We start from the raw sequence: 72,089 nt of genomic DNA on the forward strand, positions 1-72,089 counted from the left end.
TACACGACACTGTATTCAAGAATATTTTAACATTTAAGAAAATATTTTTGAAGTTTTAATAACTTTACCCACTCTTAATTTATAAACTTTTCCCAATCTCTGATGTTGTAAACTGCTGACAGTATCACCATTTGATGATTGCTTATCCAATCGCCATTCGCCCGAAATCAAAAGATCATAAACTTGTCGTATACAATCCAGGCCCAGCTGATTGTATTCATCTTTGTCGTGATGTAAAATTTTAGTTCCAGCAATTAATGCCATGCCACGAATACACGCTTTTGTAAACATTCCCAATTATTTATTTATTTGTAATTATCCGCCCGCTTTGATCGATGTTATAAAATGCGAGTTATTACCCAAACTGAAATGATCTTTAAATATTACAAAAGTCATAAAGAAGCGGCCAAACATAAAACTTGATTCTGTTTTACAAACAAATGATTTATGATATTTATATGTACATTGCAGTGCAAATTGTTATTCATAAAATTAAAGTAATTAATATTTATTACTTGTTTTAATTCTCAGTATTAACCATTTACCACATGGAAGTAAGGGGTAATTAGATTCATTGACCTAAATGTTGTAATATCTCCAAATATTGTATTCGATATACACAATAAGAAATGTATCCAATAAGGCTTGACAAGATCAATGCGATTCAAATCTGAGTGAGAACATGGTATTAACTTTTTTTCCCTTTAAATAGGTGATTACCGTAGTAGAAGAATGCAGGTAGTCGCATCATCACAGCTGCTGGGACAATGAATCGAAATTTAGAAATGAAAATTTTTATTGAAAAACTATTGAAATTTGTAAAAAGTAACTTATATTGATATGCATTATTATAACAACCACCGATTTGTGTCGTATAAGAAAACATATAAAAATCTACATATTTTCGTCAAAACATTTTAAAATTTTTGACATATCAATGTTCCCAAGCGTTGATGCATCCACCTTTATTCTTCTACCGTGGTGAGTACGATAGATAAAGATATTTAGCTACAAAATTTTTTACGGATTAACCCACATGATCAGGATTTATCGCTAAATCCGAATTTATTTAACCATGCATTGTACAATGAAATTAAGGTAACCTCATTTCAAATAAGCATTCCCATCTCTGCATTTTTTTTAATTTACCTTGTCAAATTTCACTGCATAGAAAACAGTTCCCATCTCCGATTTTGTGTATATACTATGGATTTATGCATGGTAGAAATACCAGGTAGCAACATAGGCGAAAATTACAACAAAGCAACTTTTTTTGGAAACTTGATATGTCAAAGTTGTAGTCAGGGCGAATTGATTTGAAGTACAAAATTTGGGGCAAATTATTTTTCCAATCAAAATATTGAATTAAATACTTTCAAAATTGTTGTTTTTTCTATTACAAAAGCAAATATTCAAAACTTCCAACATCGATTGAAAGTAATGCTGAAGCCGCTGCATCTTGGTTTGATTATAGCACGTTCAATACAACATTTTTGAAAATCACAGAGACTGGAAATGGAGTGATTGTAGTCTCCAGCGCGCCAACGAAGGACATTTGCGATAATAGATGTCAATCGTTGTTATCTCTTCATCATCCTTACACAGCATGCAGTCTTGGTAACGTTGGCAACGTTGATTTCATATTAAACAGCGATAATGTTCTTTACAAGAAAATATCCGGAAAATTATTTTTGATGCTTTAAAATTAGGTTTTGTGGTGGTTCTGGGGTGTACCCTTTTTTCTTTTGCTACATCGTCAGCTTTCTCGCTGTAGTGACATGCTACCTAAAAGGTACTTTAGGGTATATTTACTCCTCAGGCTTACTTAAGATTTGGATCAAAGATTGCAGAAGATACAGGGGGCTGAGTCTACTGTTAGTCCAGGCATATTATTTGCTCAGCTATGAAATGTATAGCAGACAGGAAGTCTTTTAAGCATAGATAACATTAATACATTCGAACAATTTGAAATAAAAAAATTATCTCAATATTTAATCACACCCCAAAAATTGCCAATATTTTGTTACCCAAACCAATCCAATATGCTTTGGAATCATTCACCTTTCACTGTTGAACCCCTATAGTGTATAACATAGTTGAAAATCCGTACAAATAAGATGATGAAATTCCATGTATCGGTTTATTTCCTATGTGAAATTGATTCCCTGTTTCACTTATTTCAAATATCCACGAATTTTAGATCTCCATATTACCTATGCCTACCATATGTTGAATATACACTTTTTCCCTCATATTCTATAAAAACGTAAAATCTCGATTTTCTATCAATAGCATTGTTAAAGTTTGAAATCATGCAACAATTTTCTTATGTGTACATGAAGGCGAATTCATATTACAACAATTTTTTGACGTATCAAATTGATACCAGCTGGCCTGAAAGGGTTACCTTGTAATTCTACCATGGATATATGAATATGGATTCTGATAATAAGATGTTGTCAAAGGAAAAAAATTGAAAAAATTGTAAACATTTTATTGCATGACTTTACCTTCTTAGTTCTGCCATGCAACCATATTTACCATACAAAAATAGATCCTCTCACGGACGGATTTATTTTAAATCCGGTGAGGAATCTACATACTAATGGAGAGCATCACTGAGTACTAAATAAGTACAGCTGTACACTCCAAAGTCACAATTGTTTCTCCAAAGGCGTTCATTACATTTTGCATTGGAACTAAAGGACTGCAAATGTGACAATTTTCTCTCTTTATGCCATGGAGAAAAAACGCTCGTCGTGTTGTGCCCTGTTTGATCAAACACATAACAGTACGTGACATCCAACTAAATGCTCGATGTCTCGTCATGTCGGTCACACTCAAACCCATCGTCATAACATGTAATGACCAATAAAAGAGAATGTTGAATAGTGTGTCAGGCAAAAATGTTCTATCAAAAAAACAACAACAATTATGAAACAATTGCCAACGAAAAAGACACACACGTGATGAATGCAAAGCGCAGTCGCTACCTGTTTTTCCGATATGTGAAAAAATATTTTTTTTGCAATAAAGAATTTCTTGGCGAATAATTGGTCTACACAAAATTTTCATTTCGTGGTTATTGTTAATCCTTATTAGAAAAAAAAAAAAAACAATAATCCCCTGAAAAATGTTCTTATTTTGATTATAATTTCATAAATGTTTGCCTCCGGTATTGAGGTGTAAATGAGAGTGAGTGCTACTGTAATTCACGTAACAACACTATATACTTCCATTGTTCAATTCTGTTCATATTCTGTTATTGAATGAGAGTCAAATCTCCGCCTACAAACTTTAATTTTAAAATAACACTATATGTAGATAGAAAATAGGCAAACAATATTTACCTCTTTTTTATGACCAACATTTTATGATAATCACCAATAAATTGGAATTGTTCATAATATATATAATTTTTCTATTCATTTGTTGATGTCTATGCACATTTTGTTATTGAACTCTATTTTATATTTACGCCGTGTTTGTTACTTCAAAATTACAGCACACACAAAAACACATCCTCACCGTCGAAAGTAACACACACACACTCTCTCAATTTAAGCACACGTACACAAATGACACACAATTTGACGATGACACGGTTCGATGTCATCGTTGACACCCTGCATTTTTCGAGAACACCATCACTGTCTTTACACGGTGACATTTTTTAACCATGCCATTTTTTTTTGTTGGTAAAATGTGTAGAGAGACAAGGATGGAAGAAAAAATGGCACGATAAGCCACCGCACAGGGTTACATGCCATTTTCTTTGCATTTCTCTTTTTGCTTCTTCCGAATTTTTTATGATTTTTACATTTCATATCGTTTCTTTATTGTAACACCGCCTTTACACGGTGCAATTTTTAGCTGGCATTTTTATCAATTCTCTTTTAAAATTTCTGCGTAAATCTTCGCGCCTTTACACGGTGGCATTTTACGATAATAGTGCTTGGCATTTTTTCTGACATTTTATTTTATTCAGTATTTCGTATAGAGCTAATTGTTTGTAACAGATATTTATAAAGAAGTGATTTAAAATTAAGTGTGTGAATCTAAAGAAGAAATGATGGAAAAAGTTATTGAGGTGTTAAATATTGCATTATTAACTTTTATTTTAACTTTCTTTTTTTACTTTTTAATACTTCCAATTAATTTTCATATAATTCAATCACTAAAAACATCACAATAAAAGAAACGCATTAAAAATAACAATAAAGAAGCGATATGAAATGTCAAAATTATAAAAAATTCGGAAGAAGCAAAAAGAGAAATGCAAAGAAAATGGCATGTAACCCTGTGCGGTGGCTCATCGTGCCATTTTTTCTTCTATCCTTGTCTCTCTACACCTTTTACCAACAAACAAAAATGGCATGGTTAAAAAATGTCACCGTGTAAAGGCAGTGTAATTTTTGATGCGTTTCTTTTATTGTGATGTGTTTAGTGATTGAATTGTATAGTGAATTATATGAAAATTAATTGGAAGTTTTAAAAAGTAAAAAAAAGAAAGTTAAAATAGTCAATAAGTCAATAATTTTAATAAATATGTGGACCAGATCGACAATAACTTTTTCCATCATTTCTTATTTAGATTAATTAATTAATTTAAAATTAATTAATTAATTTTAAATCACTTTATAAATATCTGTTACAAACATTTAGCACAAAAATACAGCTCTATACAAAATACTGAATAAAATAAAATGTCAGAAAAAATGCCAAGCACTAATGTCATAAAATGCCACCGTGTAAAGGCGCGAAGATTTACGCAGAAATTTTAAAAGAGAATTGATAAAAAATGCCAGCTAAAAATTGCACCGTGTAAAGGCAGTGCATGCAAATATTCGAGTCAGCCATGCCACGATCGAACCTTAGACAATGGCACACATGAATCAAAATGGGGGATGTTGTTGGTTGTCATTGCTTTTCAAATACATAGCGCATGATTGAGTAGACAAAGTCAGTGCGTCGAAAAAAGCATAATTCATATAATTCGTCTTGTGCAGGCCTTTAATTGGAACAATAATAAAAAAAAACTTAAAATTATATTTGCCAATTTCATTTTTGAAAAATAATACATAAGAAGATGCATTATTATACTCTCAGGCATATGGTTAGAGAGGGTATATATCATTTGATAGGCCAAAACGTGCCTTATCGAAATAACGGTTTTAGAACCCAGTAGTGGAATTCTCTAACTCATTTTTAGAGCTCATGCTAATAATTTCGGTAATTACCAAAATTTGTCGGTAAGTTAGCGACGAAATCAAAGTAGTCGCTAAGACCTACCGATAGATACTAATGTTATCAACGTTAACTTCTTTTTATACCCTCCACCTTAAAAAGGAGGGTATATTAACATTGTCATTCTGTTTGTAACATCCATAAATATTCGTCGTAGACCCCATAAAGTATATATATTCATTATCAGCATAAAATTCTAAGTCGATTTTACGATGTCCGTCTGTCTGTTGAAATCACGAAACAGCCCATATTATTTGACGTATAGCTTTAAAATTTTGGCAAATTGTTCTGTCAAACTTTTATATCTAGATACCTCACGATATTCGGTATTTTGATGATTTTAGCGACATTACTCACCGAAATTGTTTCAAATTTGGTATTTGAAGTTCGTAATGGATACCACAGCCTTAGACAGAAAATTGTCTGTGCAGGTCCTCCCGTCCTCCTCCCGATATTCGGTTTTTGACGATTTTAGCGACATAAGATGCCGGAATTGTTTCAAATTTGGTATTTGAAGTTTGTAATGTATACTACAGCCTAAGATAGAAAATTGTCTGTGCAGGTCCATGTTTTCTTATAGCCCCATATAACGGTACCTCCCGATATTCGGTATTTTGATGGTTTTAGCTTCATTATTCACCGATTTTTTTGTTGCATTTGAATATTGAAATGGTTTATGACAAAATTTACCTATGCAGTACCTTGTCGTCGTATAGACACTAATATAACAGCTACATTCGGTATTTTTAAGATTTTAACAGAATTTTTAACGGATTTTATTGTTGAGAATTGCCAAATTCGATCTAACCGAACTTACAGCTTTTTTATTTGTTTATATTAAAAAATTTGTGGTTCAAAGTTACCGACTTTTGCCGGTAACTCAAAAATGAGTTAGATAATCGCACTACAGGTCTCTTTGGACATTTGGAGTCGATCTAGCGATGTCCGTCCGTCCGTCTGCCTGGCTGGCTCTCAAGGGAGTATCCGATTTGGACCAAACTTGGTACCTCGTAATATTATCATCAAACTTAGATCGAGTTCGGAGATGGACAATATCGGTCTACTCCTTCTGGTATCTTCCAAAAAAATATTTTACTGCACAGAAAGGCAAAAGATGCTCCAATTTCGCTCCAACTTTGCAAATCCTAATATTTACATCAGTGCTAGGTCAGATGCGCAAATGGACAGTATCGGTCCACTCCATCAAGTACCTCCCAGACAAAGTGTCAACATTTTTAATAATTTTAACTCTTATTGTACAAAATACTTTGTACATACTTTTGAGTGAGATTGAAGCGCTGGGAAAATCCAACAATTAAAAATAAATATTTCCAAATTATCAGTTTCCCAGCGGTCATAAAATATCACATGTGTAGAATTAAGTGATCTTGTGCGCTGTCGCATACGATAATGTGTAAGATAATAAAGGTCATGACCCACACACACAGTATCGATGCGTACAGTGGATAGCCAAGACCACTTGAATGAAGGGACAAGCACCCATGCAATGTTTCTTTTAAATCTAATAATAGATAAGAACAATTGTGTGGCTGCGACTAGGTTAAGTTAGATTAGTTTCAGTAGTACGTAAGGAACATATTTTAAAAATAAAATTAGAATTGAAACAACAGCCAGACGATACGGTCGTGTTTTCTCTTCTCCCGCTAACATATGGTCAATCGAGCCTTCACTTTTTTATAAAGTGGAAATAACTAGCGGCCGTAAAAAAATTGTAGGAGTTTTCCCCCACCAGTGGTAAGAGACTCACTACAAGCAGAAATAGATATTCTCCAGAAATAGAGGAGAATTTCTACACAAAACAAAGTCCGTTAAGGCATTTTAAATATAAGACCATAGGGGCATTTTGAAATAGCCGAAGGGACTAATTTGAATAAAAAAGCCATAGGGGCAAAATAAAAAAAAAAAAAGCCATAGGGGCAAAATAAAAAAAAAAAAAAAAGCCATAGGGCAAAAACAAAAAAAAAAAAGCCATAGGGGCAAAAATAAAAATAAAACGAAAAGAGGACAACAGAAGTCCCAAATAAATAAAAAAAAAAAAAAATATATATACATAGTTTTGAAAAGAGGACAAAGAGTCCCATCTAAAAAATTTTAAATTCATTCAAAAATGTTCAAAGACATAGAAGAAGCTGTCACCACTTTGGCAGACTATTTCGAGGTGTTAACGTCGACGTCAACCTTTGAAAAAGTGAAACACGTCGAGGCATGGAAAGTACTGGTAGAAAATACATATTACCAGTTACGACGGTACTTGAGGATATACCAAAAATATCTTCCAAGCCATATGAATGCATTACCATGTGAGGTGGATATGTGTTTACTGTCGGCAATGAAACTTCTAACAACTCGGAGTCGGAAATCCACAGATATGTACATCGATGATGAAATCGAAGAGTCGATGAAACCTCCATTAGGATGGATGCTCTCCGTAAAATGTGACTATTCAACTTGGGAAGAACAATTGGAAGAAAGCAGACAATTAAACTACGTAGAAAAAAAGGAAGATTACGACAGAGAATTGGAAGATGGTTTGCACGGACAAATGCGAGCCTATGAACACAATTTACAATCTCTGCAGGGGCAAGTAATCAAACTGCGTTCTCAAATAAAAATCGAAGTTGAAAAAAGTGAACGGATATTGAGAAATGCGAAGGCCCACGAAAAATATCTGCTCGCCCAACATGAAGAAAACATGCGGGCCAAGGATGAAGAATTGGAAGAGAAATATCGTGTTCATAAAGGTCAAGTGCGACATCTGGAAACCAAGTTAGAAAATATGAATGAAAAATTAGCTAGTTTGGAAGGAGCGCGGCAAGTCGTCGAAGCTGAGAGAGATGACCTGCCCAAACAACTGACAAATTTAAGAGAGGGACTTAATGCTGATAATCTAAAACAGATTCGCTGCTTAGAAGGTAATATTGTGAAGTTTTTCCCGCCGGCAAGTCCTCAATTTGAGGAACAAGATGATGGAGGAAATTCAGAGGTCGAATCCGCCCCCACCAATGAAGCACTCGGTGAAGAACGAATGGATTTTTACGATGACAACGAAAAGATTGATAATGGGGACTACCTAAATATACATTTGGTAAGAGAAGAAATAAATAATCTTGTTGCAGAAGAGACAAAAGAAGGAAAGCCGTTATGCACAAAAGGCCCCAACATTTACGGCGAATATAATTATTACGACAACGATTCTAACGGAAAAGAACGCATCGAAGAAGTGGGAAAAGCCGAACAAATTTCTCTGGCTCCGGTTCCGAAAGAAATCAATAGCAAACCGTCAATGGCCATTAAAACAGAAGACGACAAACCGAAACTTACCATAAAACCATTGCCAATACTTTTCTACAGTGATGATGACAGTCTGCAACGATGGACTATCAAATCGGCAGCATGGACAATGAAGCCGGCAGATAAAGGTGGCGGTATCGACAAGAGAGACTGGGCAAAGAAATGGAGTCGTTTCCTGAAAGCGGTTACTTAACGAGACATTCATATTATTTTACATAGTATATACATGTTTATATATAGATTATATTTCATATTGTTATATTTGAATATTTCGTGCCAATCATTTTATAAAAAAAAAAAATACAGTCCACTATAAAAATATACACATTTAAGCCGCCCGGGAGAATGTACAAAATACTTTGTACATACTTTTGAGTGAGATTGAAGCGCTGGGAAAATCCAACAATTAAAAATAAATATTTCCAAATTATCAGTTTCCCAGCGGTCATAAAATATCACATGTGTAGAATTAAGTGATCTTGTGCGCTGTCGCATACGATAATGTGTAAGATAATAAAGGTCATGACCCACACACACAGTATCGATGCGTACAGTGGATAGCCAAGACCACTTGAATGAAGGGACAAGCACCCATGCAATGTTTCTTTTAAATCTAATAATAGATAAGAACAATTGTGTGGCTGCGACTAGGTTAAGTTAGATTAGTTTCAGTAGTACGTAAGGAACATATTTTAAAAATAAAATTAGAATTGAATCAACAGCCACACGATACGGTCGTGTCTTCTCTTCTCCCGCTTACACTTATGAAATGTGATGTAAGAGTCCGATTGTCTTCAAATTACACACATCACAATATTTTTACTAACCCATTTTCTGGTGAGAAAATGGAATATATCGGTGCACTCCTACTGGTACCACCCCCACAAAGGGTCAACATTTTGAATATCCATGAAGCTCATAAAATGCGTAATTAACATTAAAATTCATTCAGATTTGGTACACTTACATATTTATATCAAAACAAGATCTGTTATAAAGATCGTAGAGATCGAAACATTCCTTCTCGTACTTCCCCCACAAAGGTTCAATGTTTTGAATAACCAAAACGATTATAAAATAAACATCCGTTTCTCTTTATATTTCACACATACCATTATTTCTACTAACACAAGATCTGCTCTGAATATGGGATATATCGGTCCATTCCTTCTTGTACCACCACCACAAAGGGTGGTTAAATATCATAAAACGCAAAATTAACATCTAATTCCATTCCTCTGATGCCTCCACCACATTGGGTTCAAAATTTTGAAAAACAAAACGCTTAAAATTTCACACATACAAACATTTTTGCAAACACAAAATATGTTATGAAGATGATATATTTCTGCGAATCCCTTCTGGTACCTCATCCACAAAGGGTCACAATGTTCAATACTTTTATCTGTCATAACTAGCGAAAAAAGTCAGAGATTCTTTGCGACTTGTTATATCTAAATATTTTTCTCAACCAGAAACCTGAGATGAATATGGAATTTATGTAAAATTGGATATAAATGTTCGCTGAGCGGCATTTATATCCTCCTATGGGTGTATCTAAACACAGAGTTAGGTATAGTTCCAATAAATATCCTTATTATTTAAGATGAAGTTTAGATCATGCTATCAAATTCGACTAGAATTAAATCTGCCAAATTTGGAACAAATCGATAGAAATATTTATGGATTCCATATATATGCTTCTTCCCATATATATGCTTCTTGATTTCAAAGACAACCTCACTCAAGATATAACACGCATTAAATAACGATTACAGTTGCGATGATTTACTTTACGCAAATTTCCAATATACAGACATGTCACGGATTCCGATTGGAATGGTTTCCATTCCGTAATTTAATATCGATCATTTTTTGTTTGCCTTCCCCAGATTCCGATAGATTTGGTGAATTACGAATATCTGATTATTTAGTGTAAATATTGCAACATTTTAAACCGAAAAACTCCGTTTCCTGAAGAAGCTAAATACGGAATTTGTACCACTTTATGATAATCATGGGAATCCTTTAAACAACTCACGCATTTTCGACCACCATCAAAAATGATATTTAGATTAAAAATTATTTCTGTTTTTACAGAATATTCACTTTTACATTACCTCAATGTGTTAAGAGAAAATAACTATTCTCAACAATAAATTGTAATAAAAATATTTTTATTGTGTTTAGAGCTTATCAAAATTATAATTTACAAACTTTGGATTAAATTACTAATAAAAGAAAACAATTAAAATGAAAAGAAAAACAATATAAAATAATGAAATTTACACATGAAATACAAACAATAAATCTCTTTAAAAAAATATGAGATACTTTGAAATCCGAAGAAGAGAAGAAAAAGTGAGAGATACTTAGAGAAATACAAGCGAATCAGTTCTTTGTTTTTTCAAAAAATTTTAATTGTCTTTTACAACAAGTAGGCCTTTGATTGATCTTTTTTGTTTTTATTCCGTTGTTTTTTTGTTTTGCTTAATGTAGAGCTTAAACCAGCAGCGGGGTTGTGAGTAAAAAATATGTTTGCTTAATTTCTGGGCAATGTGCGGCGTCGACGTCTTTCGCGTAATTCTTTGATATATTTACGTAAATATGTTATATAATCAGTCATGAATGTTGTGTAAGCCTAAAAGGAAGAAAAATTAATTAATACAAAATTGATGCAATTTACTTTATAATCTTAACATACCGAATCCAATACATAACGTGGTATATAGCCTTTCAAATCGATACACAAAATCCATTCGAATATGCATACATCAGGATTTCCCTCAACCTCATGCATGGCAAAGCCCGACACGAGATTTTCTCCTCTCGTATATTTGGGATATACTGGAATCTTGTCATATACCACACTAATGGCAGCATTTACCCATACACGACCCCGCTGAGGCGCTTTTACGGGTTCCTTGCTCTTCGGTGATGCCACGACTGCCGCCTTTTCATCCTCCTCAATGTGATCTTTAGCATCTTCAAATTCTTCATCCAAAGGCGGAGGTTCTGTGTTCAATGTCAATTGAAGTACATCGGAAAAATCTTTGGCTCCCAAACTTTTGCTCAACGTATTAAATGCTGCGTTATTACTGGGCATATTTGTTGCACTATTTGTACGGCAGCTACCAACACTGCTCGGTTGCGGTGTTATGGTACCCTCACCATCGGATATTGTGGAGACACTACCTTCACATGAATTATTGAGCATTTCTTCATCTGATGATCCAGGATCTAAATTGCTTTCGTCGCATATCCTGCCATCGACCATTAAACGCCAGCAACGTAAATTAACGAAATCACGAGATTTGATCATACCACCGCCACTGCCGGCAGAAACATTGTACGTTATGTCGGTATAGGAATTTATTTTCTGTAAGGAAATAAAAAAATAATATTTAATAATTGTTTTAAAAATTTGAACTATTGCTGGATGATTTTCCACATTTCCAATGAGAAAATCCCCTGAATTTAGAATACATCCTTCAAAATTGATTTAATCGTCCTCCTTATCATTTTAACGTTTTATGAACATATTACTTACCCTAACCATTTTGGCTTCCAATGTTGTGGGATTCCACAGTGGCATATCTTCAATTTTATAAAACAATTCGTGGCACAAAGCCTTGGCAGGATATTTTAAACGACCCTGTAATTCAAAATTATCAAATTTATATTTAGTCTCAAATTATTGAATATTCTTACCGTCAATTTATAGATTTTTCCCATTTTCTCACGATGTATACTGCTGATGGTATCGCCTTTCTTGGTAACCTTTTCAATTTTCCAATCGGAAACATGCAAAAGATCATATGTTCGTCGCACACAATCTAAACCCATTTGATGGTAGTCTTCGTCCTAGAATAACATTAATGAAACGAATATGACAGTTAGTACAAAATATATAAACTTTGAAATAGCATAACAGGACCAGAGACTATACAGGGTGAGATGAAAAAACTGCAACCAACATCAGACCGCTGTCATTTCTAAACCACTCGTCCGACAGCTGGTAAAATTATTTCAGTGACAGTTCATTATATTGCTTACAAGCGCACAAAAGCATTTTGGTGAGATTTTTCCAGAAAAAAGTTATTCGTGATGGAGTTTAAGCGTGATAGTGCGATTTCTTTATATTTGGCTGGAAAACCACAAGTGGCTGTCGGTAGAGCACTCCAGAATTTTTTCTCGTACCATCGCACGTTACCGTGATACTGGTAGAGTACCCCGACGTCAAGGAAATGAAAGGAAGAAAACAGCAACATCAGCAGAAATGGTTCGAAAAGTAAATAAGCGACATGATTGAAACCCGCGTCGCAGTGGCCGTAAAATGGCTCGTAAGCTGAACATATCGCAATATTTCATTCAGGAAATATTCAAAAATGAACTCGAGGTAAAGCCATTGAAATTCCAATAAGTGCAAGAACTTACACCGAAACAGAAAGAAAATAGGCTCAAAATAGCTAAAGAGTTGCTTCGCTTGGCCGAAAGTGGTCAACTGCCAAATTTGGTTTTCTCCGATGAGAAAACATTGGTTGTCCAGCAGTTTCTAAACAAACAAAATGATCGTGTTTACTTGCCAAAGAGGTCAGCTGAAAATGTGTACCTTAGGTTGGCCACCAGAACTCAAGCGCTTGTGTGGGACGCCATAACAGCCGATGGTCGCTCTCCGCTCGTATGGATCGATCGTGGCATAAGAATAAATGCCGAATATTATCGCAAAAATATTCTGGAGGGTGTATTAAAGTCTTAGTCACGCAAACATTTTGGCCCCAGACCTTAGACATTCCAACAGGACTCAGCACCATCGCACTCAATACGCGCCAACCAAAATTTTTTTTACAAAATGAGGTTTCTCGCTTCATTTCCAGCTCACACTGGCCACCAAAATCTCCGGATACCAATCCGTTGGACTATTGTGTCTTGAGTAGTTTGGAAAGCAAGGTTGGCACTAAAAAATACCAAAGTGTCGATCACCTCAAGCAAGCGCTTCACCGGGAATGGGTCAAAATACCGCAGAGCAACATTCGGCCAGCGTGTGACAGTTTCATTGGCCGTTTAAAAGTCATAATTCGTGCCAAAGGTGGCCAATTCGAACAAATCTAAACTTATTCTAAAATTTGATGCTATTTCCGATATTTTTTGCTTTCATTCAATAAAATTTTAAAAAATCAAAAAATTATGGCGTTTGGTTTTTTTTTTTTTTTTGTAAAGTTTGGAAATTGTGACTGTACTACGATGTATGTATTCCCCAAATTTGAAATTTCCTGATCAGTTTAAGGGTCTCTCTACGAAGTTTATTCCCTGTATAGGGAACGTTTATTCTATATGTCGTTATGGTGACTGTCATCGATGTAAGGAAGTCCCGATCTGACCTACCAACCGTAAAACGATCAATATGTTTGGTCAGAAATATAGCTATTACCTAGGAAGAAAAGTCAAAGACATTGCATTTTAATTAGGCATTTGACTCCAGGCTCATTCGTTCTTTGAAAGTCTGATTCCTTTTATAAGTTATTTTATTGTTCTTCATGTCCACATTCGATGGATCCTTTGTCCACTTCTTGCCTTGCAACTTTCCCTGTTAACATAAATTAAAGAACTTTTCTATTCCAACAGAAATATAATATCCTCGATAATGTTAGATTATGTCGTCCCCTCGCGGCTATACCCTTCTGCCATTGTTATGGCATCCATCGGCTTAAAACCCAGCCCTTAATCTTTAAACTGCAGTTGCTTCAGTGCTGCAGTGACTTCAATTTTTACAATTCGTGGCGTTCCATATTCTGCTGTCGATTATTCACGTTATTCCATTTAACCTTACCTTCTCCTCTTCCTCATCACTGTTGTGTGCCGAATCCAGGGGAGAATAAAAGTCTACTACACTATCAGCTGGACGACGTTCATTTTGAGTAGATAATAATGGGGCCATTAAAGGTGAACGATCAGTAGATGATGTCATTGCTGAAATCAATTTAAAAAGGAAATTAAATTTATTTCGCATTATCATATAAAACAAATTGCTATACCAACCCGCAAAGTAACGGCGGGCATGTCGTTCTTGTGGTATAACACGACAATCCAAAAACCATGCTTCACCCCAGGCCAAAACAAAAGAGGTTATTATGAGTATCACTTCAAATACTTGCGGTGTGGCTTTGACCCACTGCAAAGAAATTAAATGAAGCATTAAAAAATTATGAAATAGAAATATGTTTAATATATTCTACTTACATCAAAAACAAATACTTTTGAGATTAAAAATAAACAAGAACCACTTGTGGATAGCTGAAATCCAAAGACAAATGTTAATAAATTATTTTATTACTTTGTCACGTGAAGTTTAAAATTATACTCACAGCTATAATAAACCAATTATTTACATATAATAGAGCATAGAAAAATATCAAAACTACAAAACGGCAAATGGCTGCTGCCACAACATCGAACAGCGAGGCTTCTATGGTATAATGGACGATTTGTTTTTGCAGGGCCACAAAGATATTGTCGCCATTTAGCTAATGGAAAATGGAACAAAACATTAGCTTCAATAGAGTATTAAGAACGATTTGAATTTAACATCTACTCACCATAATACAAATCAGCCATAGCAGTGAGACAAAAAATAAATCAAATGTTACAAATAGGCAGAAAAATCTACGCACCACTGACATGCGACCATCTTGCATATAACCACCAAGGAATTCTTCGGTTATTAAATTAATGGAATGAGTACGGGCTGAAAGGAAGTAATTGGAATATGAAAATAAGAAATCTTAAGGAAAGAAGTAATAAAAAGTTAATACTTACAAATATCATACGGCACATTGCCGCCACCTCTGGACTGCATTGCACGGGCTTGGGTAACTATTAATTCGGCAGCACTGCGTAGATCATCGGAACTATTTTGTGACATTGTAATGTAACTGAGAAATTCGCTTTCAGCACATTATGACTTACTTTTATATGTGTCTTTTACTCAATTATGCTTTCAAATACTGGGCTGTAAGATAAAGGAAAGAGAGTTAGATAAGTCATCTTCTATTGTTCTGGAAATATTCCGCACTCATAAAGTAAAACCTAGTGATTTTCTAATTATTATAAACTCTTTAATCCTGCTCTTCTTAATGACAGTTCCTAGTACGTTTGGGAAATACAGATCGCTAGTCTGATACCAAGGAGGAATTGTCTCCTAGCAGATGGCAAGGAGTTTTTCTGTTTATATATATCAGGTATCTAGGAAAAAATACGTTGTCGGATTATAACTGAACCACATAACCAGTAACAATCATCATTATTTATTATTATTGAGTGAACACAATAAGCCAAAGTGAAGCAGCCATCGCCCCCTTTGTAAACCAGACCCAAACCTTGTAGCATTGGTCGAAGCTTAAGATTTTCTCCTCTGGCCTATGTTAAAAATCGATTGTTTATATAAATTTTATTATCTTTTTAACGTAGACGGTCTTTGGCTGGGACCGCCTACGCCTAGTAAAAAAGCAGTAAGTTCGGCCGCTCCACCACTTGGAATGAATCAGGAAATTTTCAAAAAAAAAAAAAAAAAAAAACTAGTAAGCAAATGCTACAGTCGAGCGGGGCCGACCGTTGAATACCCTACAACACTATAATAAACGATACAGTTGATATAGGCGAGATACTCGAACGAATTCCACAAGATATTGTGACAAATAATAAAAGAAAGCCATCAGGTTTCGTTTTCTAATTTTCGAATAATAGCAACTTTAACTAATTTGCTCATTTCCAACTTATTGGTAGATGTTGCACGTAAATGGTCTTCCTAGATCTGGAACCATTATTTCCCAAAGACCTATATTCTCTCAGAAGTGGCAAAAGATTAACATTTATTATTGGTTTTTGACTGAAACGCATATATATGAGATACAGACATTTGACTATATTCTTCATCGAAATCAGCGTTAACGAAATAGTCAGAAGTGCGTCTTTCCTGTATTTGTGAATTCTCCAAAAAGTCACTGGAATGGACATTTTCGTATTTTGTCTACAAAAGTTGACAAACTATTCACACATTAAATATTTTTGGATGGCCATCCAAAACTGCTTGGCTTTTGGAATGTCCGGTAACCCCCATTCAAATGTGCGTGAGGATCGGGCGATAATTACGACCTGCAGACAATTTTGCACTTTTTGGTCCATTTCAACCCCTAAATATATGGCAATCATGAAAAAATATGAGAAAATGTTAGAAAATCAATATTTTCATCTTTAGAGAGATATTTTTATGCGATTTTTTTAGACGTTTTTTCTTTCCTGCCGAGAGGCCATTCTGAATTAATGAGAACTGTCGAAATCAGTTCAGCCGTTCTAGACATATAAGAGATTTTTCAATCATATCTTCTTTGATAAATTTATATATCGCACATATTTTGCTATATATCCGTTTTGTTGGATGTTAACATCAATGTAAAGATCAGAAGTAACCTTGTCATGGCTTTGTGATTTCGCCGTGATTTAAAATATTCGCGGTTTAATGAAAATTTTTGAATTTCTTCAACACAAAAAATATGGTCTATTTTACCCGCTAAATATTATCCGATGAGCACCCAAATTGGTAGGCTTCTTCCCCGCCCTAAACTCTAGCTACATGCAAAAATCCACGTCGATTGGTCTATAATTGCGACCTGTATAGCTACTGCAAAATCCGACATTTTTTCAGTATTTGGTCCATTTCAACCCCTAAACATTTGGCGATCATCTCCAAAAGAAATAGGCTTCTATTCTGACCCTAACCCCACCTTCGTGCAAAATTTCGTAAGGATCGGGCCATAATTGCGACCTGTAGCGTGATTACAAATTAACATGGACAGACGGACAGACGGACGGACGGACATACATAGCTAGATCAACTCAGCTCGGCGAGCTAGGAAGATCCATATATACTTTCCTATAAGGGAAACCAATATTTCGAGGTGTTACATAAATTCTGGCCCAATCAAACTTATAATACCCCCAACACATAGTGTTGTAGGGTATAAAAAATAGGATATTGTGTACCTATAAAGACAATTTTCTTTCAGAGGGTAAAGTACTTACAAGGAACTCCTTATATTGAATTTCAGACAATTCCATCGAAAAGTGTGGCTGTAATCATCAAAATACCGAATATCAGCGGGTCCCCATATAGACTAAACCAAAACGTGGACGGATATATATTATTTTCAATACCAACCATCCTAGATACAAAACAAATTGTTCTGCTAAATTTTGACGCTCTACGTCAAATAATGAGGCTGTATCTTGGTTTCAACTGACAGATGGACAGACGGACGGACGTCGTTAAATCAACTTAGAATTTTCTGCTGATTATGAATATATATATATACTTTATGGGTATGATAACGTGCAACCTTTGGAACTTCACTATTTTTTAATATTATCGTCTAATTTTTGAGTAATTTTATTAAAATTTCAACTTAATTCATGTATTTTCCTTTACAATGCTATCAATTTATTAAAACATTTCTAGTACTAAAATTATACTCAGTAACGCCGACGGGTGCGAAAACGCACCAAGCCCTGCACGAGCAAGGGGGGCTGCATTTTTGTGCGCGGAATATGAGTGACATTATGGCATCCTCTACTAAGTTTCAACAATTTTCTCCCGGCGTAAATGGGTTAATATTTTCTCCTCTGGCCTAAGTCCAAAATCGATTGTTTATTATATTTTTAACGTAGACTGTCTTTGGTCGGTATTTGAGAGTATCTCATTTGGGGCATGTCAGATACTGCCTACGCCAACTATAATTTTTAAATTCAAAACATCGTTCAAATGAATGAATGAGCAGAATCAGTTTGAGCAGGTTCAAACCCAATAACTTTGAATCCCAGAAAGATGATAACACATATTGTATCATTTTTGAAAGTTTATTGTGTCAAATATTAGTTACACCTTTTACATCTTTTCGACTTTTGTGGAGTTTTATGAAAAAGGCGGGCCAAAAAATAGCTTATTTTGCTATACCTCTCATTCCGTTTGCTATACTTGTTTATAAGCTTTCAAATGATACCTATATTGCATATTTCGGTTAAGTAGACCCGAGTCAACTGTGAATTTCGGTTCAAATATCCGAGTCCGCCCCGGCTTAACTCTAGTTTAGTAAAAACTCTTCAATTTTTTCGAAAATTTTTTCAGTGGTAGGTATTTTAACCATGATCCCGGGAAACTATTTTTTTCTTGGGGGACGGACCTGGGACCCCAGATTTTTGACCCGGAAGTCCGGGTTCGAGACCCCGACTAGACCCGGATCCACTTACATTATAGACAATATGGGTATCGTTGGAAAGCTTATGAAAATACCTATCCAACAAGTGGTCACATGATGGGGTAAGATATTACGGTTCGGAAGTTATAGTCAAATTATTTTTTTTGGACCCGGATTTTTTATAAAACCCCCAAAAAGTCAAAAAAGGGTCCATTATGGGGGACAACAAAATTGATGCCAAATTATAGCTGACACTTCTACCTTTCCAAAAAGGTTCAATTTGTGCTAATACCTTTACTGAGTCCAGAGATATGGGTCTTTCCATCCGCATAACCCGATTCTAACCAGTTCATTAAAACTATGTTTTCAATAAAAAAAAGGTATATTTTGCGTAAGAATGAAATTCAGAAATCTTTGGTTCGCGTTAGCCGGTGTAGGACATAGCCAGAGGAGAAAATCTCAAGCCCCGGCCGAAGGCCGGCTACTTACAAAAGGTATCCAATTTAGAAAACTTTGGTTCGTGTTAGCCGGTGTGGGACATACCCAGAGGAGAAAATCTCAAGCCCCGGCCGAAGGCCGGCTATTTACAAAAAGTGTCAAATTTAGAAAACTTTGGTTCGCGTTAGCCGGTGTGGGACATACCCAGAGGAGAAAATCTCAAGCTCCGGCCGAAGGCCGGCTATATACAAAAAGTGTCAAATTTAGAAAACTTTGGTTCGCGTTAGCCGGTTTAGGACATACCCAGAGGAGAAAATCTCAAGCCCCGGCCGAAGGCCGGCTACTTACAAAAGGTATCCAATTTAGAAAACTTTGGTTCGCGTTAGCCGGTGTAGGACATACCCAGAGGAGAAAATCTCAAGCCCCGGCCGAAGGCCGGCTATTTACAAAAAGTGCCGAAATTATGAACCTTTTGTTCGCGTTAGCCGGGGTCGGACATACCCATAGGTGAAAATCTCAAGCCCCGGCCGAAGGCCGGCCATTTACAAAAAGTGCCAAATTTAGAAAACTTTTGTTATTCCGACGACTGCTACGCGAAATAAACACTTTTTTTTATTAAAAACATAATTTTAATGAACTGGTTAGAATCGGGTTACGCGGATGGAAAGACCCATATCTCTGGAACCGAAAAAGGTATTAGCACAAATTGTAGCATTTTGGAAAGGTAAGAGTGTCAGCTATAAAACAATTTTGTTGACCCCCATAATGGGCCCTTTTTTGACTTTTTGGGGGTTTCATAAAAAATCCGGGTCCAAAAAATCGATAATTTGACTATAACTTCCGAACCATGGCAACTTACTTATATCGGGTAAGTGGATCCGGGTCCAGGCGGGGTCTTGATCCCGGACTTTTGGGTCAAAAATCTAGGGTCCCGGGTCCGTCCCCAAAGAAAAAAATAGTTTCCCGGGATCAGGGTAAAAATACCTACCTCTGGAAAAAATTTCGAAAAAATCTAAGAGTTTTTACTAAACTAGAGTTGTTCCTCCGCCCCAACCAGAAGTTAAAAATAACTAAATCTGAAAGAAATTTTAAAAAATTATGCCAAATATGTTTCAAAAACTTCAACAACTAACCTCGTACATGCGAAAGAAATAATATGTTACTGGCACCCACATCGTCATTGATAAACAAATTTTGGGAGTCAGATTACATTTTTATTCGTATGTAAACAGTGGTATTTTTGCTTAGCTTGCAAGATTTCTTCCCGTAATTAAACAGCGACAGGGGTGCGTGTGTGTGGGTTAAACCCGTATGTTTCGATTGCATTCCAAATAAATTTTGCAATACACAGTCTTATTACACCCAGCCAGCTGATAATGAAAAGCCTCAAATCACTTAAACAAATCGAATGTGTGTCATTGTTATGGGAAGGTTGGCATTTAGAAGTTTCTTTGTCACGATTTTATTTGATTATTATTATAAAAGAGCTGCACCGAACATATCAACAAACTTCCGTATTAACTAATAAAGGGAACACATTCTAACAATCACTTCTTTCCTACCTTCTTTGGTTTTGCTTTCTATTATGCTTTTATTGTTGTTATTAGAGGAAAAACTTCATTTACCGCACAGCGATTTGATATTTTTTGCATTTATTGTAAAAAAATTTGAGCGTATTGTTTGCTTAATTTGGCTTAAAACTTTAAAAATATTTTTTCCGTAGTAATTTTTCAGGAAAAACTGCTAACAACGAAGAAAAAACAAAAGTATTTCCAATTAGAAGAAACTGGGAGTAAAATAATTACTTCAAGTGGAGAGAGTGAGAAATTCTTAACTAATTCTTCTTCTTATTTGTTTGCAGTACGCACAGGGGATTGATAACACATCCAACGTAAATTGAATAATGCCAACTCTGAATGATAAAAAGAACGATTTGTTAATATTGCAATTTGTAATCAGAAAATCGCCATAAAAGATCTTAAATTTGATTTTCAGCAAAATTAAAAAATATTCTGTAAGAAATGCCTTATGAACAAAGCAGACTGAAGAAAAAAACATGAGCTATCCATGCTATCTATAGCATTGTTGACAAGCACAACGTACAAAATTTCAAGAAAACCAAAATTTTGGGTCCAACTTTTAGTTAAAAAGATTTTTTTTTGCTAGAACTATTCTTCTGCATATTAAATTTAATCATCCAAATTCAAAAAAATTTACATTTTTGAAATTAAAATAATTTATTGAAAATTATTTGTTTTGTTTAAATTTTTCGACATATAACTCTGATACTTGTATTACGTAAAAACAAATTTGTATGTGGTTGTTCTTACGTTTGTTGTACCTATGATACTTTTGTTTATATGATACTTTTCTCACAATATTTTAATTTAAGAAGCAATCGCGAAATATCAATGGAACTTCACGGATTTTTCACGATATCGAGTTCCTAATATATGTTTTGTTCCAGAACTACATGAATATAAAAGTTTTTGCTACGATAACCGATTTTTAATCCCCCTTCACCATTCTATGGAGGGTATACTAACTTTGTCATTCCGTTTGTAAATCCTCGAAATATTCATAATATAATAGACCCTACAAAGTATATATACTCTGGATTAGCGTAAAATTCTAAGACGATTTAGCGATGTCCGTCTGTCTGTTGTAATCATGCTATCTTTCGAACGAATTGAATAGGCAGGTTAAGTTCGTAAATGGGCCACGTCGGTCCACGTTTTCGTATAGCCCCCATATAACGGAACCTCGCTATTTTCGGTATTTTGATGATTTTAGGGACATTATTCACCGGAATTGTTTCAATTTTGGTATTTAATGTTCTTAATGGGTCTTTCAGCCTATGACAGAAAATTGTCTGTGCAGGTCCACGACTTCGTATAGCCCCCACATAACGGAACCTCACGATATTTGGTATTTTGATGATTTAGGGACATTGTTCACCGAAATTGTTTCAAATTTGGGTTTTTAAGTTCGTAATGGATGCTACAGCCTATGATAGAAAAAGATCGACCTTACCTTTTTATTGTACCATGGTGGAAGAATACAGGTAGATACATCGACACAGCTATTTGGACAATGGACTGTCAAACCAATTTTGGAATTAAAAATGTTGAATGAAAAATTATTGAAATCTGTAAAAGTTGTTCATGGTAAAATTAAGAAGGTAAAGTCATTTCAAATAAGCATATTCATCTCTGCATTCGTGGATACGAACCATGACACAATGAATTTAAGGTAGGGCAGAACTACCATATGATTTAATTTTTTTATTTTTCTGGTTTAATATGTCAACTTCATTTGCTTATGTGTGTGTCTCATGGTACAAGAATGTAGGTATTGTAATTCGTATATTAAAAGTATATAAAAATCTACTTATATTTGAAAAACCCACTTACATTTTTTGACATATCAATGCTCCCAAGCGTTGATGCATTTACCTGTATTATTTTGCCACGGTGTGTCTTCTTTTCAATAATAAAAAAAAAAATTCAGAAAATATTCAAATTCGGGTGTTTTCAAAATGCTTATTGCAATGAATGCATCGACAAAATCTACAGTTTTTGTCGCGAAATAAACCATAAGAGATATATAGAACATGATATTGAAAAGAAATTTTGACCATTCATTTAGTTTTCGCGGTTTTAAATTATTTATTCAAAATCAATGCAACAAGTTGTTTGCTTTTTTATTGTTTTGATAGTAATTCTGACATTACAAGCCAAACAGGAAGACCTCTATACTTGCAATTTTTTCAAAGTTGACCTACCTTCTCTTCATTGTACCATGCATCTACCTATATTCTTCTACCATGGAAGCAGAGCAAAATTGGAAAAAGTATTTGTCTAGTGTAAACACTAGCTTGCGCTAGCGGTTAGAGATAGTTAGATCGACTCCTAACTATCAATAAGTGGCATCATCATTTATTGTTGATGGTATGGCATCCCCTGGCCGAAAGAATGCCATATGTTGTTTGTTTTCATTTAATTTCAACGTGTGGGTAACTCCTTTCTTTTTGGGTTTTGCGTGCCTCGTGGTTGTTGTGCGCATCAATACCCGTCTAATATTTTTTAATTTTCCTTTCAATTTACACGTGTAACCGAAGGAAAATTGCAGCAAAATGAGTTTGTATAATTTTAAGAAAATTATGGTGGTTCCGCCAGCAAAGGTAAGTGAATTAAATAGCTCAAAAACTAAACTACGTTTTGGACCCCGAGAAAGAGAAGTTGCGATATCCATAACCTATTTCTGGGGGATATAGTAACAACTTTTGGGGCATCACTTTAATGTTTACAAAAAATGATGAAATTCTATGTTTGTTGTTTCTTTCCAGGACTTCATCGACATTATGTTGTCGAAGACACAACGTAAGACCCCCACCGTTGTGCACAAAGGCTACAAGATATCCCGTATTCGTGCCTTCTACACACGCAAAGTGAAATTCACCCAACAGAATTTCCACGATCGTCTGTCACAGATTATCCAAGATTTCCCCAAGTTAGATGATGTACATCCCTTCTATGCTGATTTAATGAATGTCCTGTACGACAAGGACCATTACAAATTGGCTTTGGGTCAATTGAATACAGCTCGCCATTTAATCGACAAGTAGGTGACATGAAGTTTAGATTCTAATGTAATGTTTATGTTAACCTTGTGTTTGTCTCTTTCAGTGTTGGCAAGGATTATGTACGTCTATTGAAATATGGTGATTCTTTGTATCGCTGTAAACAACTAAAGAAAGCTGCCTTGGGTCGTATGGCCACCATTATGAAGCGTCAAGCATCGAATTTAACATATTTGGAACAAGTACGCCAGCATTTGTCACGTTTGCCCACCATTGATCCCTATTCGCGTACCATAATTATTTGCGGTTTCCCCAATGTTGGTAAATCATCGTTCATCAATAAGATCACTCGTGCCGATGTTGAAGTGCAGCCCTATGCTTTCACAACGAAGTCCCTATATGTTGGTCACACCGATTACAAATACTTGAGATGGCAGGTAAGTGTTACCAGAGACTACATAAATGTGCTAGAGGATTCTATGATTTTAAAACTCAAATTCAAGCGAATTAGAAGTTACTATTAGAAAAGAGATTATTTAAGACAATGGGGAGAATTGTAGAACCATATTTGCTACTTTTATCCTGCTACCTATCAATCGGAATATTCTTCCTTCTTTGCAAGTCAAAAACAAACTATCTTTAGATGAACTTAAGACTTTAGGAATATTTAAAGAATTGTCCAACCTATGAACGATGTTTGCAACGTTTTATATTCACACTTGGTCTTCTATCCATAAAACGATGTGTCTTCTGTTGAAGCCCTTCTAATTAAAATGATTTATGATTTTTATGGTTATGCTTGAATAATACTCACAATTTTATGAAGAACAGTCTGGGGATTGCATTGTTCACCTAAAGGTTTTTAAGACCTGGGAACATTTTCACTGGTGACCGGACATAATCGCCACGGACAAGGGAGAAAGTATCACGTTAGCCAGTGCTGGGCATATCCAGAGAAGAAAGTCGCAAGGCCCGGCCGAAGGCAGGTTACTTACATAAAGTTTTAAATCTAGAAAATGTTAGTTTGCGTTAGTCGGTGCCGGACATATGCAGAGGAGAAGTCTCAAGCCCCGCCGAAGGCCGGCTTCTTATAAAGAGTTTAAAATTTAGAAATCTTTGGTTGGCCATAACGGTGCCAAACATACCCAGAGGAGAAAATCTCAATTTTTTCGCACACCCGTTCATATCCGCATTTGTTTTGGACATACCCATTATTAAGGGGACTATGTCTACTACTTCCTGGGGATTATGATCGATTTTTTCTTGGACATAATCCCTATTCTATTATGGGGGCAATGACCGAAAACAGGTCTTCCCCATAATTGTAATGGGGATTAAGTCTGTCACCTTGGAAGCCATCATATCTTAGCGCCGTTTTTGAACATTGTTCCTATTGGAAATTGTTTTATTTGAATTTTTCAAACTGAACTCTCTTGGAAAGAGTCCTATCGAAATACTTAAATTTGTATCTCTTTATATCAACTGATGTTTTTTGAAATTGTCTTTTGTTGAGGTCATATAGTTTTGCGATTATTTTGGTAGCGATTTCTAAGCCTTAAAAACTTTCAGCAAAAGAACGTCGCCTTTTTGTAAAACCATTGGATATTTCTAAATCCAGATCTCTTCTGTACTGAAAAAAAGGACATACCTCTTCAACTTTAAAGATAATTATACTATTGGAAGTAGAATAACATATTCTTCATTTTCTCTCTTTTCCAGGTAATTGACACCCCTGGTATCTTGGATCATCCACTGGAAGAACGTAATGTCATTGAAATGCAAGCCATTACCGCATTGGCTCATTTGCGTTCATGTGTTCTATACTTTATGGATATTTCTGAACAGTGCGGTCATTCACTGGAAGAACAAATCAAACTGTTCGAGAGCATCAAACCTTTGTTCACCAATAAGCCATTGATTTTGGCCATTAATAAAATCGATATTCTTGGCCTTGAAGATTTGCCGGCAGAGAAGCGTCAAGTTATTGAAAAGCTACAAGAAGATAAAAATGTTCCTGTCCTCTTTCTATCCACGGTCAGTGAAGCTGGTGTTATGGAGCTAAAAATGGAAGCTTGTGAACGCCTACTGTCGTATCGTGTTGATCAGAAAATGCGTACCAAGAAAGTCGATAACATTCTCAACCGTTTGCATGTGGCAATGCCTGCTCCACGTGACGATAAGGTACGTGCTCCCTGCATACCCGAACAGGCTTTGGCCCGTTTGGAGAAGAATGCCGCCAAGGCTGAACGTAAGCGCAAACTGGAGAAGGAAATCGAAGAAGAAATGGGTGATGATTATACATTGGATTTGCAAAAGAATTACACCGAAATTGCCGAGGAAGAACGTTACGATGTTATACCCGAATTCTGGGAAGGACACAACATTGCCGATTATATCGATCCAGATATTTTCGAAAAATTGGAAGAACTGGAACGTGCCGAGGGTATTCGCGAAGAGGGTGGTGTTTACGATATACCAGACATGACAATGGACGAAACGCTAAAAGAAATTCGCGAAATGGCCAAAAAGATCCGGCTCAAGCGTTTCATGTTGCGCGACGAAAAGCGTCTGCAACCACGCAAAAACAAACCCATTATTCCACGACACAAACAGCCCAAGGTGCGTGATCGTTCCGTTGGCAAATTGGTGGAAACCATGGAAAATTTGGGTGTCGATATGTCTGGTTCAGAAAATGCCAACTTCACAAAATCTGTTGTGGATTTGAGACGTGGTCAAATTGCCGTTGGCACCAAGAAGGAATTGAAAAAGCCCTTGCTGGATAAAGAGTCCTCGGCCATTGTTAAGAAGACCGGCCAGCCATTGAAACGTAAGCCAGCACGTGATACCATGGGCATTAAGAATGTGGCCATGAAGAAGAAAGCACAAATTATGGCCAAGAAAGATATTGCCAAGAAGGTTACACGTCTGGGTCTTAAGGGTGAAGCTGATCGTTTCATTGGTACCAAAATGCCCAAACATTTGTATGCCGGAAAACGGGGTAGTGGTACAGCGGATAGACGTTAAGTTTTTTATTTCACTTTTAGTTAAACTAATTTTTACGAGCTTACGTTGGGCGGGTAAAACAATTACACAAATCATTTAACATGGGGTCCCTTTGTTTCCTTGCGTGTGGACAAAAGGAACAGCTTTATTTTTTAGAATTTTACAAACTCTAATCATAATAATACTATGATGTACATTATGGCGTATTTAATTATGATGAAAATGATATAAATATGTAATTTAAAAGAAAATTGAAAAAAAAAAAACGTTTTTTGCTACTTTGAAAGAAAGTAATTATTTTTTAGTTGAAAGATTACAGCGAAGATGGCGAGAGTTGATGTGATGCTCTGAACTAAGAAGTAGATAGGTGGACATAAAATAGAACTGAGGAATTGAATTTGGATATTAGAATGGTAGAAATCAAATGTCTTATATATCAAACATACCACGTTAGTTCAAACATCGTTGTGAGTAAATTTAAAGTAATATTGTAATGTGAAATTAAGATTTTTATAATTAATTATAGAAACGAATTTTCGGCTTTCCGTTAGTCCATTCTGAGTTGCATCTTAGCGGTAACCGTCTGATTCACACCAAAGCCATCTCCAAACTTTCCTTAACATCGATAGGTATGATTGACTCACAAAACTCGCAAACTAAGTATCGTTTTCCAGAATGGCAATCAATTCTGAAGTGCTTCCATTTGATATACAAGCGAATAAACATCAGTTATTAGTTAGTCTAAGTCCTTTCCATCATGTGTGGGAGAAGATGAAACTATAAATAGGATGTCCACACCATACGCAATTAAAAGTTGTTTATGAGGACAATTTCACAATGATTAGGCACTCTTGAATACTGTGAAGAGTCTATAAGCATTTCCATAAACCTGTGGAAGGAAAATAACACAATTAACACCTATTTCTAAAAAATTTCTTGCCCACCTCTTTCAGTGTTATCACTGTTATATCAGCAATCCCCATGAAATTCAAAACAAACGGTTGCATGGTACACAGCAGCATATAAAGTACACGACGTCTGTATCGTGTGGAGCCATCATACCAACTGTGGGCATACAAGGATGCATTGACTAACGAACTCTGTAAATTGCGCATTTAATTGACATGTTAGATAGATATCACTTGAAACATACTTACACATTCCTTTAGCTTTTGTCCAATATAGCAAGTGATAATCACTTGTTTGCTTTCGTATAAGAGTAGTATGAAGGCCTTAACAATGGTGAAAATTGAGACATCATCCAACATTTGGTAGGCCACCAAACAAAGGGTGAACGATGAAGACATTACAGAGAATATGTTGATTTCATTGGCTACACTGAAAGAGACAAAAAATGGAATGAGTCAAAAGAAAGGATGGAGGTTGGCATTTTGTTTGCCAACCGATTGCAGGGAGACTTTAATTAAATTTTATAGAGCTGGCATTTTTAGGCACTTGAGAATAAACTTTTACCCAATTCATTATGGGATAAAAAAATACAACAAAGTCAAACGCCATAATAATTAATTTTTTTTTAATTTATTGAATGCAAACAAAATAAGTCGGAGAAAGCATCAAGTTCTAGAATAACTTTAGATTTGTTTGAATTGATCACCTTTGGCACGAATTATGGCCTTCAAACGGCCAATGAAACCATCGCGGTATTTTGGCCCATTCCCGACGAAGCACTTGCTTGAGGTGATCGACACTTTGGTATTTTTTAGTGCCAACCTTGCTTTCCAAAATACTCCAGACACAATAGTCCAACGGATTGGTATCTGGAGATTTTTGGAACCTCATTTTGTAACCATTATTGGGTGGCGCGTACTGAGTGCGATGGTGCTGAGTCCTGTTGGAATGTCCAAGGTCTGCGGTCAAATATTTTAGAATATTTTCGCGATAGTATTCGGCATTTATTCTGATGCCACAGTCGATTAATACGAGCGGAGAGCTACAATCGGTGGTTATGGCGGCCCACACCATCACCAAGGCCGGCGCTTGAGTTCTGGTGGCCAACCGAAGGTGCACATTTTCAACTGACCTCTTTGGCAAGTAGACCCGATAATCTCGTTTGTTTACAAACTGCTGGACAACGAATGTTTTCTCATCGGAGAAAACCAAATTCGGCAGTTCACCACTTTCGGCCAAGCGAAGGAACTCTTTAGCTCTCTTGAGTCTATTTTCTTTAAGTTGCGGTGTAAGTTCTTGCTCTTTTTGGAATTTCAATGGCTATACCCCAAGCTCATTTTTTCAATATTTGCCGATTTGAATATTGCGATATGTTCAGCTCACGAGCCATTTTTCGGCCACTGTTTCACGGGTTTCATTTCTGCTGATGTTATTGTTTTCTTCCATCCACTTCCTTTACTCTCTATATCAAATACAGCTAAAAATACCTTTGCCAAATTTCGAGATCGGTTCGATTCAGATTTGGATATAGCTCCCATATATATCTTCGTCCGATTTCAAGTTAATTGTACACTAAATGGGTGATATAAGCCCGAAGTTAAAAGGCACAAATGCCTCAACCAATTTAGTAGAAATCGATTCAGAGAAGGATATTCCTCACGCATACATATTTATATGCAAAGGGGTGTAGGGTATCATAAAGTCGGACCGCCCGACTTTAAGTCTTTCTTTACTAATTATACCCTACACCACAAGGTGGTCAGGGTATTATGTCTTTGTGCATTTGTTTGTAACAGGCAAAAGGAAACGAGATAGACCCATAGTTCCTTTTGATGATCTGCATAGAATCACATTCTGAGTCGATTTATGCATGTCCGTCCGTCCGTCTGTCCGTCTGTCCATGTATTTTTGTAAACAAAGTACAGGTCGCATTTATTGCCCGATCCAGATGAAATTTTGCACAGATCATTTGTTTGGCCCAAGGACGAACCCTATTGAAATTAGAAATAATCGGTCAAAATTTAGATATAGCTCCCATATATATCTTCGTCCGATTTGCCTTTTATTGTGCACCAAACGTGTAATATCAGTCCGAATAGTATGGAATTTTGCACATACAACCAAATTAGGCCTGAAAATAAGTATGCCAAATTTGATCGAAATCGGTTCAGATATAGCTATAGCTCCCATATATATTGTTCATCGGATTTGTTTTTTTTGCCCTCTGCAGCCGTAGTATGAACTCTGCAACAACAATATTTAGGGAAATGTATCAAATACAGCTCAGAAATACCTTTGCTAAATTTTATCGAGATCGGTTCAGATTTGGATATAGCACCCATATATAACTTCGTCCGATTTACGTTTTATTGTGCACCAAACGTCTAATACTTGTCTAAATGAGACAGAATTTGGCACTTACGACCGAATTGAGTCTAGAAGCTAGTTTGTTAAATTTGGTGAAGATCGGTTCAGATATAGCTATAGCTTCCATATATATTATTCATCCGATTTGTTATATTTGTTACCCACAGCCGTAATATGCACTCCAACGAGTGCATACCCACAATATTCAGAGAAATATATCAAATACAGCTCAGAAATATCTTTGTTAAATTTTATCGAGATCGGTTAAGATTTGGATATAGCTCCCATATATATTTTTATCCGATTTCATATTAATTGTGCACCAAATGGGCAATACAATTCCGAATTTAAAAGATACAAATGCTTCGACATATTTAGTCCTTTTACCTTTAAATTATAATTATAATCATAGCGTGTACGATTGAATTCTCCCATAAAAACTTTTAATTGTTATGTGGAGCTCTACTAAATTAACAACGTGGTGTAGGGTATCATAAAGTCGGCCCCGCCCGACTTTAAGACTTTTTTTTCTCTTTTTTTTTTGAATATTTCATAATTCATTCCAAATGGTTGAGAGTTCGGCCGGGCCGAGCTTACTGCTTCTTTACTTGTTTTAATTTGAATTAGATGTCTGAAGCCAACAAAATTTACAAATTTGAAAAAATTTCGTACACATATTAATCTGGTAGATAAATGATGCTTACTTTGTTATCATCCAATGTTGTTGTGTTAAACCCCGCAACTTTTTCGAGGCTATTTCCTCTCCGCTAGCTGGTTGCAATTCCAAAATTCGCTGAGATAATAGATCATAATGCATACACATCTGAGTTATTAAGCTATACAAGCAGAGGTCACAACCAGTGATGGTTAGCCCCGAAAAAATCGATGAAGATCCACCAATCAGATAGTAGAACAGATATGTTAACCACCAGTTACTATCCATGGGATCACCCATTTTCCAAAGGCATAGAGGTAGTAACAAAGTGAATTTTCCCAAAGTCCAAATATTCTTTAAAGACTGCAGCAATGGCAGGGCTACATAGACTGGACCCACCAAACGATAAAATGACCAAATGAATTTTTCAATTCGAGAATAATAACGAAAATGTTTGTTTAAATTGTATTTTTCTTCGATGTGTTGTGTGGGATATATTTCTTGCAGGGTTTCCAGAACTTTAGCCAATGTCTGACGGCGATAATACATGCAGAGAAGTTTTCCCAATCCCACAAAAATATAATTAAAGTAAATCATGTTGGTCAATACATCGACATCCTCATCCTGGGTTGTGAAATTATACATAAGCTGCAGAACGATGCTAATGGATTGATTTAAGGTGATTGTGATTTGTAGATATTTTGAAAAGTTTCTCGGTTCCATTGTCATATCGACACCAAGGAATTTTAAAATAAATCGCGATACTTTAAGGTATTGTGAAAATTGCTTTAAAGCGTCCGCGGTGGCCATAATGTTGTTACCGATTGTGTTTTATTGACTGAATAAATGCCTGGAATGTTTTTCAGAAAATTATTGTTTACATTTGCTGGGAAATTTATGTGGTTTGCAAATTCCTTTTGTGTTAAAATATTTAACATCAAACTCACCGCTAATTTAGGCATGTTGCGGACGGTATGAAATCTGTCTAAATGTCGTAAGTCCAAGTTATCACTGTAATGTCTGGTGATAGTGAAAAAGACTTTTCCTAGAAAGAAGAAAGAATCCTCAACATCATAAATTAGTATATATCCACACACTCTGATGTCTAATATCATCTAGTCCAGATGGATCAAGATGCAGCCAATTATTACGAATTCTATGCTCATGAGAACGAGTTCAACGCCATGGGTATTGGTGGAAGTTTTCCCGCCTCACCGATTTAGCTTAAAGGTGGGAATACATAAATCGCATATCTGACTGGCTTCTTCGGAAATGAACAAAGGAGCCTATGACCAAAATCGAACTGAGTCAACCAAAAAGTCTTTTGTTCATCTACGAGGGATCCAGTCAAATATGCGCTTTATGTATTTCCACCCTAAGTTTGGCAAATGAAAATTGTTGTTGCTCATATAACAATACTGTTGCTCATAAAACAATAGGTCTGTCTGATTACCCCAACATTTGTAACAATTGTTGCAAATCGTTACTAGAAGTCGTTTGTTATTACAATCAATTTTTTATAAGAGAGAGAGAGAGAGAGAGAATAAAAATGCTTCTTTTCTAATCACCTAATCACATTCTGCAACGGAGAACCGAGCTTCGGCACCAACAGGAATCTTCATCTCAGAAGAAAAATATGATAAAGTTTACATAAGGAAATGACTACTATAGGGCAGGGAAGTTCCGCCAATTTGCGCATTTTTGAAAATATTTGAGTCAAACCTGCATTTTAGGTATATGGTGTACAGGGTGAAATGAAAAAACTGCAACTGCTGTCATTTCTAAGCCACTCGTCCGACAGCTGTTAAAATTATTCCAGTGACAGCTCATTATCTTATTTACAAGCGTACAAAAGCATTTTGTGAGAATTTTTCAGAAAAAAGTTATTCGTGATGGCATTTAAGCGTGATAGTGTGATTTCTTTATATTTGGCTGGAAAACCACAAGTGGCTATGGTTAGAGCACTCCAGCATTTGAATGTGAATAAATGTTTTGTGTCTCGTACCCTCGCTCGTTACCGTGATCTTGGTAGCATAGCCCGACGTCAAGGAAGAAAACAGCAACATCAGCAGAAATGGTTCGAAAAGTAAAGAAGCGACTTGATCGAAACCCGCGTCGCAGTGGCCGAAAAATGGCTCGTGAGGTGAACATATCGCAATATTCCATTCGGCAAATATTGAAAATTGAGCTCGGCATAAAGTCATTGAAATTCCAAAAAGTGCAAGAACTTACACCGCATCAGAAAGAAAATAGACTCAAAAAAGCTAAAGAGTTGCTTCGCTTGACCGAAATGGTGAACTGCCGAATTTGGTTTTCTCCGATGAGAAAACATTCGTTGTCCAGCAGTTTGTAAACAAATAAAATGATCGTGTTTATTTGTCAAAGAGGTCAGTCGAAAATATGCACCCTCGGTTGGCCACCAGAACTCAAGCGCCGGCCATGGTGATAGTGTGGGCCGCCATAACAGCCGGTGGTCACTCTCCGCTCATATTAACCGAAATTGGCATCAGAATAAAAGCCGAATGTATTAAAGCCTTTGGCATGCAAACATTTTGGCCGCAGACCTTGGATGTGGTGTCCGTTGGATTTGCAATTTTCGAATTTCGAAAAAAGGAAAGTTGTGCTGAATTGTGCTAGGTTTGTGCTCAATTGTGCCGAAATTTTTTTTCGAAATTCGAAAAAATTTCTGAGATATTCGAAAAAAGATTTTTTTTCGAAAAAATCTGAGAGAATTGCAATTTTCGAATTTCGAAAAAATTTAAGTTGTGCTGAGTCGTACTCGGTTTGTGCCCATTTGTGCCGTTAAAATTTTTTCGATATCTCTTACCAATTTCGAAAAAAACGATAATTTCGAAAGTATGTCAGAATTGCAATTTTCGAATTTCGAAAAAATTAAAGTTGTGCTGGGTCGCGCTTGATTTGTGCTAACTTGTGCCGTTTATTTTTTTTTCTCAATATTTTCAACCGTTTTCAAGATATGGCAATTTCGAAAAAACCAGTATTTTTCAGAAAAATTGCTGTAATTTTTGTAAAATTTCAAATATCGAGATGGGGTAAATTGTGCTGAGTTGTACTCACTTAGCACAATTTTTCGTGCATACATAACGAATTTCCACCTTTACTCGTTACTCGCTAAAAATTAAAAAAATGAATAACTTTTGTAATATGTGGAATTTTTGAAATCTGCAAGTTGTGCTGAATTGTGCTCACCTAGCACAATTTTTCGTCCATACATTGGAAATTTGTATCTCTACTCGTTACTCGTTAAAATCGTAAAAATCAAAATCGCATAATTAGAAACAAGATATCGAAAAACTAAAAGTTGTGCTGATTTGTGCTAACCTAGCACAATTTTTCGTCCATACATTGAAAATTTGTATTTCCACTCGTTACTAGTTAAAATTGGAAAAAATACATATATAACGAAAAATTGCTGTAATTTTTGTAAAAATTCAAATATCGAGATGCGGTAAATTGTGCTGAGTTGTGCTCACTTAGCACAATTTTTCGTCCATACATTGGAAATTTGTATCTCTACTCGTTACTCGTTAAAATCGTAAAAATCAAAATCACATATTTAGAAACAAGATATCGAAAAATTACTGCAATTTTTCGTTATATATGTATTTTTTCCAATTTTAACTAGTAACGAGTGGAAATACAAATTTTCAATATATGGACGAAAAATTGTGCTAGGTTAGCACAAATCAGCACAACTTTTAGTTTTTCGATATCTTATTTCTAAATATGCGATTTTGATTTTTACGATTTTAACGAGTAACGAGTAGAGATACAAATTTCCAATGTATGGACGAAAAATTGTGCTAGGTAAGCACAATTCAGCACAACTTGCAGATTTCGAAAATTCCACATATTACAAAAGTTATTCATTTTTTTAATTTTTAGCGAGTAACGAGTAAAGGTGGGAATTCGTTATGTATGGACGAAAAATTGTGCTAAGTGAGCACAACTCAGCACAATTTACCGCATCTCGATATTTGAAATTTTACAAAAATTACAGCAATTTTTCTGAAAAATACTGGTTTTTTCGAAATTGCCATATCTTGAAAACGGTTGAAAATATTGAGAAAAAATAAACGGCACAAGTTAGCACAAATCAAGCGCGACCCAGCACAACTTTAATTTTTTCGAAATTCGAAAATTGCAATTCTGACATACTTTCGAAATTATCGTTTTTTTCGAAATTGGTAAGAGATATCGAAAAAATTTTAACGGCACAAATGGGCACAAACCGAGTACGACTCAGCACAACTTTAATTTTTTCGAAATTCGAAAATTGCAATTCTCTCAGATTTTTTCGAAAAAAATCTTTTTTCGAATATTTTCGAATTTCGAAAAAAAATTTCGGCACAATTGAGCACAAACCTAGCACAATTTAGCACAACTTTCCTTTTTTCGAAATTCGAAAATTGCAATTCCAACGGACACCACATAGACCTTGGAGACTCTAACAGGAATGTGCACCATCGCACTCAGCACTCGCCACCTAAGAATAGTTACAAAATGAGGTTCCTTGCTTCATTTCCAGCGCACAATGGCCACCAAAATCTCCGCATACCAATCCGTTGGACTATTGTGTCTTGAGAATTTTGGAAAGCAAGGTTGGCACTAAAAATATTAAAGTGTCGATCACCTTAAGCAAGCTCTTGCCCGGGAATGGGCCAAAATATCGCAGATCAACATTGGGGCAGCGTGTGACGGTTTCATTGGCCATTTGAAGACCATAATTCGTGCCAAAGTTGATTTATTCGAACAAATCTAAACTTAATCTAAAATTTGATGCTATTTCCGACATTTTTTGCTTTCATTCAAATAAAATTAAAAAAAAAATGTAAAAATTATGGTGTTCGACTTTGTTGCAGTTTTTTTATCTCACCCTGTATATGCAAGCGCCAGCTACGTCGTCAGGGAAAAGTCCATCTAAAAATTTTAGATTAGTTCCAAAAGTTCGTGTTAGGGCTTTTTATACCCTCCACCATTTTATGGAGGGTATATTAGCTTTTTCATTCCGTTTGTAAGTCCTCGAAATATTCATAATAGACCCTACAAAGTATATAAATTTTGCATACATGCATAGTTTACCAGTAGGCAGGTTAAGTTCGTAAATGGGCCATATCGGTCCACGTTTTCGTATATAACGATACCACCCGATATTCGGCATTTTAATGATTTTAACGACATTATTCACCGGAATTATTTCAAATTTAGTATTTAAAGTTCGCATGACAGAAAATTGTCCATGCAGGTCCACGTTTTTGTATAGCCCCCATATATTCGGATACCTTCCGATATACGGTATTTTGATGATTTCAGCAACATTATTCACCGGAATCGTTTCAAATTTCATTTTGGAAAATCTTAATGGATACTACAGCCTAAGACAGAAAATTGTCTGTGCAGGTCCACGTCTTCGTATAGCCTCAATATAATGGTATTGCCCTATATTCGGTATTTTAATGATTTTAGCTACATTATTCACCGAATTTTTTTCAAGTTTCGCAGTTGAATATTGTAATGGCTTGTGACAAAAGTTGCATATGCAGATCCACATCGTCGTATAGACTCTAATACACATTCGGTATTTTTAAGATTTTAACAGAATTTTTAACGGATTTTATTTTTTTGAAAATTGCCAAATTCGTTCCAAATTGTGGAGGGTATTCAAAGTTCGGCCCGGCCGAACTTACAGCTTTTTTACTTGTGTTTTTTTTTTTTGAAAAATTTCAAGTTTCTTCCAAATGGAGGAGAGTATTAAAAGTTCGTCCCGGCCGATCTTACCTACTTTTTTTACTAAAAAATTGGTCATTTGGTTCTTAAAAATATTTCTGAGCAGTTGAAAAATAATACTTACTTTGTTACAATCAAATGCTGACGTGTTAAAATACCCAGCCGTTTCGTAGCATTCTCTTCTCCCGCGGCCGGTTGCAGTTCCATAATTCGCTGAGATAATAGATCATAATGCATACACAGTTGAGTTATTAAGCTATACAAACAGAGATCACAGCCAGTGATGGTCATTCCCGAAGAAATCGAAGAAAATGCACCAATCAGATAGTAGAACAGATATGTTAACCACCAATCGTTATCCAATGGATCGCCCATTTTCCACAAAGACAGAGGTAATATTAAAGTAAATTTTCCCAAAGTCCATATACTCTTCAAAGACTGCACCAATGGTAGGGTTACATAGACTGGACCAACCAAACGATAAAATGACCAAATGAAAGTTTCAATTCGTGAATAATAACGAAAATAGCTGTTCAAATTATATTTCTCTTCGATCCGCTGTGTGGGATATATTCCATCTAGGATTTCCAGAACTTTGGCCAATGTCTGACGCCGATAATACATGGAGAGGAGTTTTCCCAATGCCACAACATTGTAATTGATGTAAATAATGTTGGTCAAAACATCAACACCCTCATCCTGGGTGGTGAGATTATAAATGATTTGCAGAACAATGATCAGAATTTGATTTAAGGTGATTGTGATTTTTAAATATTTTGAAAATTTTCTTGGCTCAATTGTCATGTCAACACCGAGAAATTTCAAAATAAATCGGGGGACTTGGAGGTAATTTTCAAATTTTTTGTTATCCTTCGATGCGTTAACCTTGGCCGTGATGTTAAGCGATTGTGTGTTGTTGGATGAATGATTGAAATGCTTATGGGAAAATCATTGCCAGCCATCAATATTTTCGTGGAAAAGTACTGAGCAGGAAGGAGTGCGAATTTTATGCGGTTTGGAAATTCTAAGGTGTTAAAATATGAAACACCCATGTGACACGTGCAACGTAGAGTCTACAGGAATTAACCCACTATTATACACTATGAAGGATGAAGGATTTTTATTTAAAACTAATGTGGAAATTTGGAAGAGGTTAAGACAATAACTTGTTCCAGGTTAATGTACGTGGATGGCACACTTTCAGTTTTGTGGTTAACGACCGCAAACGTTGTAAATATTTACATTTTTCAACGCAACAATGTTTGCTAATTGACATAACCAGGCACTGAGGACATTGAAATAAAATTGTGGCAAAATTATAAAGACACCTGTTTGATTTGTTGCAGATTAAAAAAAAATCGTTCAACAAAACAAACACGGTAGGGAGCTTTTAGTTTTCAATAATAATAAAAGTTATAAACGAACAAATAATTAAATTTTATTACCAAAATGCGTGCTTTGTTAAGAAAGTTCATGGATCACTTTTTATACCCTCCACCATGAAAAGGAGGGTATATTAACTTCCGTTTGTAATAATAAATATTCCACATTTTACTTATTTGGTTAATTGCTTGGCTTAAGGTCATTAAAAAACTACGTTTTTATTTTTGAATTTTTCCTTTTTTATTCATCCAATATTTCGATTTCCTCCGGAAATCATCTTCAGGGATATTTTTAAAGTAAAAAGCTCGTCTATTGAGTTTAAATGTCAGTTTGATAAAAAAGGAAAAATTCAAAAATAAAAACATAGTTTTTTAATGACCTTAAGCCAAGCAATTAACCAAATAAGTAAAATAAATATAACAGGTCAACAATATACAACAACAATATTCCACATTATTTGGCGTAGGGCTTCAATTTGGCAGAACAATTTGTATTGTGTCTAGGATGGTTGGTATTGAAAATGAGATATATCTGTCTACGTTTTGGAACTATTTTACGGCCTAATAAAGGTATCTCCCGATATTCGGTATTTTAATCGTTTTAGATACATTTTTTACGGATTTGTCCAAAAATTGTCATTTATTGTTCCTAATGGATTCTAGCTCCAGTGGCGGAGCTATATACAGGGTGAGATAAAAAAAACCACAACAAAGTCAAATGCTATAATTTTCACTTTTTTATACCCTACACCACAAGGTGGTCAGGATATTATGTCTTTGTGCATTTGTTTGTAACAGGCAAAAGGAAACGAGATAGACCCATAGTTCCTTTTGATGATCTGCATAGAATCACATTCTGAGTTGATTTATGCATGTCCGTCCGTCTGTCCATGTATTTTTGTAAACAAAGTAAAGCTCGCATTTATTGCCCTATCCAGATGAAATTTTGCACAAATCATTTGTTTAGGACGAACCCAATTGAAATTGGAGATAATCGGTCAAAATTTAGATATAGCTCCCATATATCTTCGTCCGATTTGCCTTTTATTGTGCACCAAACGTGTAATATCAGCCCGAATAGTATGGAATTTTGCACATACAACCAAATTAGGCCCTTAGTATGCCAAATTTGATCAAAATCGGTTCAGATATAGCTATAGCTCCCATATACACTGGTGGCCAAAACTAAAGCAACTGCAATTAAAAGGAGAATGAATGCCCTGTAACTTTTTCAAATATTAAGAAAATGAGAATGAGTTTTTCTTGTTTTAAATTAGGTACTTTATTCACTTTTTAAAAACTTAAAACATAAAACCAAAATTCATTTTTATATAAAAAATAATGTTTGGTTAATTGACTTAACCCGATTTTGGCTTGGACAAAACAAAAGCAACTCTGTTGTACATTCATATAACCGCTGCAATTTCAGTTGTTTTTACTGTGATATTTATCGCTTTTTGCTTCCTTCGGCAATTTCGCTTGTCATAAATCCTTTTTGAGAAGTTTTTTACAACAGTATGTGTTTTTCTTTTCGTTTTTTAAGTACTGCCCAAAAAAATTTTAAAAATGGCTAAAAGCAAATACAATACCTGAATAAAACAGCAAATTATCAGTGACTATCAAAACAACATATCACAGAAAATGATTTCCGAGAAATATTTCATAAATATTTATGTGATTTCATAATTATTTCTGTATACTAATTCGGTTTTTTGAAACTGGATCAGTAGTAAAAGTCTATAACGGAAGAAGGCCGTGAAAAACTTCAGCCCGTACTGATCCACAAATTGTGAGAGAAATTAAAAACAACTATTTAAGAGTTCAACTGGATTGGTGAGAGAGCAATCATTGGATATAAGCTCGAGATCAGTGCGTAGACGAGTAGTGGCAGCTGGTCTGGATGCCCGTAAGACATCAAAAAACCATTCATATCTGAAAAAATCAAAAAGGCTTTCGAAAACGATAATATTAAGTGGAATCAAGCTCAATGGAAAAAAACATTATTTCTGGGATGAGTCTACGTTTAATATTAAAGGCTCAGACGTGAAAAATTTTACGGTGAGAACCAAAAAATGAAGGAATGCAAAGGTACAGTGAAGCATGAGGGAGGGTCAAAAATGGCGTGGCGCTGTTTTTCATTCTATGGACTTGGGCCTATCCATAAAATAAAGGAAGTTATGGATCGGTTTGTTTACAAAGATGTGTTAGACATCGCATTGTTCCCTTACGCTGAGTAAAATATTCGGCTGATTTGGGTGTTTCAGCATGACAATGATCCCAAACTTGTATCAAAACTTGTCAAATATTGGTTGCGGGAGTCAAAAATTCATGTTTTGTTATGGCCGGCACAATCACCTGACCTAAACTCCTTAGAAAACCTTTGGAGTATCGTAGATAGGAAGATCAAGAGAGATTCGGAAATAAAAAAGCACAACATTTTCTAAAGAATTCGGGGTGCCTGGGAAAGCACACCCAAGGATCAAATTGAGCGTGTTATAGATTCAATGCCTCGTAGGTGTGCAGCTGCTATCAAAAATAATGGTTATGCTATCGACTACTAGCCAAAATTTAATTATTTTAAAATAAAAACAAAAGTTGCTTTAGTTTTGACCAAGCAAAAATTGGGTCATTTTAGTTTTCCACATATTATTTTTCTTTCAAAATTATTTTTGTATTTTTTTTAGTTTCTTAAAAGTGAATTAAACCCCTCATTTAAAACTGGAACAAGTAAAAAAACATTAAGTTCGGCCGGGCCAAACTTTTAATACCCTCCACCTTAGGGTAAAAGAAACATTAGAAGAAATGTGGCAAAAACCATTAAAATGCCGATTATGGGGAGGTACCGTTATATGGGGGCTATACCAAAACGTGGACCTATAATTACAATGTTTCGCCACCGGAGCTGGAACCCATTATGACCCACAAATACCAATTTTTAGACAAATCAGTGAAAAAATGTGGCAAAAACCATCAAAATACCGAATATCGGGAGGTACCGTTATATGGGGGCTATATCAAATCATGGACCCATGCATGCAATGTTTCGCCACCGAAGCTGGAACCAATTATGACCAACAAATACCAATTTTCGAACAAATCCCTGAAAAAATGTGGCAAAAATCATCAAATTACCGAATATCGGGAGGTACCGTTATATGGGGGCTATACCAAAACGTGGACCTATAATTACAATGTTTCGCCACCGGAGCTGGAACCCATTATGACCAACAAATACCGATTTTCAGACAAATCCGTGAAAAAATGTGGTAAAAAAAATTAAAATACTAAATATCGGGAGGTACCTTTATATGGGGGCTATACCACAACGTGGACCTATACATGCAATGTTTTGCCACACGCTCAGAGACCCGCTATGACCTACAAATACCAATTTTAAGACAAATCCGTGAAAAAATGTGGCATAAATCATCAAAATACCGAATATCGGGATGTACCGTTATATGGGGACTATACCAAATTATGGACCCATACATTCAATGTTCCGCCACCGGAGCTGGAAACCATTATGACCCACAAATACCAATTTTTAGACAAATCGTTGAAAAAATGTGGTAAAAAAAACTAAAATACTAAATATCGGGAGGTACCTTTATATGGGGGCTATACCACAACGTGGACCTATACATTCAATGTTTTGCCACACGCTCAGGGACCCGCTATGACCTACAAATACCAATTTTAAGACAAATCCGTGAAAAAATGTGGCATAAATCATCAAAATACCGAATATCGGGAGGTACCGTTATATGGGGACTATACCAGAACGTGGACCGATATATCTCATTTTCAATACCAACCATCGTAGACACAATGCAAATAGCTCTGCTAAATTTTGGAACTCTACGTCAAATAATGTGGGCTGTATCGTGATTTCAACAGACAGACAGACAGACGGACAGACAGACAGACAGACAGACAGACGGACAGACAGACAGACGGACATCGTTAAATCGACTTAGAATTTTATGCTGATTATGAATATATATACTTTATGGGGTCTAAAACGAATATTTAGGGATGTTACAAACGGAATGACAAAGTTAATATACCCTCCTTTCCAAGGTGGAGGGTATAAAAATAATTACGATCTGTTTATTTTTGTAAAAGTTACAGGACATTTATTGTCTTTGCGATTTAAGTTGCTTTAGTTTTGGCCACCAGTGTATATTGTTCATCCGATTTGTTATTTTTGTCCTCCCCAGCCGTAATATGCACTCTGTAACAACAATATTTTGAGTAATATATCAAAAACAGCTCAGAAATACATTTGCGGTTCAGATTTGGATATAGCTCCCATATATAAGTTCGTCCGATTTACCTTTGATTGTACACCAAACGTCTAATCGCAAATAGAATGAAATTTGGCACATACGACCGAATTGAGTCTAGAAGCTAGTATGTCAAATTTGGTGAAGATCGGTTCAGATATAGCTATAGCTCCCATATATACTGTTCATCCGATTTGTTATATTTGTTACCCACAGGCGTAATATGGACTCCGTAACAACGATATTCAGGGAAATATGTCAAATACAGCTCAGAAATATATTTGCCAAATTATATCGAGATTGGTTTTGATTTGGATATAGCTACCAGATATATTTTTATCTAAGTCCGAATTTAAAAGATACAAATGATTCGGCATATTTAGTCCTTTGAACTTTAAATTATAATTATAATCATAGCGTGTATGATTGAGTTCTCCCATAAAAACTTTAAATTGTTATGTTGAGCTCTACTAAATTAGCAAAGTGGTGTAGGGTATCATAAAGTCGGACCCGCCCGACTTTAAGACTTTCTTTACTGTTTTTTTTTTTAAATTTTATGGAATGAAAGCAAAAAATGTCGGAAAAAGCATAGAATTTTAGAATAAGTTTGGATTTTTCGAATTGGTAACCTTTGGCACAAATTATGGCCTTCAAACGGCCAATGAAACCATTACACGCTGCCCGAATGTTGCTCTTCCTTGCTTTCCAAAATACTCCAGACACAATAGTCCAACGGATTGGTATCCGGAGATTTTGGTGGCCATTGTGCGCTGCAAATGAAGCGAGGAACCTCATTTTGTAACCATCCTTGGGTGGCGCGTGCTGAGTCCTTTTGGAATGTCCAAGGTCAGCGGCCAAAATGTTTGCGGCTTTAATACACCCTCCAGAATATTTTCGCGATAATATTCGGCATTTATTCTGATGCCACGGTCGATTAATACGGGCGGAGAGCGACCATCGGCTGTTATGGCGGCCCACACCATCACAATGACCGACGCTTTAGTTCTGGTGGCCAACCGAAGGTGTACATTTTCAGCTGACCTCTTTGGCAAGTAAACACAATCATTTTGTTTGTTTACAAACTGCTGGGCAACGAATGTTTTCTCATCGGAGAAACCCAAATTCGGCAGCTCACCACTTTCGGCCAAGCGAAGCAACTCTTTAACTCTTTTTTTTCTGGAAAATTCTCACCAAAATGCTTTTGAACGCTGGTAAACAATATAATGAGCTGTCACTAGAATCTTTTTAACAGCTGTCGGACGAGTGGCCTAGAAATGACAGCAGTCTGTATATTCATAATCAGCATAAAATTCGAAGTCGATTTAACAACGTCCGTCTCTCCGTCTACTTGTCTTTCTGTTGTAATCACGCTTCAGTCAAAACGAATAAAGATAGGAATCTAAAATTTTGCACCGATCTGCAATCAAGTCAAGTTCGAAGATGGGTACCCCCGATATTCGGTGTTTTGTTCATTTTAACCACATTTTTCAATGGAATTGTCGGAAAATCTACACAAGAAGATCTTCGTGACTACTTTACCCCCTGAAAGAGAATTTTCAAAATAGGTCAACGATATCGTATAGCCCCTATACAACCTTTATTCGGTGTTTCGATTATTTTAGCCATATTTGCAATGGAATAGTCTGAAAATCCACAAGGAGAGGAACTCTGAGTACTTTACCCCCTGGTAGAGAATTATCTATATAGGTCTACGCTTAAGTATAGCACCTATATAACGCTACCCCGAGATATTCGGTATTTCCAGGATTTTCGCTACATAATTCACAGGAATTGCGTCAAATTTCGTATTTGAAGTTCGTTATGGGTATTACAACTTATGGCGGATATTGTCTATGCAGGTTCACGTCTTAGAATAGCCCCCATACTCTCACAACGGTATCTCACTTTATTCGGTATTTTTATGATATTAGTGACATTATTCAGCGGAATTGTTTTGAATTTTGTTTTTGAAGTTCGAAATCCTTACAACAGCCTATGACAAAAATTTACTTATCTAGCACCACGTCTCCCGATATAATTTTAGCGATATAATTTTAGCGACATTATTCACCGGAATTGTTTCAAATTTGACATTTGAAGTTCGTAAAGGATCCTGTAAAATTGTTTTTGCAGATTCACGTCTTTGTATAGCCCCCATATGACGGTACCTTCCGAAATTCGGTACTTTGATGATTTTAGCGACATTATTCATCGGAATTGTTTCAAATTTGGTATTTGCATTTCGTAATGTATTCTACAGCATAGGACAGAAAATTGTCTGTGCAGGACCACGTCTTCGTATAGCTCGCATATAACGGTACCTTCCGATATTCGGTATTTGAAGTTCGTAATGGGTACTACAACCTGTGACGAAAATTGTCTATGCAGGTCCACGTTTTTTGATGATATTAGCGATATTATTCACCGGAATTGTTTTGAATTTTGTATTTGAAGTCTTATGCAGCACCACGTCTTCGTATAGCCCTCATATAAAGGTTTTCATTTGAGCGGAATTTTTCGAAGTAGTTTTTGTTTGAAATTTTTCAATTTACTTTCGAATGGTGGAGGGTATAAAAATTTCGGCCCGGCTGAACTTAGCTGCTTTTTTTATTTGTTTTTGATTCACTTTATCACATAAATATTTTGAGATCATAAAACTAAAGGCTTCTATTTAAACTCAAACTCCTTCCAAAATTTCGAATGAGTAGGCACATAATTGATCGGGGCACATTTAAGAAATTTTGGTCGCTTGGATATTCGTATCTGAAGTTTCAGAGACGCATTTTAACAATGTTATGTTTTCAACATTAACACACAGATTAAACTTAAGAATTCTACCATAAATGCACTACTTGTTCGTTATTATCTAAAAATTTGGTACCCATTTTGGTACTCTAAACAAATTCGTAGAACATTGCAATACAAAATTATTTATTATCAGTCTAAACAGTGTTGCCATAGTCAAAAAGAAGTTTTGCCATAATTCCATAACATATCTAGGCAACCAAATGATAAACATTGCTTATTTATTACCGTCAAAAGAAACGAACTCGTAACATAGTTCCAATTAGTCTTTCCAACCTGATAACATGTCCAAAGCAACGACAATAAAAGAGGCCCTCAAACGATGGGAAGAACGTGAGCAGCAAAACGCCACACAGGCCACGGCCATTGAGTTGCAATTTCAGTGGCCACCCATTGAGAAAATGGACAATACATTGGGAACACTGGTCAATTGTGAGTGAGTATCGAATTCTTTTTCCACCTCGCATTGTAAAGTTTTTTTTTCAACAAAGTGAAGTGTGTTTTTATGAGAAGGGCCGAAAAAAGTGAAATTTAACTCTTTCAACTCCCTTCTTTCCCATAAAATTCACGTTCCTTTCCGTAAACATTTCCTGATTACTGTCTTTTTAAAAAAAACCAATAAAATGTTTTTTCTCCCCTTCCAGACGTCTCAGCCTTTCGACCAATATGATTGAGAAAATTTTCGGCTTGAATGGCATGAAAAATCTTCGGGTCTTATCTTTATCTCGCAACTACATTAAACAGATATCGGGTTTGGTATGTTAAAATAATGAATATGTTTAATAATTGCTACTACAAAAATATTTTCCTAGGAAGCCGTTGCTGAAACCCTTGAAGAGCTATGGTTGAGTTACAATTTAATCGAAAAACTCAAAGGCCTATCCGCTCTCAAGAAATTGAAAGTTTTATACATAAGCAACAATCTCATTAAGGATTGGGCCGAATTTAATCGTCTACAAGAATTGGAAACTTTAGAGGACTTGGTTGTGGTTGGTAATCCCATATCTGAGGGTATGGATGAGGCCACCTGGCGGGCAGAGTGCATAAAACGTTTGCCAACAATCAAGAAATTAGATGGTGAACCGGTGGTAATGAATGAAGAGCCGACTTTATAAAAAATTATGTAGTTTATGAATAATGCGTTTTTTTGGTTGCGCTTTTGTCAATAAATTGTGTGTAATGGAATGTTAACAATTGCTTATGAATTATTAATAGTTATTTTGTTAGGTTAACAAATGAAATGTAAGTTTATGAATATTTTAATATGTAAATGCGTAGGTGTGATTATTTTTTTGTTTAGTGCAAAAAATATGTTAATATGTGAATTGTTATTAATTTTCACAAATACAAATAATTTACATTTTGCTTTAAAGTTTAAACTCTAGTGCTGAATATAATTACAGAATTTTATATTCTCAGAAGAAATTTGATTGAAAAGTTGAAAAAATGTCACATTTTGCTAACATCGGTTTGAAAATGCGGACAGCTGAATATCGGAAGGTACAGTTATATGGGAGCTATACCAAAACGGGGACCTTTATATCTCGTTTTCAAATCCTAGACACTATAAACGCTATTGAGTTAAAGCTATATTCAAATCTGAACCGATATCGAATAAATATGACAGAGGTTTTTCTGACCTATATCTGCTGTCTGATACCAAATAACATTGTTGTGAAGCGTATATTAAAATAGTGAGGGGCTTAAACACCATATCAGATGAAATATATATAGAGGAGCTATTGCTATACCAATTTTCCAGGCTGAATTCGGTCGTATTTGTCAAAATCCACTCCATTGGGCTGATATTAACCATTTTAAACGTGAAATTGTATAAATATGAATATGCGTGTTATATTCAAATCTGAACCGATCTCGATAAAATTTGGCAGATGCATTTTTGAGCTGTGTCTGATATCAGGTACCAAATATTATTGTTATGGAGTGCATATTACGAATATGAGGAAATTAAATCCTAAATTAGATAAAACATATATATGGGAGCTATAACTTTATCTGAACTGATTTTCAATAAATTTGACACACTCCTGCTCCTAGGCTGAATTTGGTCGGATGTGAATTCATTTGGACGAATATTATACATGTGGCGCATAATAAAATTTTAAATCGGTCAAAAATGTATATTGGAGCCAATATTGACCAAAATTATCGGCCATACTTCTGGACTGAACTTGGCCATGTGTGCTAAAATGCATTTGATTCAAACTGAACTTTTGAAGCCGGACGATACTTAATATGGGAGCTACATCCAAATCTGACCCGATTATCAGCAATTTCAATGGGACCAAACAAATTCCTCGAAATACTCATGTCAGACACAACAAAGTATATATATTATTGATCAGCGTAAAATTCTAAGTCGATTTAGCCATGTCTGTCTGTCCGTCTGTTGCAATCACGCTATCTTTCAAACGAATCAAGATAGAAGGCTAAAATATTGCCCGCGTGTTTATTTATCCAGTAGGCAGGTTAAGTTCGTAAATGGGCCATGTAGGTCCACGTTTTCATATAGCCCCCATATAACGGTACCTCCCGATATTCGGTATTTTGATGATTTTAGCGACATTATTCACCGGAATTGTTTCAACTTTGGTATTTGAAGTTCGAAATGGATATTACAGCCTATGACAGAAAATTATCTGGGCAGGTCCACGTCTTCGTATGGCCCCCATATAATGGTACCTCCCTATATTCGGTATTTTGATGATATTAGCGACATTATTCACCGGAATTGTTTCAAATTTGGTATTTAAGATTCTTAATGGATGCTTCAGCCTATGACAGAAAATTGTCTATGCAGGTTCACGTCTTCGTATAACCCCCATATAACGGTACCTCCCAAAATTCGGTATTTTGATGATTTTAGTGCCATTATTCCCCGGAATAGTTTCAAATTACGTATTTTGAGTTCGTAATTGAACCTACAGTCTGTGACAGAAAAATGTCTATGCAGGTCCACGTCTTCGTATAGGCCCCATATATCAGTACCTCCCTATATTCGGTATTTTGACGAGTTTAGGTACAATACGAAATTGTTTGAGATGTCGTATTTGACGTTAGTAATGGATGCTATAGCCTGTGACAGAAAATTGTCTATGCTGGTCCAGGTCTTTGCACAGCTCCGATGTAATGGTACCTCCCTATATACGATATTTTGATGATTTTAGCTACATTATTCACCGTTTATTTCAAGTTTCGAATTTGAATATGGTAATGGCTAATGGCAAACAATGCCTATGTAGGTCCACGTCGTATAGACCCCAAAATAACGGCAATATTCGGTATTTTTAAAATTTAACAGAATTTTTCACGAATTTATTTTTTTTAAATTTCCAAATTCGTTCCAAATGGTGGAGGGTATTCAAAGTTTGGCCCGGCCGAACTTACTGCTTCTTAATTTGTTTTTCATATAATCCTTCTAGAAGTGATATCATTCACTCTATAGCAATGTTATCGATATTAATAAACGAGTAAAGTAGTTGACTGACTGACTAACTTAATGATTCATCAACTCCCAGACGAAACGGCTGAAGCTAGAATCTTGAAGTTTTGTGTAATTGTACGAAAGGTACTAAAATGTACTACATTTGGTGCGATTTCGTGTTATGTGAACGGTTAGAGCTAGAAACTTGAAATTTGAAGGTTGAGGAGTACGGTCGATGTAAGAGGTAGTAAGGTAAGTACTTATTAATACGAAAAGTACTAAACGGTACTTAATTTGGTACAATTTGAATTTGGAGGAACGGATGGAGCTGGAGGCCTTACGTTTGAAATTAACATTACTGGCAGAGTGTAGAATTGGGGTATGGACAAAATTTCAAATTTTGTACTTATGTATAGGAACGGTACTAAATGGTACTAAATTTGGTACTATTTGAATTTGGAGGAACGGATGGAGCTGGAGTTCTTAAATTTGAAATAAACATTACTGGCAGAGTGTAGGATTGGGGTATGGACGTAATTTTCAAAATTTGTACTTATGTACAGGAACGGTACTAAATTTGGTACAATTTGGATTTGGGTGAACCAAAAGAGTTGGAATCCTGAAATTTGGAACTAAGATTACATTGTAGGGCTGAGGTATGTAGGTGGTTTTGGGAATTCGTATTTATGTATACTAAATGCTACTAAATTTGGCCTAAAATTTGAAAATAAGTACCACAAGAGTACAAAAGGTAAGAAGAGTACAAAATTTAGTATGGATCGTGGGGATAGTTAGATTTCTGAGTTGTGGTGTTTGGGAATTGGTGTGTAGTATTGAGATATGTAGGTGGTATTGGAAATATGAACCGTAGATGTATAAAAGTTATTAAATGACACTAAAATTGTAATTGTGGTCGTTGTTCGTGTGTAGATTTGAGATGTGAAGTGGTTGTGGAATTACGTACTAAAAAGTACTAAATTCGGTATTTGGGTAATTTATTGAGTTGGAAATTTAAAATATGGAATTAGTATCACCTTTTGTGTGAATTGGTTGATATAGGGTTGGGAATTTGGAAATACCTACTAAAAAGTACGGAAATTACTAAATAGTATTCACTTTGGTACTTGGGGAAGAAATAGAGCAAAAACTCTGAATTTTGAAGTGAGAGTCCTTGATGTTGCGTAGGAAAAACAAACTAAAGTGTTTTTCGAAATTTTAAGAATTTGTGTACCAGAAGTACTAAAGTGCACAAAATTTAGTACAACTTGGAATTATATAAACGGGTAGAGATAGAACCTTAAAATTGGATATAGGAATCAAGTCGGGAAAATAGTGTTTATATAAGGAGTTGATTTAGGGTTGGGAAGTGGAAATTATTCGTCCAATTTATAACTTAATATTAATAAATTGTGGTCATTTATTTAATAAATTATATTTGGGGTAAAAAATTCTCTTAACATAAATTCAGTTAATATAAATACCTTATTCCGCATACGAAGTAGCGGGTACTTGGTAGTTTGGTATAAACGATAAAAATGTCTCCGTCAAATTTGGTAAATTTGGTTCAGAATTATACATATATGTCTCCCATATATTAGCTCTCTCTGAAACCAAAGCCAAAGGTTTATAGATGGTATGACCTACCTCAAATAAATTCCCAATATAAATTCTTTTGTAATGGGATAATGTAGGGTATCATATAGTCGGCCCCAACCGACTTTTGACTTTTCCTTACTGGTTTACATTTTACTCAAATTTTCCATTTAATCTGGCAAATTTTTGGTTTTTAAGTTCTAATTTTGTAGAATCGCTAATGGTCAAAAATGGTCCACTCTTTAGTACAGCCTTAACATGAAGATACTACTTTTTCTTAGTTATTGCTGGGGTCTTGGCCATATTTTGTTACGATTTCATTAAAGGAATTTTTAAACCATATTTTAAGGAAAGGACCAAAAAGACCCATTTGGTGACCCGTTTGACCATATTCCGTTGAGTTTTTGCTGTAAATATTTTTTGTGAGACACTGTGGAATTAAATCCTATTTGAAAATATTATATATTTTGTTAAACTATTATTGACTTGAAAGGAATGAATTCAATAAAATAAGTAAATAATATCGGTCCCCGTGGAGTTCCTCCCGATCAACTGTAACCCTAGTGGTTTCGTCATGCCATCTCAAGCGATTGAAACTCTTTGCTAAAATAGAAAAATCTCCCAATATTTACCGAATACCTTCGATTACGTTTAATCTTGAAGACCTGGATTTTTGGTCCTTCAGTAGACTGGTATTTTAGAAGACACTTATAATCAATTAACTCACCTTCGATGGTTGTAGATATGTCTCTCTGACCTATTCCACCCTCCAACATTGAGCCCCTTTTTTTTGCAGAGTCAAATTGATACTTAAAAGAATCTATCTATAAAGCAATCATTGTTTAAAATGACTAATACGTTTTTTTAATCATTTCAAAAAAGGTTTCATTTATACGTCTACTTAAAATGTGCATCAACAGGCCAACGAGCACATCTCATATCATTGTATCATTTAAAACTACACTTCAAAATGTCCTTAAATGATGTCTTTATTTGTGCAGGGAGAGAAGGACAAATATGTGTCCCTGTGTGTTGGGTGTGCGTGTGTCTTGTTTCACATAACAAATATGAGTAGTTTAACAACCATTGAAGATGATTTAACGACATCCAAACATATGTAGCTGTGTGTGTACGAATAGTTTATTATTTATATACACAGTGATATACATATGTTTGAATAAATGTAAGAACATGTCCTTATTTTAATATTGTATCCTTTTTTGCTCTTGAATGTATACAAAAGTGGAGTGAAGACAAAAAAAAAAAAAACAAATAAATACACCAATGTAAACACGCACACACACTCGCTCGCCCGCAAAAACACACACACATATACATACGTATATGTATGTAGTACGTTTAGGCAACTAGCAAGGATATTTAAGACAGGAATAAACAGTAAAACAGAAAATAAATGCCAGCAGCAACAACTTGTCAACAGTTTTTCATATTTTCTTTAGTTTGGATGATGCTACGCTCAAGGAAAATGGGAATATTCAGAATTATGTTATATGGACATATTAAGCCAATCATGGATGAAAATATATAGTATTTGAATGACTATCTGACCAATGATTGCTGATATTTTAAATATTTTTTTTGAAGAACTACCAGAGCAATAATTGTGGATTTTATAAAATAATTCGTAAAGGACAAATAAACATGAATTATCTCAAAATTTTATTTGAAGTAACAATATTTTTTAAAAAATTGCACTGGACTTTCAAAAATATTTTTTGGACTACCCATACTGATAATCGCGGATTAAAAAAAAGAAAATATGGACCAATGATCGTAAATTTTTTAAAAATATTTTTGTAAGGATCAATTATGATCCTGTATTTTTTTAAATTATTTTTTAAAAGACTATCGGAATAATAATCACGGATTAAACAAGTAAAAAACCTGTAAGTTCGACCGGGCCGAACTTTGAATACCCTCCACCATTTGGTACAAATTAAACAATTTTCAAAAAAATAAAATCCGTTAAAAATTATGTTAAAATCTTGTAAATACCTAATGTAGCCGTATATTAGAGTCTATACGACGACGTTGACCTGCATGGGCAACTTTTGTCACAAGCTATTACAATATCAAATGCGAAACTTGAAAAAAAATCTGTTTATAATTTAGCTAAACTCATCAAAATACCGAATATAGGAAGGTACCATGGTGGTTATAAAACGTGGATCTGCACAGACAATTTTTTGTCATAGGCTGTAATATTCATTACGAACTTCAAATGCGAAATTTGAAATAATTCCAGTAAATAATGTCGCTATAATCATCAAAATACCGAATATCGAGGGGTACCGTTATATGGGGATTATACGAAGACGTGGACCTACATGTCCCATTATCAGTTTTGTGCTGTAAAATCTATTACGAACTTCAAATACCATATTTGAAACAATTCCGGTAAATAATGTCGCTAAAATCATCAAAATACCGAATATCGGGAGGTACCGTTATATGTGGGCTATACGAAGACGTGGACCTACATGGCCCAATTTCTGTCTTAAGCCGTAGCATCCATTAAGAACTTTAAATATTAATTTTGAAACAATTCCGGTGAATAATGTCTCTGGAATCATTAAATTACCGCATATCGGGAGGTACCGTTATATGTGGGCTATACGAAGACGTGGACCTACATGGCCCATTTTCAATACCAAAAGTCCTGCAGACAAAATACATATTTGAGTAAAATTTTATCAACCTACTTCATTTAGTTCCGAAGCTAGAGTGATTTCCACAGACGGACAGACGGATGGACAACGCTAAATAGACATAGAATTTTATGCTGATCGAGAATATACAGTATTTTTTGCTTACCTGCACAATCAAAAATTGCACGACATCTTGTGCAGCAATGCCCAAAATGCAGGTAGCTTCATTGCATTTATCTGCACAATGAAGCAGGTATCTTTAATTTTACTTACGTGCACAAAAAGTGCAGGTATCTTTAATTTTATATTCGTGCACAACAAAGCAGCAATCTTTATTTTACTTACGTACGTGTAATAGCCAGCCAAAATCAATGTGGAATCTTTTAAAGTTTATAATACATTTATTAAGTGGTTTAATTATATTAAACACAACAATTTAACGTAAAATAAATAATTCATAATTCTCATGAATTGTCTAGGTAAGCAATGCTCACCATTAGCGTCATCGAAATTTCAAACAAAAGAGTGTTCTCTTTTAGCTCATCAAAAGTAGTTAAGCAATGGATAGACAAACTCAGAGAGACAAATTCACAACATATGTATTTGAGCATCAGTGGTGTTTTATCCAGCATAACCATCTTTTAGTGTGGGAGCGGAAGCGAGAACATGTTTTTAATGCATGCTCTTTTCTTGTGTTGTTATTGTTTTTGCGAATACAAAAACGAAGTGGTAGTTTTTAGTGTCTTCTTTGAGTTTGCAAAAATTTTTCTTGTGCAGATAAATACAACTTTTGTAACCAAATTAAAAAAATTACCAAATTTTCGAGGCAGGAATGTCCAATGTGCAGCTATCGATTGGGCACTTAAATACAATTCAAATAAAGGGATTCAGAAAAAATGGCATAAAAAAGTTTTTTGGTCTGCAAAGGCCAATGCGCAGCTAATGTTGATGCAGGTAAATAGAAACCACTGTATATACTTTGTGGGGCCTAAAATGTATATTTCGAGGTGTTACAAACGGAATGACAAACTTAATATACCCTCCATACTATGGTGGAGGGTATAAAAAATTGACTTAACAACAATCTTGGATTTTTATACCACATAGTGGTAAGGGTATTATGTCTTTGTGCATTTGTTTGTAACAGGGAGAAGGAAGCGAGACAGACCCATAGTTAATTTTTGAGGATCTTCATAGAATCATTTTCTGAGTCGATTTATGCAAGTGTGTCTGTTCGTCTGTCCCTGTATTCTTGTGAACAAACTGCAGGTCGCATTTATTATCCAATTGAGCTGAAATTTTCCAAATAATATTTGTTTGGCCCAAGGAAGAAGCCTATTGAAATTGGTGATGATCGGATCAAATTTAGATATAGCCCATATATCTTCAACCGATTTCGAGTAAATTGCAAAAAAAAAACCAGTAAGGAAAGCTCAAAAGTCGGGCGGTGCCGACTATATGATACCCTACACCACTATGCATATTTAGTAGAGCTCTCGTAAAAAGGTTTATACAGGGCATTTCAGAGCTCTATGAGATATTTGGTACAAAATCAAAATCTATCTAATTCTATAGCTATCTCTGAACCGGGTTTCTCCAAATTTTACGTATTAGCTTCTAGACTGAATTCGGTCTTATGTACGAAAATTCAGGTGATTTGGGCTGATATTGACCATTTAGTGCACATTTAACCCGAAATCGGATGAAGATATATGTGGGAGCTATATCCAAATCTGAACCGATTTCGATAAAATTTAAAACAGCTGTTCCTGTGCTCCATCTAATACCTGGTACCAAATATCACGGTTGTGGAGTGAATATTACGAATGTATGGGACTAAAACACTAAATCGGATGAAACATATATATGGTTGCTATATCTATATCTGAACCGATTTTCACTAAATTTGATATACTTGCTTCTAGGCTGAATTTGGTCCGATGTACTAAAATTCAGTCCATTTGGACTTATATCGGCCATTTGGTGCACAATTAACCCGAAATCGGATGAAGATATATGTGGGAGCTATATCCAAATCTGAATCGATTTCGATAAAATTACAAACAGCTATTTCTGTGCTCCATCTAATACCTGGTACCAAATATCACGGTTGTAGAGTGCATAGTAGGAATGTTAGGGACTTAAAGATCAAATCGGATGAAAGATATATATGGGAGCTATAGCTATATCTGAACCGATTTTCTCCAAATTTGATATACTTGCTTCTAGGCCGAACTCGGTTGGGTGTGCCAAAATTCAGGTAATTTGGACTGATAGTGGACATTTGGTGCTCATTTAACCCGAAATCGGATGAAGATATATATGGGAGCTATATCTAAATTTGATCCGATTCTCACCAATTTCAATAGGGTTCGTCCTTGGGCCAAAAAAAGATTGTTTGGAAAATTTCATCTCAATCGGATAATAAATGCGACCTGCATTTTGTTCACAAGAATACATGGACAGACGGACGGACGGACGGACGGACAGACGGACGGACATGCATAAATCGACTCAGAAAGTGATTCTATGAAGGTTCTCAAAAGTAACTATGGGTCTATCTCGTTTCCTTCTCCATATTACAAACAAATGCACAAAGACATAATACCCCTACCACTATGTGGTGTAGGGTATAAAAACATTGCAAACAAATGCAAACAAAGTCCAAATGACCTGAATTTTGGTAAATACCTTTAAGTACAAGTACATCAAATTTGGGGAAAATATGTTCAGATATAGCAATAGCTCCCATATATATGTTTCATTCAATTTGGGGTTTTATTTCCCTCCTCTGTCAAATTTTATCGTGATCGGTTCAAATTGCGATATAGCTCCCATATATATCTTTATTCAATATCAGGTTCATTGTGCACAAATGACCAATATTTGTCCTAAATTCCTGAGTACATCGAATTCTTAGAAAATCGGTTCAGATAAATCAATAGCTCCCATATATATGTTTCATCTCACCTTCGTAATATGCATTCGACAACAATGATATTTGGTACCAGACATTTTATTGAGCTTGGAAATACCTCTGCCAAATTTGATCAAGATCGGTTCAGATCACATTCGATTTCAGGTTTATTTTGCAAATGATGGCTAATATCAGCCCGAATGAAGTACGTTTTCATTTTGTGGAACTCGTCTTCGATACATATTTTTATACCCTACACCACATAGTGGTAAGGGTATTATGTCTTTGTGCATTTGTTTGTAACATGGAGAAGGAAACGAGATAGACCCATAGTTACTTTTGAGAACCTTCATAGAATCACTTTCTGAGTCGATTTATGCATGTCCGTCCGTCCGTCCGTCCGTCTGTCCATGTATTCTTGTGAACAAAATTCAGGTCGCATTTATTATCCGATTGAGATGAAATTTTCCAAACAATATTTTTTTGGCCCAAGGACGAACCCTATTGAAATTGGTGAGAATCGGATTAAATTTAGATATAGCTCCCATATATATCTTCATCCGATTTCGGGTTAAATGAGCACCAAATGTCTACTATCAGTCCAAATTACCTGAATTTTGGCACACCCAACCGACGTCGGCCTAGAAGCAAGTATATCAAATTTTGAGAAAATCGGTTCAGATGTAGCTATAGCTCCCATATATATCTTTCATCCGATTTGATCTTTAAGTCCCTCACATTCCTACTATGCACTCCACAACCAGGTACCAGGTATTAGATGGAGCACAGAAATAGCTGTTTTAAATTTTATCGAAATCGGTTCAGATTTGGATATAGCTCCCATATATATCTTCCTTCGATTTCGGGTTAATTGACCACCAAATGGCCAATATCAGCCCAAATGTCCCGAATTTTGGCACATGTGACCGAGATTAGCCTTAAAGTAATTACAACAAATTTGGAGAAAATCGGTTCAGATTTGGATATAGCTCCCATATATATCTTCATCCGATTTCGGGTTAATTGTGCTCCAAATGGCCGATATAAGCCCAAATGGACTGAATTTTAGTACATCGGACCAAATTCAGCCTAGAAGCAAGTATATCAAATTTAGTGAAAATCGGTTCAGATATAGATATAGCAAGCATATATATGTTTCATCCGATTTAGTGTTTTAGTCCCTTACATTCGTAATGTTCACTCCACAACCGTGATATTTGGTACCAGGTATTAGATGGAGCACAGGAATAGCTGTTTTAAATTTTATCGAAATCGGTTCAGATTTGGATATAGCTCCCATATATATCTTCATCCGATTTCGGGTTATTGACCACCAAATGGCCGTAATAGCATCAATTTTGGCAAATCCGACCGAAACCAGCTTAGAAGCAAGTACACCAATTTTAGTAAAAATCGGTTCAGATATAGCTATAGCTCCCATATATATGTTTCATCCGATTTCGTCTTTAAATCCCTCACATTCGTAATATGCACTCCACAGAAATGATATTTGGTACCAGTTATCAGATAAAGCCCAAAAATAGTTGATTTTAATTTTATTAAAATCTGTTCCGATTTGGATATGCCTCCCATATATATCTTCATCCGATTTCGTGTTAATTGTGCATCAAATGGCCAATATCAGCCCAAATGGCATGAATTTTGGCAAATCCGACCGAAACCAGCCTATAAGCAAGTACACACATTTTAGTAAAAATCGGTTCAGATATAGCTCTAGCTCCATATATATGTTTCATCCGATTTGCTCTTTAAGTCCCTTACATTCGTAATATACTCTTCACAGGAATGATATTTGGTACCAGATATCAGATAAAGCCCAAAAATAGTCGATTTTGATTTTATAAAAATCTGTTCAGATTTGGATATAGTATAGCATAGCATACTCTTCACAGGAATGATATTTGGTACCAGATATCAGATAAAGCCCAAAAGTAGTCGCTTTTAATTTTCTCAAAATCTGTTCAGATTTGGATATAGCACCCATATGTATCTTCATTCGATTTCGAGTTAATTGTGCATCAAATGGCCAATATCAACCGAAATGGCATGAATTTTGGCATATCTGGCCAAATTCAGCCTAGAAGCAAGGACACCAATTTTAGTAAAAGTCGTTTCAGATATAGCTATAGCTCCCAAATATATCTTCATCCGATTTCGGATTAAATGTGCAGCAAATGGTTAATATTGGTACATCAAATTTAGTGAAAATCGGTCGGATACAGCTATAGCTCCTATATATACCTTTCATCCGATTTGTACTTTAAGTCCCTCAAATTCGAAAAATGTACGACACAAGAATAATATTTGGTATCAGATGCAGCCAAGAAATATCTTCTTTTTCAGTTTTACAAATATCGGTTCAGATTTGGATATACCTCCTATATATATATTCATCCAATTTCGTGTTGATTGCGCACCAAATGTCCAATATCAGCCCAAATGTCCTGGGTTTTAGCAAATCTGACCGAATTCAGCCTAGAATCAAATACATCAAACTTGGTGAAAATCGGTTCAGATATAGCTATAGTTCGTAAAATGCACGATAGATTTTGATTTTGTACCAAATATCTCATAGAGCTCTGAAATGCCCTGTATAAACCTTTTTACGAGAGCTCTACTAAATATGCATAGTGGTGTAGGGTATCATATAGTCGGCCCCGCCCGACTTTTGAGCTTTCCTTACTGGTTTTCATATAATCCTTCTCGAAGTGATATCATGTACTCTATGGCAATCTTATTCGGTATAAAAGATTAAAATGTCTCCGTCAAATTTAGTCGATTCAGAATTGGATATACCTCCCATATATAAGTTCCCTCTGAAACCAAACTGTAACTGTTCTAAAGCGAAATGTTGATAGGTGGAATGATCTACTTCAAATAAATTCTTTTGTTACGGGAGCTCTACTAAATATGCATGGTGTAGGGTATCATATAGTCGGCCCCGCCCGATTTTTCCTTACTGGTTTAAAAATAGTTTTTGTACGGACCAATTGCAACAGACACGGTCTGCATAAGGACCAAGTAAACCTTTCATTTTGGAGGAGGACATTAGCAAAACCATTGTACAATGGACCCCACAATTTTTCTGCCTAAAACTATTTCAGTGGTCCAAGATTAGAGCCATTTACTACTTTTCGTACAATTATAGTACACATTTCCAAAGCCACCTCCATACCTCAATATCAGATACCAATAGACCCCTCAATTTCATCTACTACCCAATTTAGTACCACTTAGTACCTTTAGAACAATTATAGTACACATTTCCATAACCACCACCATATCTTAATCCCAGACACCAACAGTGACATCCATATCAAATTTAAGAATTCCAGCCCTATATCTTCACCCAATAACAATTTAGGTACTATTTAGTTCATTTCGAACAAATATAGAACGCATTTCCAAACCACCACCAAATCTCAAATACAGTTACCATCAGTACTTTTCGTGAACTTTTAGTAAACATTTTTAAAAACCACATCTTTATTACAAAACTATCACCAACAGGGACCACAAAACATAATTTTAAAGTTACAGCTTAATCCGGCCAAATTGTTACAGTTACAGCTTAGTCTGTTCCAAATTGAGAACCATTTAGTACAGTTCGCACATTTGGTAAACATTTCCAAAATCACCTTCATGTATCAAATTTACTTTCCAACCTTGATTCTCATACCAAATGTACAGTGCTCAGCTCAATCCCTTCACATAATTTCAAATGGTACCATATTAGAAGTTTAGTACCATTTTAGAACATTTTGTAACATTCAAATTTGAAGTTGTACTTTTCGTACTCTTATAGCACACATCGAGACTGACCTTCGTACAAAGTTTCAGAATGCTAGCTTCAGCCATTTCGTGTTGGCGTTGATTCTAGGTCAGTTGTCAGCTACTTAACCACTCTTTTATATACGTAGATATAGGATGGCGAATTGACTTCGGAGATGCTCGGGAACTCAAAATAGAGTTGTTCAGTGCCTCTTCAACGATCAGGGCGGAGCCGACACCGTAATTTCCTTCTTCATCTCGTTTTTCAAAATGAGGACTCGCCTGTTGGAATTTGTTTAATAATTCATATGAATATCTCCATTTCCCACCATGTTTATCACATCATCGATTTTATTTTAGTTCAACAGCATTATGTTCCTCTCTTAGATTTTCCAGTGGTTTCTCTCTAGCCAATTATTCACTGACTTTCCCTAACATGGTTTCTAGATGTCGAACTTGATCTTTTTGCACATTATGTTTCTCTTCATATTTTTTTAGTCCTTGGCTCACATGTTTCCTTCATATTGGGCGAGCAGATCTATTTCGTGGGCCTTCGCATTTCTCGTTGCTATTCTAATCTTAATTTGAGAACCCAATTCCATTACTTGTTCCTGCAGATATTTTAAATTGTGTTCATTGCCTGTTTTTTTTTTCCAATTGTTCTTCCAGTTTTTACTTTTACATCAAACTTATCCTCATCGCAAACCAGACCGGCATGACTGGTATTATCAAGTCAATGAGAACTATTTGCATTATGCATTAAAAGTAGTCGAAAGCTAAAATGTCAGTTACATTGCCACCAGATACTGGGGTGGTTGATTGACGCTGCCCTCTTTGATATCGACGCATGTTCCTTAAAAAAATTATTAAGGACCATTATTTGTATGGGCTTTTAAATATTTTCGGAAGAACCGATAAACTTGCATTTAAAAACAAGTAAAAAAGCTGTAAGTTCGGCCGGGCCGAACTTTGAATACCCTCCACCATTTGGTACGAATTTAACAATTTTCAAAAAAAAAAAAAAAAAATAAATAAATAAAAGGATTTTAAAATTCTGTTAAAATCATGTAGCCGTATATTAGAGTCTATATGGCGACGTGGACCTGCATAGGCAACTTTTGTCACAAGGCAACTTATATCACAATATTCAAATGCGAAACTTGAAAAAAATCTGTTTATAATGTAGCTATAATCGTCAAAATAGTCGAATATAGGGAGGTACCATGGTGGTTATAAAACGTGGATCTGCACAGAAAATTTTTTGTCATAGGCTGTTATATCCAACTTCAAATGCGAAATTTGAAACAATTCCGATAAATAATGTCGCTAAAATCATCAAAATACCGTTATATGGGGGCTATACGAAGACATGGACCTGCACAGACAATTTTCTGTCATAGGCTGTAGTATTCATTACGAACTTCAAATGCGAAATTTGAAACAATTCCGGTAAATAGGTTCGCTAAAATCATGAAAATACCGAAGATCGGGGGTACCGTTATATGGGGGCTATACGAAAGCGTGGTCCTGTACAGACAATTTTCTGTGATAGGCTGTAGCATCTATTACGAACTTCAAATACTAAATTTGAAATAGTTCCGGTAAATAATGTCGCTAAAATCATCAAAATACTGAATATAGGGGGGTACCATTATATGGGGGCTATACGAAGACGTAGACCTACATTGCCCATTTTCTGTTTTATGCTGTAGTATCTATTAAAAACTTTAAATACCAAATTTGAAACAATTCCGGTAAATAATGTAGCTAAAATCATCAAAATACCGACTATCGGGAGGTACAGTTATATGGAAGTTATCCGACGACGTGGACCTATATGGCCCATTTTCAATATCAAAAGTCCTGCAGACATAGTACACATTTGAGTAAAATTTTATCAACCTACTTCATTTCGTTCGGAAGCTAGAGTGATTTCCACAGACGGACAGACGGATAGATGGACAGACGGACGGACATTGATAAATCGACATAGAATTTTATGCTGATCAAGAATATATATACTTTGTGGGGTCTAAAATGTATATTTCGAGGTGTTACAAACGGAATGACAAACTTAATATATTCTCCATACTATGGTGGAGGGTATAAAAAAAATGGTGGATTAAAAAAATTGAAAGGTTTAATAAACGTGACTTAATAAAACGATACAAAGGACCAACAAACGCGTTTTTTAAATTAATAACTAAAATTTGACTTTTTTAAATGTTTCGGAAAAACTGAATTTTTCAAAGAATTATTGAAGGACTCTAATAGAATCTCATAAAACCTTTAAACGCGATTTTTTTAAATATATATATTTTTTTAATTTTCTTAAATAACTGTCATTTAATATTTTATCCACAAAATTATCTGAGTGCATATTTGCTTTGGGGATCACTTTGTAGCCCAAAAGAAGTAGAAGGAGAATTCCACTATTCAAAAAAATTGGTTTGAGTGTAGTTGGAGAGATATTAGTTCAACTATGCCAGCACCATATAATGGGGGGTGATACAAAAAATATTTCAAGGCAAAAACAACTTCAAAAAATGAAATGAGGGTGGGGCTGACATTTTCTCGTTCTAGGCGACTTTCAAACGGAAGGACGGCGGAAGGAAGGATGTCTGAATGGATGAAAAGACAAACTTTATACAATTTCGTTTATTTTACATGTTGTGCTCTCGCGCCAAAGATGCTAAGAAGACGGTTGGTGAAGAGGGCCATATTACAGCTTGTTTCTTTTACTATTGCTGCAACATATTTATTCACATGAATTACTAGCAGAAACAAGCACAACAACAGCAGTAACATGACAAAAAACGCAGAAAACTTGTAATTGAAAATTTACTAAATACTACTTCTGCTGCAAAGAAACACATTTGGAAACGCAAACGTTTGCAAGCCAACATTCCCGGAAAAAGAAGCTGAAGAAAGAGAAACACAGTCTTATTATTTTTCGAAGCTAACAAAAATGTTTTATTCTTGAAATAAACTTTGCATTCATCTGCTGTGAATCGCGAATCGTTCACAAGTTGCTTTTCTTTGCTTTGTTGGTGTGGGTGTGTGTGTGAGAGTTGTATTCAGAGAGAGAGAGAGAGAGAGGAGTTTTGGTGACAAGCTAAATGTTAAGGAAACAATATTCTATTCATGATGTTTATCTGATGAATGTGAGGCTGTGTGTATGGATGTGGGTGTGAGTATTACTTTGTCGCCTCTTTTTGCAAATTTGAAAAAAATTGTTAGTTTTTTATTTTTGGCGTTGTTAAGGAACTTGCCATTATAAATTATGGTATGGCATTACTTGTGGAATCTTTTGGCATTTTTTTGTCTTGAAAAGACAGTGGTTGTAATGATTAAAGAATAACAAATTTTTCTTCAAGTAATTTATAGATCTCATATGACAAAATACGTTCCATTAATTCTCAGTATAGTGGTCTAATAAAGTTGTGGGTTACGATTTACTCCAACTTTGCTCTCAACACCCACTTGAATACAAACATTTAACCAACTCTACATCGTGGCGAGGCACCAATTGGTAATAATAGAAACTATCGTGGTGTTCAGTTTTTTTTTTTTAGTTCTAATAGAACTAGGTGATGTGAAATTATTAATGAAAACTTGGTGTAGAAGCAGTGATTAAAAGTATTAATCACTGCTTCTACACCAACCAAAGGTTTGGTGGGTTTAAGAAGGTTAGGCGAGGTAAGAGGATATGCAGTTGCTTAGCAACTGCTCCACTCGGAGATCTGCTGGTCCATTGTGATCATCCTGCTGAAAGGAAAACAAGTAAAAAAAACATTAAGTTCGGCCGGGCCAAACTTTTAATACCCTCCACCTTAGGGTAAAAGAAACATTAGAAGAAATGTGGCAAAAATCATCAAATTACGGAATATCGGGAGGTACCGTTATATGGGGGCTATACCAAAACGTGGACCTATAATTACAATGTTTCGCCACACGAACTAGGACCCATTATGACCCACAAATACCAATTTTTAGACAAATCAGTGAAAAAATGTAGCAAAAACCATAAAAATACCGAATATCGGGATGTACCGTTATATGGGGGCTATACCAAATCATGGACCCATACATACAATGTTTCGCCACCGGAGCTGGAAACCATTATGACCCACAAATACCAAGTTTTAGACAAATCCGTGAAAAAATGTTGAAGAATCATCAAATTACCGAATATCGGGAGGTACCGTTATATGGAGGCTATAGCAAATCATGGACCCATACATGCAATGTTTCGCCACCGGAGCTGGAAACCATTATGTCCCACAAATACCAATTTTTAGACAAATCCGTGAAAAAATGTGGCATAAAAACTAAAATACCGAATATCGGGAAGTACCTTAATATGGGGGCTATACCACAACGTGGACCTATACATGCAATGTTTTGCCACACGCTCAGGGACCCGTTATGACCAACAAATACCAATTTTTAGACAAATCCGTGAAAAAATGTGGCATAAATCATCAAAATTCCGAATATCGGGAGGTACCGTTATATGGGGACTATAGCAGAACGTGGACCGATATATCTCATTTTCAATACCAACCATCCTAGACACAATGCAAATAGCTCTGCTAAATTTTGACGCCCTACGTCAAATAATGTGGGCTGTATCGTGATTTCAACAGACAGACAGACGGACATCGTTAAATCGACTTAGAATTTTATGCTGATTATGTATATATATACTTTATGGGGTCTACGACGAATATTTAAGGATGCTACAAACGGAATGACAAAGTTAATATACCCTCCTTTCCAAGGTGGTATACCCTCCACCTTGGAAAGGAGGGTATATATAAAGAAGAGAGAGAGATAAGGATTACGTTAGAGAAGATGTATTTATGAAGAATTTATAGTGTTGTCTTTAGCTATACTACTCTTCTGGTTAGCTTAAGAATTGTTGACGTCTTAGTATTGAAGAGTGAAGACAGATCAAGCTGAGTTTGCTTACCGATGAGCATTGGACAGTGACAGAGTAAGTGTTCCGCAATATCTATATCTCCCTCGTCTTGACAAAGCCTGCAATAGTCAGTATCGTCACCACCCACTTAGAAGTCATGGCCCTAATATTACAGTGACCTGTGATTAAGAAGGTGGGTGGGAAGGTGTAGGACTACTTTATGTGCAAAAAATCTCTCCTTGACTTGAGAGAATCAAAAATGTGAAATAATTTTTCCTTAGAATTAACTGAAGCACCTGCATAAATGGATAAAATTTGCAGAATATTATGGAGCGAAACAACTAAGAACCTCTGCCTAGTTGATTCTCAGCATAGATCAGCGACGGAGGTCAATATTCCTAATCTCCTCCTGGTCTTTATATATCCTACCACATATTATCCAAGTTTCAAGGTTCTAAGTTCTTATCTAACGCTATTAAAATCGCATTTTAATAATCTACTAGACTGCTGCCAATTCTAAGCTACTCGTCCGTTAGCTGTTAAAATTATTCCAGTGACAGTTCATTATATTGTTTACAAGCGTAGAAAAGCATTTTGGTGAGAATTTTCCAGCAAAAAAGTTATTCGTGATGGAATTCAAGCATGATACTGTGATTTCTTTATATTTGGCTGGAAAACCACAAGTGGCTATCGTTAGAGCACTCCAGCATTTAAATGTGAATAAATCTTTTGTATCTCGTATCCTCGTGATCCTACTAGCGTAGCCCTCCGTCAAGGAAGTGGACGAAAAAAAAAAAACAGCAACATCAGCAGAAATTGTTCGATAAGTAAAGAAGCGACTTGATCGAAACCCGCGTCGCAGTGGCCGAAAAATGGCTCGTTAGCTGAACATATCGCAATATTCCATTCGGCAAATATTAAAAAATGAGCTCGGGGTAAAGCCATTGAAATTCCAAAAAGTGCAAGAATTTACACGACAACAGAAAGAAAATAGACTCAAAAAAGCTAAAGAGTTGCTTCGCTTGGTCGAAAGTGGTGAACTGGCGAATTTGGTTTTCTTCGATGAGAAAACATTCGTTGTACTGGAGTTTGTAAACAAACAAAATAATCGTGTTCACTTGCCAAGAGGTCAGCTGAAAATGTACACCAGAACGCAAGCGCCGGTCATGGTGATAGTGATGCTGTGGGCCGCCATAACAGCCGATGGTCGCTCTCCGCTCGTATTAATCGGCGGTGGCATCAGAATAAATGCCGAATATTATGGCGAAAATATTCTGGAGGGTGTATTAAACCTTGGGCATGCAAACATTTGGCCGCAGACTTTGGTCATGCCAACAGGACTCAGCACCATCAAAGAATGGTTACAAAACGAGGTTCCTCGCTTCATTCCCAGCGCATACCAATCCGTTGGACTATTGTGTCTGGAGTATTTTGGAAAGCAAGGTTGGCACTAAAAAATAAGTGTCGATCATCAGCAAGCGCTTCGCCGGAAATGGGCCAAGACCAATTTTTGGGCAGCGTGTGATGGTTTCATTGACCATTTGAAGGCCATAATTTGTGCCAAAGGTGGCCAGTTCGGACAAATCTAAACTTATTCTAAAATTTGATGCTTTTTCCAATATTGTTTGCTTTAATTTAATAAAATTAAAAGAATCAAAATTATGGCTTTTGACTTTGTTGCAGTTTTTTAGAAAGGTGTAGCCACAATTTATCACATATCCTGCAAAAAATTATATAGGTTCCATTGCATTTAAAATATTTAAAGGGTGATTTTTTAGCTATTATTATTTTGGAAACACTAGTTTCAACACTTCACGAAAGTTTCGTGTTTTGTTTCACTGTCAAACGTTTTCAGTTTGGTCTATGATTAAACCATGAATCGTCTTACAAACGAACAGTGCTATAAATCGTTGAATTTTATTTATTTCTCGTCATTTCTCTTGGCTCAGACCATCTCCCGATAATCGTCCCCATAAGCAGGTCGCCCAAATTTATAACCTCTAAACGCAGCACTTTCTTTAACCTCGGACCCTGGAAAAAGGATGATAGGACCTCAGTCACTTTTAACGACGTAACGATGACTGATCTGAAGAGGTGCGTGGAGTATTTTAACCGACAATTTGTCGAGCACCCCGAGAGCGACAGGGCGAAGAGTATTACGTCTCAGATCTCTTCCCGCAGAGGAGGAACCACCACAGTTTACGATGGGTGATGTTGCAAATGTCTCTAAGACTCTTGAGGCTTTGCTCTTCCCCAGCATTAGAGTAAACTATCCAGTTGCCAACCATCAGCACGAATTCTGTCCACAACATAGTACCACACAGCAGCATTACACGCCATTTCCATACATATTAGTAGAGGGCTGAACCAGAACAAGCCGTGTGATAGAATAGTGCTGTTAGCCCTTGACCTATCAAAGGCATTTGAAACGGTCAATCATGTCATACTGTTTGAGCACGTTCAGAGAACTACCCTTCAGACAATTTTGAAACTTTGGGTAATCAAATATATGTGTGGACGCCAGTAGTACGCGGAATTCCGGAACAAGAAGTCCAAACCAGGTAGAGTGAAACAGCCACACTCTTTACCACATGGTCTCTGGAGATGAGGAAAATATTGAAAGCTTGAAAAGAATCCCTGTCATGTTTCACATGTTATGAGAGATAAATATTATTACAAATTGTGGCCCTGTGTGGGGGAGGTGGGAGGTGACCAATATATCCTATCTTTTCACCATATCTTGCATAGTTAGAAATATTGGGTAGTGTGAAGATTGAAAAGAATTATATGCTTATTTCGAGCGATTTGGTTATTCGAAATGTTGACCTTTTGTGTGGGAGGTACCAGTAAGAGTGGACTGATATTGTCCATCTCCGAACTCATCTAAGTTTTATAATAATTATACGATGTACCAAGTTTGGACGAAATCGGAGGGACGGACACCCCTAGATCGATTAAAAATGAAACGGATTTCATCCGAAGAGACACGTTTTGGCCTCTGTAGGTTATAAATATAAAAAAAAGTGAAGAAAGTTTGATGAAACATATATATGGGAGCTTTAGCTATATGTGAACCGATTTTCACCAAATTTGAAGTATCCATTACTGGGCCGAATTCGATCGTATGTGCCGGAATTCATTCCATTTGACACATACGACGCACAATTAAATTGCAATCAGATAAAACAAGTAAGCAAAGGCTACAGTCGAGCGGGGCCGACCTTTGAATACCCTACAACACTATAATAAACGATACAGTTTATATAGGCGAGGTACTCGAAAGAATTCCACAAGATATTGTGACAAATAATAAAAGAAAACCATCAGGATTCGTTCTCTAATTTTCGAATAATAGCAACTTTAACTAATTTGCTCATTTCCAATTTATTGGAAGATGTTGCACGTAAATGGTCTTCCTAGATCTGGAACCAATATTTCCCAAAGACCTATAATCTCTCAGAAGTGGCAAAAGATAAACATTTATTATTGGTTTTTAACTAAAACGCATCTATATGAGATACAGACATTTGACTATATTCTTCAACGAAATCAGCGTTAACGAAATAGTCAGAAGTGCGTCTTTCCTGTATTTGTGAATTCTCCAAAAAGTCACTGGAATGGTCATTTTCGTATTTTGTGTACAAAAGTTGGCAAACTATTTCACACATTGAATATTTTTGGATGGCCATCAAAAACTGCTTGGCTTTTGCAATGTCCGGTAACCCCCATTCAATGTGCGTGAGGATCGGGCGTTAATTACGACCTCTTGAAAATTTTGCAGTTTTTTGGTCCATTTCAACCCCTAAATATATGGCGATCATCTCCAAAAAAAGTAGGCACCTATTCTGATCCTCATCTTATCTCCATGCAAAATTTCGTAAGGATCGGGCCATAAATGCGATCTGTATATGATATCCTGATATCCTCACAACTTAGTTTTGTTAGCTGTAGAAATATTACCAAATGTTTAATTCAAAATGAAAATATGCCAAAAATATGTCAAAATTGGAAAAATATGAGAAAATGTTACAAAAACAATTTTTCACATTTAGAGAAATATTTTTATGCGATTTTTTTAGACCTTTTTTCTTTCCTGCCAAGAGGCCATTCTGAATTAATGAGAACTGTTGAATCAGTTCAGACGTTCTCGACATATAAGAGATCTTTCAAGCATATCTTCTTTGATAGACATATATAACGCACATATATCCGATTTGTTGGATGTTAACATCAATGTAAAGGTCAGAGGAAACCTTGTCATGGCTTTGTGATTTCGCCGGGATTTAAAATATTCGCGGTTTAATGAAAAATATTTTACCCGCTAAATATTATCCGATGACCACCCAAATTGGTAGGCTTCTTCCCCGCCCTAAACTCTAGCTACATGCGAAATTCCGCGTCGATTGGTCTATAATTGTGACCTGTAGAGCAACTACAAAATCAGGAAATTTTTCAGTTTTTGGTCCATTTCAACCCCTATATATTATGCGATAGGGTTTTATTCTGACCCTAACCCCACCTACATTTTAAATTTCGTGAGGATCGGGCCATAATTGCGACCTGTAGAGTGATTACAAATTAACATGGACAGACGGACAAACGGACGGACGGACATACATAGCTAGATCGACTCAGCTCGGCGAGATAGGAAGATCCATATATACTTTCCTATGTGGGAAATCAATATTTCGTGGTGTTACATAATTTTTGGCCCAGTCAAACTTATAATACCCCCAACACATAGTGTTGTAGGGTATAAAAACAGTGAAGAAAGTTTGATGAAATATATATATGGGAGCTTTAGCTATATGTGAACCGATTTTCACCAAATTTGAAGTATCCATTACTGGGCCGAATTCGATCGTATGTGCCGGAATTCATTCCATTTGACACATACAACGCACAATTAAATTGAAATCAGATAAAAAAAATATATATTGGAGCTATATCTAAATCTGAGCCGATATTCACCAAAAATGTCATACATATTTCTGGACTGAATTTGGCAGCGTATGCTAAAATTCATTTGATTCGGACTGATATTACGTATTTACTATTTAATTAAAGGTTTATAAAATGTTGCGAATTTGAGGGGTTCGGGGGTATAAAAAGCTTTCAAAAAAAAACTTATGAAACTAAACATTCCACTGTATCCATACAAAAAGATGCCTGTTTATGATGTACAATCTAAACTTTGTTATTTCTTCTATTCTTGCTAAGTGTTATTTTAGCCAAAAAAGACCCGCACACACACACACACACTCCCTCACATAAAGGACGAAAGGAAACATTATGAAAAACGATTGGAAATGTTAAGGATTCTCGTTCCTCTTTGCAGCTAAATGGGGAAAATGTAAAATGTTTTCCCGACGCTCATGAATTAGTAAAGCGTTTCTTTATTCCAGTTTTCAGATTTTTTTTTTTCAAACTGGCAATGACAATGTCATGAGACAGAAAGCTAGAATTGCAACAACAATTATGACAACAACAAACAAATTCTGAAGATATGAAATGAAAAGAAGCAATGAAAAGTTTTATGCGAGGGCTTATTACGCTGACAACGCAAACGTTGGTAATGATGATGACGACGACGACGATGACAACGCTGGCTGATGTTGACGATGTCGAAAAAAAAAAACAACGAAGAAGAAACATTACGATTGCCTTGAACGATGCTGTTGAATGTTGTTATTTTTCCAGGCAATGATAATTGTCCTTTCAAAGGAAGGATGTGGGGGGGGGGTGGGAGTCGAAAATGTTGGCATTGATGTAACATAATTACAAAAGTATTAACTATACAACTACAACATTTGTTGGTGTTTTCTCGTAGTTGTTGTTCTTGCTGTATGATAGTTAACGAACTTAGCTTTTCCTAAGATTCGTGGCTTGTTCTATTATTCCAGCTGGGGAGCAGAAAAGAAAATGTATTATCTAGAGAAATGAAAAATTTTCTTAGTTCTGTGAATAGTTCTTCTTCTTCTTCTCATTTGGGTTTCAGTGTAGGTTTGAATGCCTTTTATGTTGAAAACTATAAATAACTAATTTATGTTTACAATGGGTAAATAGTTTACTATTAATATTGTTGTCATTGCAGTGGTGGTTGTTGTTGCTGCTGTTTGCTGTTTGTGTAATAGTTAATTTCCATGAGTGACAAATAGCTAAAAGTTTGTCATTTGGGTTTTGGCTTCCCCGAATGCTTTGTGGGTAGTTAGGGAGCTAGTTGTCGGTGTCCTTGTGTTGATATTTGTAATTATTTTATAATTAGTAAGAACGGTATTACATACTGTTGTTGTTGCTATGCATTCAACCTTGTTAATATTTATTCAGTCAATGCCAATTATCCTTATTAGACTGTGAACACTAGTGTACCAACTTGAGTTGTGGCACATAAATTTTGAATTATGTATTGTATCAGTTGAACAAACTACGGACTTATATCAAGAGCCAATCTATTTAGTATCCAAATCAATTGAAAACCAGTAAAGAATGTCCTAAAGTCGGGCGGGGCCGACTTTTTGATACCCTAAAGCACTTTGCTAATTTAGTAGAGCTGCGCATAACAATTAAAAGTTTTTATGGGAAAATTCAATCATACACGCTATGATTATAATTATAATTAAAAGTTCAAAGTTCAAAATTATATGACGAAGCATTTGTATCTTTTAATTTCGGACTTGTATTGCCCATTTGGTGCAAAATTAATTGAAATCAGATATAGATATATATGAGAGCTATATCCAAATCTGAACCGATCTCGATAAAATTTGGCAAAGATATTTCTGAGCTGTATTTGATATATTTCCTTGAATATCGTTGTTACGGAGTGCATATTACGGCTGTGGGTAACAAATACAACTAATCGGATGAACAATATATATGAGAGCTATAGCTATATCTGAACCGATCTTCACTAAATTTGACATACTAGCTTCTAGACCCAATTCGGTCGTAAGTTCCAAATTCCATCCCATTTGGATGGATATTAGGGCACAATAAAAGGTAAATCGGATGAAGTTATATATGGGAGCTATATCCAAATCTGAACCGATCTCGATAAAGTTTAGCAAATATATTTCTGAGCTGTATTTGATATATTTCCCGAAATATTGTTGTTATAGAGTGCATATTACGGCTGCGGGGGACAAAAATAACAAATCGGATGAACAAACTATGTGGGAGCTATAGCTATATCTGAACCGATTTCGATAAAATTTGGCATACTTATTTTCAGGTCCAATCTGATCGTACATGCAAAATTCCATACTATTCGGACTGATATTACACGTTTGGTGAACAATAAAAGGCAAATCGGATGAAGATATATATGGGAGCTACATCTAAATTTTTACCGATTATCTCCAATTTCAATAGGGTTCGTCCTTGGGTCAAACAAATGTTGTTTGGAAAATTTCATCTCAATCGGATAATAAATGCGACCTGCATTTTGTTCACAAGAATACATGGACAGACGGACGGACGGACGGACAGACGGACTGACATGCATAAATCAACTCAGAAAGTGATTCTATGGAGATCCTCAAAAGTAACTATGGGTCTATCTCGCTTCCTTCTCCATGTTGCAAACAAAAGCACAAAAACAAAACACCCTGACCACCTTGTGGTGAGGGTATAAAAATAAAATCTTAATCTAAACTAATTATATCATTGGAAATCACTCTAGCTTCCGAACGAAGTAAAGTAGGTTGATAAAATTCTACTCAGATGCAGGACTTTTGGTCTTGAAAATGGGCTATATAGGCCCACG

At 35.6% G+C, this 72,089-nt stretch overlaps 6 protein-coding genes across 6 annotated transcripts in view; 2 read left to right on the forward strand and 4 right to left on the reverse strand.

Annotated features, from left to right (window-relative positions):
- The window catches only part of LOC105261544 (steroidogenic acute regulatory protein-like), a 1,493-nt gene extending 1,104 nt beyond the window's left edge, over positions 1-389 (reverse strand). Inside the window, exons 1-2 of the mRNA XM_011292495.3 lie at positions 73-389; positions 1-9 (exon numbers count right to left, since the gene is read on the reverse strand). The exon at positions 1-9 is cut by the window's left edge and continues 96 nt beyond it. Coding sequence (XP_011290797.2) covers positions 1-9; positions 73-291 — 228 coding nt within the window. The 5' untranslated portion in view covers positions 292-389. The remainder of the gene's footprint in view (positions 10-72) is intronic.
- Positions 1-3,633, reverse strand: part of LOC105261545 (steroidogenic acute regulatory protein-like) — a 9,117-nt gene extending 5,484 nt beyond the window's left edge. The window contains exon 1 of the mRNA XM_059127812.1: positions 3,351-3,633. The gene's annotated coding sequence lies outside the window, so the exon portion shown is untranslated. The remainder of the gene's footprint in view (positions 1-3,350) is intronic.
- Positions 3,634-10,954: 7,321 nt separating this feature from the next.
- LOC101892552 (steroidogenic acute regulatory protein-like) lies at positions 10,955-21,043 on the reverse strand. The gene is made up of 11 exons (XM_005179230.4): positions 20,807-21,043; positions 15,376-15,568; positions 15,156-15,304; positions 14,925-15,083; positions 14,800-14,853; positions 14,599-14,731; positions 14,390-14,529; positions 12,271-12,423; positions 12,110-12,214; positions 11,264-11,938; positions 10,955-11,200 (listed from the first exon to the last, which is right to left on the reverse strand). The coding sequence occupies exons 2-11, from the start codon at positions 15,479-15,481 to the stop codon at positions 11,102-11,104; spliced, it is 1,773 nt and encodes a 590-aa protein (XP_005179287.1). The 5' UTR covers positions 15,482-15,568; positions 20,807-21,043; the 3' UTR covers positions 10,955-11,101.
- A 2,218-nt stretch (positions 21,044-23,261) lies between these two features.
- Positions 23,262-27,119, forward strand: LOC101892380 (nucleolar GTP-binding protein 1). The gene is made up of 4 exons (XM_005179229.4): positions 23,262-23,427; positions 23,593-23,867; positions 23,933-24,263; positions 25,546-27,119. Exons 1-4 carry the CDS (start codon positions 23,380-23,382, stop codon positions 26,848-26,850), a joined length of 1,959 nt encoding a protein of 652 aa, XP_005179286.1. The 5' UTR covers positions 23,262-23,379; the 3' UTR covers positions 26,851-27,119.
- Positions 27,120-27,565: 446 nt separating this feature from the next.
- LOC101895068 (putative odorant receptor 92a) lies at positions 27,566-37,839 on the reverse strand. Its single transcript, XM_005179244.3, has 4 exons — positions 36,633-37,839; positions 27,987-28,167; positions 27,774-27,929; positions 27,566-27,718 (listed from the first exon to the last, which is right to left on the reverse strand). The coding sequence occupies exons 1-4, from the start codon at positions 37,310-37,312 to the stop codon at positions 27,671-27,673; spliced, it is 1,065 nt and encodes a 354-aa protein (XP_005179301.1). The 5' UTR covers positions 37,313-37,839; the 3' UTR covers positions 27,566-27,670.
- Positions 37,840-45,163: 7,324 nt separating this feature from the next.
- Positions 45,164-46,241, forward strand: LOC101894906 (dynein axonemal light chain 1). Its single transcript, XM_005179243.3, has 3 exons — positions 45,164-45,420; positions 45,629-45,740; positions 45,797-46,241. Exons 1-3 carry the CDS (start codon positions 45,269-45,271, stop codon positions 46,097-46,099), a joined length of 567 nt encoding a protein of 188 aa, XP_005179300.1. The 5' UTR covers positions 45,164-45,268; the 3' UTR covers positions 46,100-46,241.
- Positions 46,242-72,089: the final 25,848 nt, after the last annotated feature.

The sequence above is a fragment of the Musca domestica genome, unplaced genomic scaffold (genome assembly GCF_030504385.1).
Source record: "Musca domestica strain aabys unplaced genomic scaffold, Musca_domestica.polishedcontigs.V.1.1 48, whole genome shotgun sequence".
Taxonomy (NCBI): Eukaryota; Metazoa; Arthropoda; class Insecta; order Diptera; family Muscidae; genus Musca; species Musca domestica.

Bases quoted from the DNA above. Each gene is read 5' to 3' on its own strand.
- LOC101892552 (XM_005179230.4), bottom strand. From the start codon at position 15,481: ATGTCACAAAATAGTTCCGATGATCTACGCAGTGCTGCCGAATTAATA. The intron at 14,732-14,799 runs GTAAGTAGAATA...ATTTCTTTGCAG, and splicing joins CAAAAGTATTTGTTTTTGAT to TGGGTCAAAGCCACACCGCA. The intron at 11,939-12,109 runs GTAAGTAATATG...ATTTCCTTACAG, and splicing joins TGGAAGCCAAAATGGTTAGG to AAAATAAATTCCTATACCGA.
- LOC101892380 (XM_005179229.4), top strand. From the start codon at position 23,380: ATGAGTTTGTATAATTTTAAGAAAATTATGGTGGTTCCGCCAGCAAAG. The intron at 23,428-23,592 runs GTAAGTGAATTA...GTTTCTTTCCAG, and splicing joins TGGTGGTTCCGCCAGCAAAG to GACTTCATCGACATTATGTT. The intron at 24,264-25,545 runs GTAAGTGTTACC...TCTCTTTTCCAG, and splicing joins ACAAATACTTGAGATGGCAG to GTAATTGACACCCCTGGTAT.
- LOC101895068 (XM_005179244.3), bottom strand. From the start codon at position 37,312: ATGACAATTGAGCCAAGAAAATTTTCAAAATATTTAAAAATCACAATC. The intron at 28,168-36,632 runs GTAAGTATTATT...TGTCTCTTTCAG, and splicing joins CAGCATTTGATTGTAACAAA to TGTAGCCAATGAAATCAACA. The intron at 27,930-27,986 runs GTAAGTATGTTT...CGCAATTTACAG, and splicing joins GACAAAAGCTAAAGGAATGT to AGTTCGTTAGTCAATGCATC.
- LOC101894906 (XM_005179243.3), top strand. From the start codon at position 45,269: ATGTCCAAAGCAACGACAATAAAAGAGGCCCTCAAACGATGGGAAGAA. The intron at 45,421-45,628 runs GTGAGTATCGAA...CTCCCCTTCCAG, and splicing joins GGAACACTGGTCAATTGTGA to ACGTCTCAGCCTTTCGACCA. The intron at 45,741-45,796 runs GTATGTTAAAAT...ATATTTTCCTAG, and splicing joins TTAAACAGATATCGGGTTTG to GAAGCCGTTGCTGAAACCCT.